Raw genomic sequence first — 72089 nt, 5'->3', positions numbered from 1 at the left:
GCAAGTTTCTAGTCTTTGTGGTAGGAAGTGAGGTTTTAATAAGTATTGCAATTAAAATTAACTATTAACGTTAATGTTAGATCTTAACAGTTAATCGGAAAATGTTGACAGCATGCATATTTTATTTCTTCCATACATACTATTTCCCAAATTTAAATCCCTTTGTACATGAAGAGGGGATCGTCAGTTTTCCTTGAGACTGTTCTGATTCTTTTTGTTTACTACGATGCCCCTTGGTGCACTACCACCCTACCACTTCATGTGTAGTGCGTGTTGCCTTCTATTCAGGCAATTCAATTTAGCTTTAGAAACCTTTTAATACATCTCGCGGAAACAGGGTATCTGAGAGTATTTTGAAATAATGATAATTTGTTTTGTAAATTTCTTAGTATTTATGAACTGAAGTCTATGATAAATCACTTATACCAGTTCTTTACATAATTACGATCTTTCCCACCTCCTCCAATCTCTAATAAATAAAGAGTACTAATGCATATTAACTATTGAATGATTTATTTAAAAAAATCCTTCAGTTATATCATTATACGTCCAGCAAAGCTAATCACACTTTTACCACAACCAGTATAGGACTTTCATAAATGTTACTAGTCACATTTTCGCTTTCTAGCTGCAGGGAGAATCACAGTGAAATTGGGTTAACAAACTTAATAGGTTTATAATAAATCGAAACCGTATATATTTCGTTAATCCATGATACATTTTTTAGATTTTTAAAAAGTGTAACAATTGTGTTACCTAATCTATTTTCTACCTCCCTTCCATTTAGTTCGTACAATAAAGTTAATTATTTTTAAGACCGCCGTATTCATCATCAGTGTGTCTATCATCAAAACAACTCTCTTAATCACACAGTTTCTTATTCTATGTCACCGTAGCCCTATCGTCTTCACCGCATAAATTTGTTTATATGTTCAACAATTATCAATCCATGAATGGAAAGCAAACAAATTTTACTAGAAACTCTGCTGGCCAAGAGACGACTACGCCTACACCTGCACTCGTAGGCTCCAAGTGCCTGCTACTCGTGGCTACCTTGGACACACTCGTTATGTCTCGTGCTACTTGCTGTTTGTACCTTGACGATAGTCACTATCAATGTCTCCTTTATTCCCCTCGGGAAGGCCCAGCAACATGTGCACTCGTTTGTAAGTGATTCCTACACACTCATACCCCGCGCCACACATCACTTCCATCGACCAACCAGCCCTTTCTTCAACGCTTCGAACTGTGTTTGCTCTCACTTAGTTCTTCCCCCTCACTTGCTTGACGAGTAACCACCTACAGTCGTCGGCGAGTTGCTAAAGACATACCCGGGTACTTACCGGTAACTTACTCGTTGAGCGAGTTCACTACTTGTGGAGCGTACTGGTTTTCCAAGTTGCCCGTTGGCTGCTTCCTTTGGTCAGGGGCCAAGTTCTTCCTCAAGAAATGGCTCTAGCCCACATCGAGGCTATCTCCGCACTTGTAGACTTCGGTGGCCTCGAGCAGCGTGATGTCTTCTTGCCGGGCGGTGGTCAAGGCAGCGACGGCGCAGTGGTCTTTGGCTGGTGGTCAAGGCAGTGACGGCACAGTGGTCTTTGAGCGGTGGTCAAGGCAGCGACGGCACAGTGGTCTTTGAGCGGTGGTCAAGGCAGCGACGGCGCAGTGGTCTTTGGCTGGTGGTCAAGGCAGTGACGGCACAGTGGTCTTTGAGCGGTGGTCAAGGCAGCGACGGCACAGTGGTCTTTGAGCGGTGGTCAAGGCAGCGACGGCGCAGTGGTCTTTGGCTGGTGGTCAAGGCAGTGACGGCACAGTGGTCTTTGGCTGGTGGTCAAGGCAGCGACGGCGCAGTGGTCTTTGAGCGGTGGTCAAGGCAGCGACGGCGCAGTGGTCTTTGGGCGGTGGTCAAGGCAGCGACGGCGCAGTGGTCTTTGAGCGGTGGTCAAGGCAGCGACGGCACAGTGGTCTTTGAGCGGTGGTCAAGGCAGCGACGGCGCAGTGGTCTTTGGCTGGTGGTCAAGGCAGCGACGGCGCAGTGGTCTTTGGCTGGTGGTCAAGGCAGTGACGGCACAGTGGTCTTTGAGCGGTGGTCAAGGCAGCGACGGCGCAGTGGTCTTTGGGCGGTGGTCAAGGCAGTGACTTCGGAGTGATCTTTGGGCGGTGGTCAAGGCAGTGACTGCGGAGTGGTCTTTGGGCGGTGGTCAAGGCAGCGATGGGGCAGTGGTCTTTGGCTGGTGGTCAAGGCAGCGACGGCGCAGTGGTCTTTGGCTGGTGGTCAAGGCAGTGATGGCACAGTGGTCTTTGAGCGGTGGTCAAGGCAGCGACGGCGCAGTGGTCTTTGGGCGGTGGTCAAGGCAGTGACTTCGGAGTGATCTTTGGGCGGTGGTCAAGGCAGTGACTGCGGAGTGGTCTTTGGGCGGTGGTCAAGGCAGCGATGGGGCAGTGGTCTTTGGCTGGTGGTCAAGGCAGCGACGGCGCAGTGGTCTTTGGCTGGTGGTCAAGGCAGTGACGGCACAGTGGTCTTTGAGCGGTGGTCAAGGCAGCGACGGCGCAGTGGTCTTTGGCTGGTGGTCAAGGCAGTGACGGCACAGTGGTCTTTGAGCGGTGGTCAAGGCAGCGACGGCGCAGTGGTCTTTGGCTGGTGGTCAAGGCAGTGACGGCACAGTGGTCTTTGGCTGGTGGTCAAGGCAGCGACGGCGCAGTGGTCTTTGAGCGGTGGTCAAGGCAGCGACGGCGCAGTGGTCTTTGGGCGGTGGTCAAGGCAGCGACGGCGCAGTGGTCTTTGAGCGGTGGTCAAGGCAGCGACGGCACAGTGGTCTTTGAGCGGTGGTCAAGGCAGCGACGGCGCAGTGGTCTTTGGCTGGTGGTCAAGGCAGCGACGGCGCAGTGGTCTTTGGCTGGTGGTCAAGGCAGCGACGGCGCAGTGGTCTTTGGCTGGTGGTCAAGGCAGTGACTTCGGAGTGGTCTTTGGGTGGTGGTCAAGGCAGCGACGGCGCAGTGGTCTTTGGGCGGTGGTCAAGGCAGCGACGGCACAGTGGTCTTTGGGTGGTGGTCAAGGCAGCGAGGGCGGAGTGGTCTTTGGCCGGTGGTCAAGGCAGCGACGGCGCAGTGGTCTTTGGGTGATGGTCAAGGTAGCGATGGCGCAGTGGTCTTTGGGTGGTGGTCAAGGCAGTGACGGCGCAGTGGTCTTTGGGTGGTGGTCAAGGTAGCGATGGCGCAGTGGTCTTTGGGTGGTGGTCAAGGCAGCAACGGCGCAGTGGTCTTTGGGTGGTGGTCAAGGCAGCGATGGGGAAGTGGTCTTTGGACGGTGGTCAAGGCAGCGACGGCGCAGTGGTCTTTGGGTGGTGGTCAAGGTAGCGATGGCGCAGTGGTCTTTGGGTGGTGGTCAAGGCAGCGACGGCGCAGTGGTCTTTGGGCGGTGGTCAAGGCAGCGACGGCGCAGTGGTCTTTGGGTGGTGGTCAAGGTAGCGATGGCGCAGTGGTCTTTGGGTGGTGGTCAAGGCAGCAACGGCGCAGTGGTCTTTGGGTGGTGGTCAAGGCAGCGACGGCGCAGTGGTCTTTGGGTGGTGGTCAAGGCAGTGACGGCGCAGTGGTCTTTGGGTGGTGGTCAAGGTAGCGATGGCGCAGTGGTCTTTGGGTGGTGGTCAAGGCAGCAACGGTGCAGTGGTCTTTGGGTGGTGGTCAAGGCAGCGACGGCTCAGTGGTCTTTGGGTGGTGGTCAAGGCAGCGATGGGGCAGTGGTCTTTGGACGGTGGTCAAGGTAGCGACGGTTATGTGGTCTTTGGGTGGTGGTCAAGGCAGCCACGGTGCAGTGGTTTTTGGGCGGTGGTCAAGGCAGCGACGGCGCAGTGGTCTTTGGGTGGTGGTCAAGGCAGCGATGGGGCAGTGGTCTTTGGACGGTGGTCAAGGTAGCGACGGTTATGTGGTCTTTGGGTGGTGGTCAAGGCAGCGACGGCGCAGTGGTCTTTGGGTGGTGGTCAAGGCAGCGATGGGGCAGTGGTCTTTGGACGGTGGTCAAGGTAGCGACGGTTATGTGGTCTTTGGGTGGTGGTCAAGGCAGCGACGATGCAGTGGTCTTTGGGTGGTGGCCAAGGTGACGGCGCAGTGGTCTTTGGGTGGTGGTCAAGGCAGCAACGGCGCAGTGGTCTTTGGGCGGTGGTCAAGGCAGCGACGGCGCAGTGGTCTTTGGGTGGTGGTCAAGGCAGTGACGGCGCAGTGGTCTTTGGGTGGTGGTCAAGGTAGCGATGGCGCAGTGGTCTTTGGGTGGTGGTCAAGGCAGCAACGGCGCAGTGGTCTTTGGGCGGTGGTCAAGGCAGCGACGGCGCAGTTGTCTTTGGGCGGCGTAACGCTTTCTGGTAGCGAGAGCGGAGTACTCTGCTTGAAGGAGTCCCGTAGGTGTTATTCATATAGTCGCTCACCTCCAACGTACTTCACCGACCAGAACCGCCCAGAACAATCTAGCCTGACCAGTTGCAATTACATTTGATGACGCGCTATCGACTCCGGGCCACGTATGATGACTTGGAACAAGTAGGAGTGATTTACCCCTTGCGAAAGACTCGGCAGGCAACTTTACAAACACAAATGAATGGCAGTTGGTCTACCACCAGGTTTTAAAAACTGACAAATCAGGTGGGTTAGGAAGAAAGTTACAGGTGACAGCTTATACCTGTAACAAACTCGTTAAATGCTTTAACGTTACTGTAATAATATTTATAAGACGTTATAAAATACTTTTAAGTAATTTACAATACAGTGATTTGTAGAAAGTTACCAACAGATGAAACTTGAATGATTCTCTTGGCGGGGGAGTTTGATTTAAAGACTTTCAGGGGCATGCAACATTTCTGATTTACATATTTTGTCACAGAATTTCATAATAATTAATTGTAGCCATTCAATTAATATTTCTGTCTATTCGAATTTCAATATATATTTTTTTTACAATTAAATATAATATCAAATACGGTAGACAAATTACCATATCACAAACATTTGTTAAGCGTATTCTGTATAGGAATTACAAAAACACATTATGAACATGTTTATTACAATAACGACTTGATATAAATCTAACAATGTATATAACAGTTTCGCCTTCATGCATGGCTTTGCAGATCCCTGGGCTAACGAATATTTTATTTAGACTGAAGGCAAAAAGATACTGAAAGTTTATTTAAATTAAACCCTCGAAAATGAATCAGCTATGAAATAATTTTCAGAATTTTCAGATATTGAAACATGTATCAATGTTGTGTATATTTTCTCAAACTTTTTTTTTTTGCCTGGAAATCAATGTACCTGTTTGAGGATGATATAAATTCAGGGTTGACCCATTTTACATACATTAGTCAAATAGGTTTGACTGTATTAAGCTTTTAATGTTTCGTATACATTTAGTTAACGAAATGTTAATTTACTGAAACATTTAAATTTATTTGCAGCAATCCATAAATGTGTATGAAACATTTTTACTGATTGAGTGTACTTAATTATACTTCAAAATGATACTTAAATGTTTATATTATTGTACAGTTATAATATGTTTACCCTTGATTTGGGTGATTCTTTATTCCTGAAAAAGGAAAAGGATAATATTAGCGTATTCGATTTAAGTGCCAAACATGTGAAACCATCATTATTGATGTAGGCCTACCATGTTTATTAAATAAATTATTCAAATCATCAGGCCAATTTTTCTACATATATTAAGAACGTCTTAAATATTACAATTTCTACTACACATAAACTTTTTAACAATATTAGTAAAAAATAATTAAAATCGTAAATAAGCACTTAATATTTTTGGCTTATTGAAATTTGAAAATTATTTTAATGATAGTAAATGACAGTTCAAAGAAAAGAGCAGATGGGAGGCAGCCGCCATCTTGGATTTCCTCGAATATATATATTTTTACCCCCTAAAACTTCTCAAAAGTTCTAATTATGTTTCAAAATTTCCCTATTTCGAGGAGGAAAAAATCTCTTTTCGAAAATGTTTTATTCCCTAAATATGTAGAAAGCTTGAAAATTCCTTAAAGTGGCTTAATATTCCTTTGTTTTCTTCTATTTATGAACAAGGAATTTTTTAAAAAAGCACTGAATGACCAAAATTATACTTGGATTAATCTCAGCGTGTGCTGTCCGTGTTCTGTGGTGATGCGGTCTCTTAGGGCAAACAGCACTAAGCCCGTGCTGCGAATAGAAATGACCGAGTTGTGTACACAAAGAGAAGTCTTGACATTTCTTGGGCGCCCGTGAACTCGCACTTACCTGGGAGCGGCAGGCGCGCAAACATGCCTCGCCGCAGAGCGATGAACAGCGCTGTTCAACGCAAGGAAATTAATTTTGTGTTTCGCTTCACGTAATGAAATACGTTGAAATGTGCTACCAAATTTGAAAACGCATAAAACTGAAAATATTATAAAATGCTGAATTTTTTTTAATTAAAATAATTTGAAACTGCTTTATCTTAATCAGTGATATCCCGGTAATTATTTCAAATATTTAGGTGTTATTTTAATTACTTAAATGCAAAACATGAGATCTAATTTCATATATGTGACAGTTTGCATTTATAGAGCAGTTAAGAAATTATGTCTGGGCATGACAGGTGATTTTTATAATATTTCAGTTTAGTCTGAAAGCTTAGGAAAAAAAATATTTTTATTAAGATGTGGCATTAAAAAGTTAAAATTATATTTTCAATGTTTAGTGAATTAAGTTGTCATTCAATATATAAGATAAAAGGGCTTATATTAAAATACATAAAGTAATTCTTGTAGGCTACAGAAACTTATATTTTATTTTAAACACTAGCGTAATTTTATTTTATACATTATAAGATACTTTAAAGCACTTGCAAGAATTTTTTTAATGGCAAACTACTATTAAAAACACACATTTGGCTATGTTTAGGTTGCCGAGCAGTTTAAAAATCTGCTTTATTTTGTTGAGCATTTTCTGATAAACAGGGTGTGGTGGTTATAAATATTTTGACTTACTTTTTTTTTAAAAAAAGTGCCGATGAGGACTATAATAACATAAACTTTACACAGACTTACGATCGCATATTCAACAAAGACACTAGCGCACACTGTAGGAGATGTGAAAACCAAGAGTGCTGCCACAGCAGAAGATAAACTAAGATGGTTGCCTAACGACGATGCAAAAATGGGCACACCTTTGACAATAAAATTACAAACTAAAGAGCAGAAGAATATGGACTTTTTTAAGTGGATTAGTAGAACAGGGGGTATTGTAAAATTCAAGTGGAGTCAAAGAGCAGGAAAAAAAATTGAAATCCAAGATGGTCGGGACGAAAGGTAAAGGTCAAAAGTGAACATATTTAAAAACAGGAGTATCCAAGATAGCAGATTCAAAATGGCATAATTCAAGATGGTGGAATACAATATGGTGGATGGCTCCTGTCCCTCACGCGTGTCATACAACTCTCACTACCCGTTTCCTTTTTGGGAAAATACAATTACATAAAGTATTTATTTTGATTTGAAATTTTATTACCACATTGAGATTGTATAAACACAATAATTTCCTTGCAAACAAAAATTATTTTTCAGAATAAATTTAGAACGACCAAGTAGGCTATCTGAAATCTTACCAAATTATTAAATTTTCATGTAATTTCCGTTTAAATGGCACAAGTTGACAACATTGTTTTGTATCGTTTGCAATGTTCGAGAGGTCGAGCCGTGTGATTGGCATGCTACAAATCTAAGGTTCGATTTTCCGCCAGATCGCTCAGTTTATTAGAATAATTGTATAATGATAAAATTAACAGGCTTAAGATACAAAATCCAAAAATATATACATATATTCGGAACAAGTAAAATTTTGGCTCATTTATGTTCAGTGTTAATTTATAAAATAATGCAATAATAATTAATTAATGGATTCTTTGAATGATTCTTGCAATAGGGAAGAATGATTTAAAACAAAATTTTTGACACATGCCATTGCTAATTGACGTTTTATGTCATACAGTGTAAACTAGGAACTGGTATGATCAAAATAAGGATTATAATGAATTAACTGTTTGTTGAGGTAAGATTTTCTGCATTAATTGTACTTGTAAATATATGCTTACGGAGATAAATATACTTACAGCTGTTGAGATATGGCATTTTTTACTAATCGAAAGGAATGTATTTTCATATCGATGTTTTTTTTTTTTTTTTACTTATGGACAGTGTTTAAAATACATGATCAATTATACGGACAAAATACACTAACATCAATATAAACTTTGCTACCACATAAATTTATGTAAAATTCTAAAAACTTTTATGGGGGTAAAGGACATACATAACAGCATCCCTAAAAAAAATGTTATGCTGTTGTTTAACTGTGTCAACGTTTGTAGACCAACAATTTTATTCTGAAACAATTTTATCTTGAAAAACGTCATAAAAAAAGAGGTGGAATCATTCGTTCCCTGGCGTGCTAAAATTAAAAGTAAAAATAATTTAAATTATAAATCCAATACATTACCACCTGTCACCAGTTTCAGACTCTCAAATGAACTGAGTCAGATGCCAAGGCAATCTATCTACTAACTATCAAACCGAGCAAACATAAAAATATACCCGGTGACCATCCTCCCAGCCATGCTCTTTGCGTAGAGACCTGAAAAATTCGCGGATTCATTTCGCGATAGGCTAGAATCCAAACTAGTTCAACTTCATGCTGGTTCAGTGATTGGACCACAGTTTACCTGAATGACCCTAAACCAATGAAGAATACTCAACCAAAAAAAAACAGCGAATCACAAGCATTCCAGTTGACAGGTGTCACGGATTAGTAGCCAATCAGCAAGTGTAATTTCCATAAGTACATAGAGGATCGTAGAGTCTATCCTAGAGGTCATTCAAACCGCGAATTTTTCCAGTCCTTATCTATGCGGCAGAAGAGTTATCCAGATGCGAGAAGAATGTGCTCTTGCCATGTTATTTGTACGGGGGTCCCCTCCGGATCCTTAAGGGAGATGTTGAGCCAGTGGTGAGGTCAGCAGACAACGAGATTCAAACGACGCACCGCCTTCCATAGTGTACATCTGATCCTGTGAGTTCCCTCCCGTTCCCCCCTCCTGATTATTTTCACCTTCCTTAAAGTAGGCATGTTTTCCCCTTTGGCGCATGCGCATAATTTTGAGCAACAGCAAGTTTGCAAGTTCTTTATCATCGAGCACCCGATGGGAACAATCGATCTTTCGTTTTCCGTAACTTCGGGTGGGTCTTCTTGCGCGAGGGTGGCATGCTTCATTAAGTCATTGTGCACTATCTTAGGCAAACTATCTTTTTGGCACCACTCTAGAAAATTATGTTCGCGACGCATTGGTGTATTAGTCCCAATAAGACCTTTCAGATTAAGAGTTCTTCAAGCCAATTTGGTCATGAGACACTCACGCATGGTAATGTTTTCGGGTTTGCCATACTGAAAGCACAAAATCGTGTCCAGTTCGATGACATGTATTAGTCTTTGTTATGTTTTCGCTCGTGTTCGCGATTTTCCTGTAATTCTCAGGTTTTGACCTAATGTTAACAGTGTGGACGAATTTTTATTGATTCAACACCTTCATTTTTAATTTTTTTTGCTTCGAAGTGTTAATATTTAATTATAATTTTAAAAAAATTCGCTGGTGGTAATTAAATTATGGTTGACATTAGAGTCTTGCAACATGCCAACTGTAATCATGGGGGTAGGCAGAATTTTAGGAAAATGGGGGGGGGGGATATGCAATGGAAGAAATTAATCTATGTTGGAAAGATACGTTTCAAGGGGAAAGGGAAGTCCTCCCTTGGGAAAGTTTTGAAAATATGGTACCTGAAAATTTATATTAGGCTGTCTGAGGACCGTAAACAGCTTTTATAAAATCTGAAATTCTGAAATAAAAATGTACACTCATGAACGGTGAATCCATAAACTACTAACAAGTGTTTTAAAAAGACTACTATATATTAGTATGCATATTGAAAGGCCATACATCGAACCAAGCTGTTTGTTATTTTAAGCTGGTTAAGAGTTTTATTATTATTATAAACAATGAAAAAACATGATTTTCTGTAAAAATAATTAAAATGGATGGGAAGCTTTAAATGTCTGACGTAAATATTTGTGTAAAAAGACAAAGTTTTGAACACATTTTTCCAAAACATTTTGGCTCTCGGGGTAAGCATGACAAACAACAACCCCCCCCCCCCCCCCCCGCATTAAAAATTATGCCTATAATTGTCCATATGTTCTCTCACAAATTAAAATTGCCTGTATATTTGAAAGTGTCACATTCATTTAGCGAGGTTCGTGTGTTCGATCCGAACGCCCGGGGTGACTCATATTCATGAGCACAGAGTTGATAACGTGTGGTTTTGAACACATTATAATCGTGGAGTTATCGCCGTCTTAAACAGCGGTGTGAATCTTGTGTGGCGTAAAATTTTACCTGCACTTTCGCTTCCTAAATCCCTGAAAGGTTCAAAATCATAAAAATAGTTTACATGACTGGTAGCCCGATACCTGTCGTAGGCTTTCAAAAACAAACTTAATACTTTTATGCAATGATCATTCAACCGGCGTGGTTCCACTTATGTGGCCAATGAAACCAGTTTTAAGTACATGGATATTAAATAAAATAAGTTAACTTATTTGAAGCAAAGGTAAATCTAAACATGTCGGCCACTGAGTTTTCAGTAATTAGTACTGAATGTACCTAGTTCCTTGTTCAACACTGAAAGTTTTTTTTGTTGGTAAATATACGTTATAGATAACAAAATATCTTCAATATTTAGTTATTATTTCATGTTCAAAAATTACAGGGTATATTTACTTCAGTACACATTTTATGTAAATATTTTACACATTTTTGTACCAAATTACCTCCAAATGTTTTTAAGTAGGATTCACGTGCTTTTTTTATGCATTGTTGAATCTTAACGATAATTTCAACAGTTACATCATAATTCAAAATGGCTGTCCTATCATCCCAAGTGTCGAGGTCATGACCTCGGCGGCTTAGAGCGGCTTGTCACTGAGGAATTTAAGCCGTTTTTTAGGAATTTTCAAGCCGTTGACATTTTTGAGGACTAAACCAAGAAATTTTCTCTCAAAACAGGAAATTTTCCCTCGAAATATATATAAAAATTTTTTTCGTAGTTTTTGAATTTTTGGTTGATATTGGTGAATTTTGGACAAGTTTTGCAAATTTTGGGTCATTTTTGGCAAATTTTGAAGATCAAGGTCAAAGTCACCCAAGATGGCCGCCGTGACGTCACAATCCAAGATGGCGGTCGGCTCCACAGCTTGAAGCCTGGGCTCGGACATACTTTCCTACACTACTTACGCCATTTATACCTACATTATGTTTATGATGGGCTTTCGGGGTTCAGTTTTCGGTGGGCTGGCGTCACTAGGACTCATTTCATAATGGCAGTGGTTTTGTTTCGATCGTGCCGGTATGCGATTCCAGAATTATGTTTTCAGTCATGTGCTCCGAAAACTATCATAAGAGGTTTTTTACACATATAATACAGAAAAACCAGTGCCATAAAGAATTACTAGAAAAAAATATTGACAGCATTTACAACCTGTTGCATTGCCTGAAACTCAATATTAGCTTTGTAATAACTGTAAACCATAAATACTGAGTTTTTTTTTTTTTTTTACTTTAGCACGAATCACATTTGCTGTTTAAGCTTTATTGATTAGGTAGTTGTAGGCTAATCTTAGCTTTTAACTTAATGAATGACTATGAGATCATTTCGAAATATTGTAATGATCTGGAGCAGCGAGAACATTTCAGAATATTTATTTATGAAATTGTTGAAAAAAATTTATGCATGTTTTTTTAGAGAGTAACCCTATTTTCATTAATATTTTTCATCTGATATTGAAATGCTTGCAGATTAACAGCGGGGTCAATGCAGACCGCGGAACACAAAGCCACAGATAATTGACACTGTGAATAAGAATCAGTTACGACCTACAAGCAAGGAGTGATTCCAGGAATCCGTGAAAAAACCGAAATGACAATGGCCATAGCCGGGATATGAACCTGTGTTCTCTGGAATGCGAGGCCGGTGTCTTACGACTGCACCACCTCGGTCCATAAATGTTGATCGTAAATCTTTTCTCCTCTTCAGATTGCCTTGTATTGATGCACCATAATACAAGCGTGTATGTGTGTGTGTGTGGGATGTGTGTGTAAACCTTCCAACTGACTATAGCTATAACATTACCAAGGTGTGTGCATTTGACATCGTTATACACTGTCCAACGGAAATACTACAGAACACTGTGGACGATGCAAAGACTGCATTTCTCACAGAGACGACTTGGTGTGCATTTCCATGCCATGCCTTTCTGGTTTCTGTCCAAACAACAATGAATAATTACTTAAGGTAGGCGGGCCCGTTCTAGAAACCCACCTACTGATTTGCAAACATATTTGATATCCGTCTATTCCTGAAATATCACGACGTGCTTCAGTAAACGTTTCATCTATGATACGAGCACGTACTTCCGTCGACAGACGAAATAATTTTTTTCAAGATTTCGCTCACTTTATCAATACTGAATTATAACTGCTCAACACGGTGAGAAACACAACTCTTCCAGACTACTTTGTCTCGAAACATGTAGTACACACAAATGGAAACTAAGATAGGTGCATGCACTGGAAGTCGGGGGTCTCCATTTGAACTCCCACAGTTGCTTGTGGACTGCACCAGTTTGCGGCCTTGCGATCAGACACGACACAGCGTCAGAGCACCAGAGAGCTTCACTCACAGAGTCGCCTCGCAAACACGCGAATGTCATTTCGTCTAAACTGAATGAGCTAGAAGGATTTCAATAGTGCATTAGGATGCATGAAGACGAAGAGTTCTGGATAAGCCAATGGAGTAAATTTATGTGTGTCATATTAGACACAGGAATAACTCATAAGCAATGATTTGTCCAAAGAAAAATGTATTTCAACCTTGTGGATACGTCATTTTAAGAGGGAAAGTTGGCTCAAAAAATCACCAACGAGCCAAACGTTCCAGTAAATAGTGGTTAGAACTTCTGGCTGGCGTGTCAAAAGACTCGGCTTCGATTCCTGGCCAGGCCGGGGATTTATTATTTATGGAAAATTATAATCATTGGTTTAGGTCTAAGTGTAACTAATATATGTACTGCGGAAGGCAATGGCTAACCACTGAATAAACCCTTAGATTTCATTTATAGTTCACTTTTAATGTTAAATTTACTGTGCAGCGTTAATATAATAATCTTATCCACGTAGTTACGTGCAAAAGTGCAAACGATGATGTGTTCGGTTGCAGGTTCGCCACATGCCAAGGCGTCGAAATGAAACGAAACGTGCACCGCCCAGCGACTATGTGCGGAATGTTTCTAACACTGTTAAAAATGTTCACCTTAAATTCACCAAGAACAGTGATCACAGATAATCCAGAGATCTTCGTTTACTTGCGGGTACTTTCAAAAATTTATTTACGACTCATGAGCTAAGCTACTTTGAACATAGCGCACAAGATCAACCTTGGGAGTGTTAACAAAAACTTCAAAAACTTGTTACGTCCAATGCAAAAACAACTATTTTTTCTTTTCAAGGGAAAGTTAGTTAGTTTGTTTTGTTTTATAATCTTTTGACGTGACAACGTCTAATAAATCGATGAACGCCGGCTGCACGCACGAAAAAGTTTCCCGTTACGCACATTGTCCCGTTACGCTCATTGTACGCTTGCGTCGCATCTATCTCTCTTCCACTCGATTGGAACAACCATCGATTTGACTTTTTTGAGGCACATTAAACTTGAAACACTCCCATTCGTTTCCTGCTTTTCCTATCATCGTCCTATCCTGAACAGAATAACACAGATTGGAATAAGTTAAATAGCAAACATGTATAAAAGTTATAGTTAAAATAATCCCTTCTTTAAAGTAATAAACATATTTGAATTAATGAGTGTAAATAAAAGTAAAGTAATCAATTAAATTGTATATTTCATTTCACTCCTTCTTTGTATCCATACAAAATAGTGATAATTCAATAAAAATGATTCGATTTTATTCATAAAAGTATGCAATCATTTCATCAATGTTTTGTTAGGACGTTGTCACGTTAAACTATCGTCCGTAAACCGACTTTACAGAAAACCAATTATTTTTTATTGATTATTTGTTCATAGTATATACAATTTTGTACAATTGGTATCACTTACAATACTAATACAATGCACAGCCCTTTAGTCTCTTTCTCGGTTGTGGTCCCAGCGTGTATGCCGGCTAGGCCCGGGCCTACCCAACATTTTCAAAATTGAAAATTGGAAATAAGACACATTATAAAAATACACAATTAATATCAGACGTTACGTTTATTTTGAAAAGGGCAGTTGGCAATGAAATGAAACTATACATTCGCCTGCAGATTCGTAATATTTTTAATGAACGTACGATTGTGTTGTGATGTTCACCTTATATTAACACAAGTTTAAACCTAACAAGTAATTTTGTGACCTTTATAGGCATTGAAATGTATTTTTTTACATACAATCATACGTTTATAATAATACTTATTATTTATATATTATACACGTTGGACTTCGGAGAGAAGAAAGTTACCCTCAGAAAGCCACAAAACTTAATCTGAATTTGAAAAATTCCCCGGACCACCTCTGATATAGTGTCCAGACACCCCGTTAAAGCCGGAATCCAAAACTGTGCATACGCCCCAGCAGTACAGTCCGGGCCTACCCAGAAATTAATGCTGAAGCCACCCCTATTCCCTCTATGTTGTTGGTGTTATGGCTTTTATATTAATTGTTTCAATCGCCTTAGAACGTGAAGTTGAAGTTTTGCCTGTTTCCAACGTTACACAGAACTCGAAAGTGGGGATCCAGCGAAAATGGCCACTTAATTTATTTGAGTTTTTTTTTCCCCCACTCGTTTAAAGGCCCGTGAAAAACACTGCAGTTTCTGACGGCGTAGGCCTACAGATGTCCGCTCCACGCAAGACGTCCACGAAACGGTGCTAACCAGCGACCAAGGCCACGGCCGCCGAGTGAAGGGCGCGCGGACAAAAGAACGGCGTTTCGTGGAGCCGCGACTTTGGGAGAGGGGGGGGGGGGGTAAGGGGGTATTCGCGCAGGTGTAGGATGAAGAGGAAGGGGGGGAGCGACACGAGGAAAAACTTACTTTTCACTTGCCCCGAGTCAGACGCCCGAATACACGGATCTCGTGGCCAAGCACCCGAGCTATAATGGCAATAATTAGGCGCAGATGAAATCTAGCTAAAATATTTCAATTCCTAAATTCCCGTCAATTTATCGGTACTCTTTCCAAGAGCAACTTATCTTTGTTAATTCCCATTCATCACACCATTGCCTGTTCCAAATCTTTCTCTGTTCTTTTATTTATTTATTTTTATTTATTCAATTTTTGTTCTGTAGATCCCATATGGAAGTAAGGACTCCGGGATATAGAACAAGTCAATTAATACAAATATATACATATATACAAACAAACTGTACAACCACAAAAACTATGGTATGGTAGAAACTTTAATCCCTAGCCCAAATCTGCACCTGGACCATCATCTTTTGTCCTGTACTTAAACCGCTTCCTTTAGGCATGCCTAATTTCACCCCACTTGACTTTCCCCCCACGGTTTTCCCTGCGTCCATCAAGCATGCAGTTTCTACCCGGACCATTTTAACATATTTTTTACTTCATACAGTAAAATCAGGGTTGTTAGTCATGGCGTCAATCGCTGCCATGACTGGCCAAACGAATGCGATGAATGCGACTCTTGCTGCGTGGTTGGAACACCACAATTAGGCTTATCTTGTTTGGCGTGAGACGCGCTTTAGTCTTCCGTAACCTGAACCTCTCGCAACCTAATACGCTTAGTTCGGTTAGGAAAAAATTAAGTCATTTTGCGCATGTTAGGATTTTTTTTTTTTTCGCCTTTTGCTATAGTAAATATTAGGTTAGGTATCTTACATAATTAAAATACTCGCCAAAAAGGATTTTATTTTCCGGGAGAGTAGATTCGAGCAAGTCAATTTAATCGTTCATAAAATAAAAGTTAAAAAATTTTTTTTTGGTTGTATAAATAAAATGACAAACTATTGTTAAATTATACAAAGAAAATATTCCATGATTTAAATTTTTATTATTTTTTTTTTCGTAAGAGAATAGTTTTTCGCACATGTCTAGGCGATCTTAAACAAATTTAAAGTTTGGTTTTTTTTATGATTAGCGATATTTATAATAGTCAAAATCCGTGAAAAAGTAAAAAAATTCGTGAAATCATGTTTTATTATTGATGTATAAACATCTTAGCTCTCGGGATGCGGCATTTGGTAGGAGAAATTTCGTTAAAATGGAACGGAAGTCGACTAACGGAAATGTATCACAAAGATGGCGGACCCACGTGCAGCAACATAAACCCGTTAATAGTAATTTTCGTAGTAAACATTAGGGGACATACCACACGTATTGATGTGCCAAATTAAACTTTATGTTAGTGAAGCTACCCTGGAATATATTTAGTAAAGTAAAATAGTTATAGTAAAAAGGAATCACAAGTTTTAAAATACCTTAGAAAACCAGTATTACAATGATTATAATATATTCACAATGTCCTACTAAAACAGCGGTAGAGCGCGCGCTTATTAACCTCAATGGGACGAGGCTGAAATATCACAACTGGGATTTTTTTTTTTTACCTTTTTGAAAAAAAAAATTATAATATAATAATGCTGAATCAGCTAAATAAGGTCAAGGCTTGTTTGTAGGAAGTATTTACATGCTGATTTCAGTCATTTAAACAAAAATGCTCTAATATGTGTTTTAAAATGTTTCAGATTAATATTTTAGTCATTCTATAATATTATAACTCCTAACGTATGCGGAAATTTTATAGCATTAGCTGTTTAGTTAATTTTAATAATATCGGCACTATTTAAAATAAATCCAAAGCCGGGGTTTTATTGGAGCCGTTTTTAATAGTCTTAAATTCCGGTTAATTCGTGCATCTATTAGAGACGAGCGGTATTTACAACAATTATGGAACAATAACCGTTTCGTTACGTTGGTGGGTCTCTGATAACCGTTTATCGAAGAAAGAGAATATAACTATCCACTGTACGTATTGCACATCACCCGATCTAGCGAGCAAATAAAATACTGTAACTTCAACTCTTGTACTGCCGCTGCATATCGTGATAAGTACATTTCATTAGCGAAAGACCAGTTCCTGATATCGATAGTATCGATTCTCAAACAACAACAACTATACTCTGAACGAATCTATATATACCGTGCTTTCCCTTCACATAGTTCTCGGTTCTAAAATAATCGTTTAGCTATTGGCATTTTTAAAGTTATTCAAGTAATTATGCAGTTTTTAAGTTCTTCAAGGATTTAAGCAGTTTTTAAGTTATTAAAGTAGTGGAAAATCTTCAAAGTAAAGTTTAAACACAGATTTCTCTGCTCGCGAGTGACGTAAACTGGTCTGTGCTCGTTATTGACAGTTCTCTTTTCGCGATCAACATAAACCGTTCTGTGCTTGCGATCGACATTTTAACCAATTCTCAGTTATTTGACAACTATCAGGAAGTGGCAGTGATTCATTATTTCCTCATTAGGTAATTGGTTTTAACAGATTAATAGTTTAATGTTGTTTCATGTGCGCGGTAATAGGCAATAGCATCTGAACTTCAAAGTTAAGCGGAATATGAACTTAATTATATAAAATGTGTCATTCATTTAGCCAGTAGAAATTTCTTTGTAATTATGCAAATAAATAAGGTGCTTGGTTCAAATTATATGTAATAATCTCTGCAACCGCAAAAAAAAAATTATTTTGAATGACAAACAGTAAAATTGCAATGCCAGTATTTAAATAATGCCATAATTTCGATGGCTGTAATGATTTTATAGTCGCCTTTTGCAATTGGAATAGTAAATGATGTGCATGCCCAATAACTGATAACGTTAATCAACTAAATAACTTGTCATTCAATCTTAACCAAAACTGCCATAACTGGTAATAAAAATTAACCGTTCCGCTCATCTCTAGCTGCTATCTAAGATCCATGTTGGCAAGCAAAGTTTACGATTCAGGCAGCGAATTCTAGCGGGAAGCGCAGAAGGTATGTGTGTGATTCGCATCCAGAAATTTTGGTATTTGGCAAGTTACTTTATTTATCACGCTCGGCATTGTTGAAGTGAAACTTATTTAAGCGTGATGAGAGTAAAATTTCAAGACCGATTTATAATGAAGCGTTTTCGTGAAACTTTGTTGTGAACCATTCTGACGCGAAAAGGACGGAGAGAGAATAGGTATTTGGCCAAAGATATAAAAAGAGAGCACTATGCTATATATGTTTCTGGGCTCGTTTTCGTTCTCCTCTTTGTGCGATGATTCGTCCACCACAGAAAAAAAAACTATGAGAGATAGATGAACGATAGAATAAGTCAGAGAGTGTGCGCATGCCCTTTTTTTTTTTTTTCAGAAAATAGATATAGGTATCCTATACAGTCAGCTGTGAATGCCTCGAATTTTATATTTGCTACCAGCGCGCTCGCGTTCCTCCTTGTTTAACCAGCAGCGTAGATGGCGCTGTTGAGAGTATCTGCATTTCCCGCATAGATAGCATTACCTGTTATGAATTTAATATTTCGTGCCAGGATGTTTGCGTGTTCCAGATGGCAAATTTGTTTGAAGAAACAGTCAAATTTACAACTTTTTCTTTATGATGTGAGTATTTCAACACTGAGTAATATTTATTGTTAATTAATAATTATTTTACACCACCAATTTCTTGCATTCAGTCACAGTGGTGATGCTCTTCTTGTCACATAATATGATAAAAATTCCACGTATTTTGAGTGGTGATTTTAATGTGAAATTTGCATCTGATGATTCGATATCATAATAAACTTTATGCGTGAAAAATTTAATCCTAACATGGATAATGATCCTGAAATGGCCACAACACTAGCTGGAATTACAATAGATGCTCTTTTTTTACATTAAATTGGAATGTATAGAGTCAAAAACACACGTTTCATATTTTATTACCATAAAGCTATAATATTAACATTAGTGTAAATGTCTAGGAAATAAATTCAAAAATTTAACTGATATTTTGGCTATAGTTTTTTTTTTTAATTTTGATCCTTTAGGTATTTTCCTTAAATTTTATTAGTACTATAAGTTTTTTTATTTTTTATTTTAGAAATTTGTCTTTTCTCTTTATCTCTCTCTCTCAGCCGTTTTACCCCTTACGATATACTTACGAGTAGAAATTTGAATGGTGGTCACTTCTATTACGTGTACTGAGTTACACGCACTCTATTTTATAAAATTATACGTTTAATTTCGTGTCCATGTTTTGTAATATATATGTTTATTTGCATCATAAACAACATGAGAACATTAGAGTTTTCTCGTTACCGAAGTTAGGTGTTTATACATCACTGGCGAGTACTGAACAGACTCGCTAACTTTTTTTTTACTTTCGCTGCGACCGCGAAGTCGCGCAAGTAGGGTGTGTCCGGGGTCGGACCGGGGCTAAGTGAGTTTGCCAGGCGGACGCGGCGCCAGCACGAGCCGCCGGCTACAGCGTCCCTGCAAGTCACCGCGCGCTGCCGGCGAGGCAGACAGCTGGGTGCGCGCGACTGGGCCGCCTGGGCGAACACTGCTCACCTCGCGAGCTTGACAGCTGGGCGCGCGCGACTCGGCCGCCTGGGACGAACGCCGCTCACCTCGCGAACTAGACAGCTGCGTGCGCGCGATTGGGCCGCCTGGGCGAACATCGCTCACATCACGAGCTTGACAGCTGCGTGCGCGCGACTCGGCCGCCTGGGACGAACATCGCTCACCTCGCGAGCTAGACACCTGGGCGCGCGCGACTCGGCCGCCTGGGCGAACGCCGCTCACCTCGCGAGCTAGACACGTCCCGGACGCTGTGCAACGGACCAGCCGCCGTCTGCGTCAGGTACTTGGCCCGAGCCGCCACACGTCACGCATCGGGCAGGCACTTCACCGTGTACTAGCTTCTTTTCGTGATTTCTGTTGATCATTGACGCAGTCACACGTAGTTGCTTCGTAATTTTTTAAAACTGGATTTGAAACATGATCCCGGTAAACTGTTAAACTAAAAAAAAACGCAGACTCATTCATGGAGCTACAGCTAAGGGAACCATGAACCTGAATTCCTAAATTTGTAAGCCTCAATTTAGGGTCCATTGCTGACTAATTACAAAAGCTTTGACAGAATAAGCATGGCGTTAATTCAGGAAAATTAGGGGGGGGGGGGGGATTCTAGAATGAGGGCTGGACCGAAATCAAAACCACCTGTTTCCGCACGTTAGTCCGATGGTTCGCCATTGCCCATTGTGTATGTTGTAGCTTTGCTCGTTTCCTTAGAAATGTAGGCCCAAAGTAGGCAGTAGAAACGCGACAACAACAATGTTAATTTTCGTTAATCTGAAGTCGTGTTCATTGGAAAAGGAAAAAAAAAGGGGGGGTTCCATTTAAACATAGATTTTTCTCACTGGAAAAAGGTGGCTGTTCAAGCTGATCGTATATATTTTATTTAGAGGGCGTTTTTAATTTTACTGTTTCGTCGCTTCAACAGGCACGCGACCTTTGAGTAAAAAAAATTAGTATATTTTTTTTACATTTAGTAATTTAAAGTAATTTTAATATACTTTGTCTATTACTGTCAAGGGATTTAAAATAACCAAGTAAAATGCCTTATGATTGGCTAACATTAATTTAGCGCAAAATACAATGTTTGCACAGATAATTTTTCAGTCAAGTTATACTCGAAATCTCCTGTCAAAGCATAGTAATTGTTTTGTCATTTATGCAAACTTGTTTTCTGAATACTACTGAATTTTACCTTCTCTATTTTTTTATTTCCTATTATTTGACAGTGATTGCGGGCACAATACTATCATCCTATACCGACTGTTTGTAAATTTCTAGGCATAAATTTAATGTGTGGCAGAGAATGCCGAAAGAAAAAATTTTTTTTAAAGAAAAAATGTCCGGAAACAGAACCCTACAGAGTTACAGCCCCAAAAAAGAGAGCGCAAATGTTAACTTCGTGTGTAACAGGGTCACTTTGGCGGCTGACAAGGGGAGAGTGAGACTTGGTGTATTTGTAATATCCTTTAGGGTGTTCGCCCCTTAATATAATAAAGCGCACTGGCCAGCCAATTCCTGCATAAAACTCTCTGGAAATTTAAGCAAAGTTTATATATTAGTTCAGTTTCATTTTGGCTAATAGCGGCGTGGCCTAGGTAGTAAAGTATTTGCTTGCTGCCCTGATGCTTGGGTTTCGATCCTCGCTAGTGTTCCTATTTTATAATGATATACAATCTTTGAATAAATCTAATGTTTACAAATGTGAATAGTTTAAATATAAATAGTTGTATTTATTGAAAAATTATTTATTATATATTATTGGATATTTAACTAAGAGCAATTATTCAATAGTTCATGTATAAAATAATGAAAGATTATAAATAAATATTCTAATGACTCTTTTCAATCAAAAATGTATTAAAAGTTTTAAAACATTTCATTCCAAAAATTGACATGAGCAATTTCGTTTCTATTGAAAAGGATAATGGGGTAACTTATATTGCTAATCCCACTATAGCATATAATTTTTCTACAGTTTGATTATTCTTATTTCTATGCAAACTCTGAACAAACGTGCCATTTTATTCTTGGATTAATGAAGTATGTTAGCTTACAGATCTACTTCAACAATGTTGTTCATGTAAACAATCATTTTTTATTAATTGTGCAAGATGCCAAAAACGTTTTGTTTCCAATGTTTTTGACGTGATAACGTCTTATAAATGGATGAACGCCGGCTGCACGCACGAAAAATTGTCACGTTCCGCCTGAGCCGAGCGTGCAAGAACCGGCCAACCACCGTGCGAGAAAATCTTCTATAATATCAAAAAGGTTAAGGCGGGCTATTTAACTAATTGTTCGTGATTATATTTAAACAAATTATTTAAATTAAATTTGCAAAAACTGTACATAATATTTGAATATTAAAAATTATGCAATTTTTCATCAATGTTTTCTTATGACGTTATCACGTAAAATTATCGTCCGTAAACCGACTTTACAGACAACCCCCTTTTTTATGATAATTATCATACAGATTCCTGTTTAAAAACAAAATACATTAATAAAATGTATGAATAAATAATATAACGTTTTAATTATTACAAGCAGTATTCATATTTGTGTACTTGTAAAGTGAATAAATAACACGGCTAATAACCCGCGTCTTCGCACGCGCCAATTAAGGTTTTGCTGATGTTTTACCATTGTGAGAAAAGTATGTGATTTATTCCGGACATTTTTACTAAAGAAATAGACACAGTATTCTGTCAGGCCTGTAAAATATTTTATTCACAACAAAACCGTTTAAGAATGATATTTTATAAAGTGGCTATACGTAAGGTTTTTTTTATTTTTAGTATAGGAAATGTATCCAACTTTTTAACTCCCGTTTTAGTTTGTTCAAGGATTTATTTTACTTTAATGAAATGAGTTAGCAGATTTGAAAAATGTAAAACACGTGCCTGTTTAATTTTAACTAAGACTATGTCATCGTTTACAAATTCATTTATTTTAGTTACAGCTATCCTTAAAATAGTTAAATAATTTCACCTTTTTACTTTAAGATGTTTAAAACAATCGCAATGTTCCTTTAAATGTAGAGTAAAGATATCAAATTTAGTATTTGTTGATACTTAGTTATGCTTAGTATTACTTTTAAAAGATCCCAAATTTTTATCTCTCTGCTTTTTTTCCACAGGGATATCTATGTGTAAATTCAGAACTACAGATTAAAAAAAATATGGCTATCTCCTTAACAAAATAAAACCAACGCATATGTAAAATCCAAAATAATTTTAATAACTTACAATTAAATTTAATTAAAATTGATCTTGCCAAACTGACTTAGTGTTTTCATAACGTTTTTTTTAAATATTATTCACCCCTATTACAACTTAAAACGTGATATTTCTGAGAACGTTGAATAAGAGTGGATAGCTTAAGTTACGTTTATTAATTATTGCCAAAATCTGAAACTACATTTGATTTAATCAGAAGATATTATTGTTTAATATTAATACCATACTTACAATCCTTCGTCCCTTAAAAAAATAAATTTTCAGCAAGTAGTTTAAAAGAGTCTGTAGATTTTGCATGCTTACACTGCTTGATTAAATTTAGGGATATGAATTTAATAATAAAGCAAAACACCGACATTTCACCATTTTTGCTGTTGAATATAGAAAAATGATACAGGTTAAAAACATGCCATTAGATTATATAATGTAAGTTATTTTTACTCATTTTCTTACCTCCAGCTTAATTGGCTTGGATAGATGATTTATGATTACTAAAACTAATCTACCCCCGTTTCAATGCCATAGGGGTAAAATTTCTAAAAATGGTAAATTCTCCCGTACGTAATGAATTATTTATTATATTCATTCATATTTTCTTACATTCAGATTTATTCGCTATGGAGATATGATTTATTTTATGATAAAACCAAATTCACTTTTTTTTCACCCACTTAAAATTTTAATTTACAAAAAAATATCGTAACTCTGTATGCTTGTTGTTCATTCTTAATTTCAACCCTTATATCTAGTAGATTGTGAAGTATGATTTTTTATTAAAATCAAAATTGCCCATTTTTAGACCCCTTAGGGGCGGATTTCTTACCAAACACAGCATTTAAGTCGTATTTAATTAGTTTTAGAGATACGATATCTTAATATAAATCAAATCTTCTTCCTTTTTACACACTTAAAAATAATTTCTGTAAGTAAAAAAATACAATATCTACGTGCAAGCTGTTCCTTCTTAGTTTCTTAACTTTGATTTTAATTGATACGGAAGTGTTCATTTTTCGTTTTAACACCATACTTAACACTTTACATCACTTAGGGATTGCATTTCACACGATGATAAAATTGTGGTTAGTGTTTTTCGTGTGTTTATTATTGGTACCCAATATTGGTCAATGTTCGACCAAACTGAAAGCCGCTCTTGCCACAAAATATCATTTTCGGGAAAGGGCTCTCTGCACAATTGCCTTTCTCGTGATGTCGGGCATTGTTGGTTTTAGTGAACATAATGTCACAATACCGACACATATATGGCAACGTTGATGTTACTGCTTTTGGAATCACGCTGACCGCTCTTGATCTATCATCAAAATCTTCCATATTTCAAAAAGAAAATTATCCAACCAGGGTTGAACATTAGCAGTTTATAAAAATTTTTGGCAATATTATTGCTTTTGGATGTGCACATTTTAATATTTCTTCAGCGGGAATTAATTTATCTCATGCAAGAAACTTGTTGCAAGTAGTTCCGATTCTTTCCAACAGACGTTGTCACGTGATGTGTTGAGTTGTATTTTTTTTATGTGGGATGCAGAATGATCTTTTACGATCGCAAGAGAAGGAAGGCTTCGCTAGACCTCAAGGGAAGGGAAATCGTTTTGCATGAATTTGTTTCTTAGCTGTTTTAAGACATAGTACTTAATAGATTCAGTAATAAATCTCTTTTAATTGAATTCCACATGATAAAAAATATTGTAAGTACTGCTCGGGTAACAGGTATTCGCCAATTAAACGAAACTCTGAATACAATTGCATGTCTCAATACGAAAAAAATAGATACAGAGATTGTTTTGCCAGAAATAAACCAGGAGCACACGAAGAAAACCAACATCATTGTTGCCTGATGCATTCAGGATCAAATGGAGAAAACCAACTAAAGTTGATGTTATTATTCATTCTAATTTAAAAAATTACTAGTCCAAAAATGTGTTATATTGTTTATAAAACATATTTATTTCTCTGGCTGGTAAATGTATCGATGGCCATGTAGTCAAAGGCATATTTTTTTTTTCAACTCAGAGCTCCGAACTGTCATGGTTTGAATCACCTAACTTCCAATTTATTTTGTATGAAATTAAATTGAATTTGTTAATAAGGGTCATAACAACACTGGTAGGTAATGTAACGTCGATTTTACTATCATGATACAGGGCGATGTTGGCACACTTTATGAACAAACAGTGGAGACCAAGATGGCTGTTATTATATCACTCGATATGGCGACCTCCAGCAGAATCAAACAAACAATTTGGTGGCTGTGACATCATCCAAGATGGTGGCCTCCAGCAGACTAAAACAAGATGACCATCGTGACATCATCCATAATGGTGGATGTGATGTCAAAATTCAATATGGCAGAATACCGTAACATAAAAAGCAACATACGTGAGTGAGGCTCTCGATTTCAATATGGCAGAATACAAGATCGTAGAATTCAAGATGGTGGCCGAGGTCAAGGGCAAGGTTAAAAGGCCAAAGGTCAATGACAAAAGTCAAGATCAAATGTAAATTTCATCCAAGATGGCTACCATGACATTAAAATTCAAGATGGTGGTCGACACCGGCACTACACCCTTAACTCTGGCGCAGAACGTGTTATATACTACTGTACACACATATGTGACATGTATGAGTGTATTTTTACACATATTTCACACACACATTACATATTTATATTATTTTTGTGGGTATTTATGTAAGGATAAAGTCTAATACTGCACTGCAGCTGTTTAAATTTGGAAGTTTAAATTAAAATAAAAAATTTCATGTACCTATATTTTTCTTGTAGAGAATTATTGAGATGTTAAAAAAATATGTTCCAACATTCTGATGTAAAAGTTTAAATTGTTACAAACTGTTAACAGGTTTAGTAACATATGATAAAATGTATTTTCAGAAATATTTCAACTAACATTTTAAAATTTTTTTTATTATCATACACTCGTCAATTATTTCAATTTTTGTTTGTTTCAGTTTTCCGTAAATAGTTATCTGACATGAACATTAAGTACATCATGACGTTCCTGTGCAGCATCAAGGTGACTGTGGCGCAAGATGGAGACATGCCGAGGTCGCCTTGTCCGTCGGTCTTCGACTACGAGCAAGAGGACAATGGAGACTGGTCAGGGCGCATCAATGTTGTAATACTTCCATCGTACCAGATGCCTCTGAAGCTCTCGGTGGAAGTCACTGTTGCAGCGTACATAAGAGGCGTAAGTGTTTTCATTCTTTTCCGTTTGTCTCTTTGCTCTAATAATGAGGTAATAGGTACCCTATTTTTTTATGTTTTTATATCATGATTTTAAATGAATTTACAATAAAATTATTTTACAATTTTAAAAATAGTTTAATTTAAATTTTTGAGGGACTTAAGGACCAATTTCTAATTCAATCCTAGTCAGAAAACTAACCCCTTTAAGCTGAAATGTGAAATGTTACGGTTACTAACATATTTATAGCTTTCACTTACCCATTTGATGCAAAATTAGGTACTCACTATATAACTACCTTAATTACTAAATTCAATACAGTTTTCGAATACATCAAATTTAATGTGGAAAACATTGTTGTTCCCTATTTCTTACGTGGTTTTTAATGTATCAGGATTAAACGGCATGATTGAAGCAAACTTGCTTACAAGACCTACCTACTTACAGTACTTGATGTAAAAATGGAATTATTTAATGTGGTAATATATATGGTCGCTTATACTAAAACAGAGGCTCCACCTAATTTTTCCTTGAGTTTTCCACTTTTTTATACCAATCCTTACACAGCGTGTTATTGTAAAATTAAATGTAACGTTGAACACACGACATTGTGTTTGAAATCAATTGAATTATGGAGATTAAAAATATTAATTTAACAATTATTTGGACATTAACAGTTATCAATAGTTCCATGTTATCGTAGGCGCGACTTTTTTTAAATCTTTGAAAAAATATAGTTATTTATTAAAACACTTAATTTTATTTATAATTTGTACTATGGCCACTAATAATTTTTTTCTGATATTTACTACACTTTTGTTACATGACAATGTAATTAATATTAACATTTAATTACATCGAAAATATATAGTCAAGAAACGTTTTAAATTATATTTTGCTATTCGATTTTCATGACCTCACACTCAAAGAGACGTTAAAATCAGTACAAAAATTGTTTCCCCAGATTTATAGTTACCTACAACGTTTATTCTTTGTTTTCAGTTTTAATGGAATATATTGGGTATCAAGTTCACAGAAAACCCTCTATAAACACATATGCAATTAAGCTGATGGTGTAAGAATGAAGGCTGTAAAGTATAAAATAATTGTGAAGTCGAGGACAGACTGTGAAGGAATGAAGGCTTAGTGACCAGAGCCATAGGTCTGCATTTTTGTATTCTGGCATTTGGAAACCACGTACTAAACCTTAACCTATAACTTGGGCCTTAAATTAGACACCTTGTCTGAAATTTGACACCGCAAATGCACTTAAATTCAAAACTTAAAAAAAAATGATCTGGCCCTTATTACTAATAATGGCAATACGTATGTTTCCACTGACACTGTGACGTCTCGGCAGCAATATTGTTTGATATATTGGTCACCATATTGGATTACCTTGTAGCGTCATAGTGTGTCTTTATCATCTTGTATATTATGCTATATGCTAAATCGCAGCACTTGTGTCAATCTCCAGATCGTCTGACACCTAACTGGTCGCCAGACTAAACATTTTTTAAAAACCGCTCAAGACATTAGGAGAAAATTTCAAAAATCTTAAAAATATCAATCTTTTTGTAAATTTACCAAATAGATCAATTTTGACACTTCGTTCATTGGTAGATGTGACCTCAATAGTAACAGCTATGGAAAATTCAGCATGTGCAGTTTTTCTAGCAGTAGATACTTCGATACTTACAGTACTAGCAACATCTCGGCATCTATTGCACCATCATCTGTGGCTGAAAGAGATGCATTTACACATCCTAATGCATCATGCAGATAGTATCATACCATATCCTACCATATCCTAATATATCGATCGTATTCTACCATATCCTATCGTATCCTGCAAATCATATCCTATTGTCTCCTTTCATTCATAACCAAAAATATCTTTCATATCATACTAATTTCATTCTACCATATCCTAGCATGTCCTACCAATTGTATCCTACCATATCCTATCATATCCTGTCAAACGTATCCTTTTATATTCTATCGATATTATCATATCCTGTCGATCGTATCCTACAATATATTATCGTATCCTACCATATCCTATGGTATCCTACCGATTGTATCCTACCATATCCTATCCTATCCTGTCAATTGTATACGAACATATCCCATCAATCTTATCTTATAGTATCCTGTCAACCATATCCTACCATATCGTTCTTATCGTGCTGTATCCTTCGTATCCTACCATATCCTTCGTATACTGCCATGCTCATTAGAATCCTGCCGATCATATCCTATCGTATCCTATCGTATCCTGCCTATCGTATCCTACCGACCTTATCCTATCGTATCCTGGCGATTGTATCCTACTATATATTATTTTATCCTATCGTATACTACCATATCCTATCTTATCCTACCATATATTATTTATCCTATTGTATCCTACCATATCCTATCATATCCAGTTAATCAATTCCTATCGTATCCTATCGTATCCTACCGAGTTGAATGTATGTCTAAATGTGCGTCCTTTCTGTTAAAAGTGCGAAGTCAAGTCTGTAGTTAGGACTGAATATGTAATGGTTCAGCACCTCTTGGTCTTATAGTAAGTGTAAAACATATTTCAGGGAAGCTTGGTTCTATAGTAAGAGTAAAACATGCTTCGTTAGTTGGTCTATGTGGTTTTAAAAGGTTATATACGTACTGTAGGTCTGGCAGTTCGACGGTTCTTGTCTTGTATGCTATAAATAGGTCATTGCTTGTTTGAAATATATGACAAAAGGTCTTAAGTTTCGCAGATGCTTGGCATATATACCTGATATTGGACATGGCCTGGTTGAAATGTATGCCAAGTATCGCTCGTATCCTACCATATCCTATCGTATCCTGTCGATGGTGTCCCACCGTATCCTGTCGTACCCTTTCGTATACTGTCAAGAGCATCGTGGCTCGGATATGCTTGGTCTATACATCTTGCTTGAAAAGAATGTCATGTATCGAAAAAGAGTACCTCATGGTTCGAAGAAACTTGTATTTGCTTTTAGTTGTCACTCTAGTAATCATAAGGTGTACCACATACGGCCTCCATGGTAGGCATAGTGATATTGTGTAACATATTTATTTAGTCTGAAAGTTGTCTTGCATATGTAGTCATGTTTCGTCGTGAAGATGATTAGTAAACTCGACGAAAGGTAATGGGAAAAAAATTAAATAATTATTTTAAGCTTTAATTACCCTTAGCTTTGACAAAGGATCGAACCAAGGACGAAAACTGATCGAATTAACAAATGCATTAATAAGTAATTTTTTTAATGATTTCTAGAATATTTTCCGAATTTATAGGTTAATAATTAGATATATTCGATATGGCGGTCATTATAACACCAGCGGCTCTGATGTCAGTATTTAAGCCACTTTTAGAAATGTTCACCAAAATTAATTTCATGAATATTTTTAAGCTAAATATATCTTATTTTCCTCGACCAAGGACTGAAACAGGGACTGAAGTCGATCGAATCAATCTTTATATTAATAAGAGAATTTGTGGATGATTTTAACAACTTTCCGTATATTTAGGTTTATAATTACATATTTTCAATACGGCGGCCAATATGGCAGATGAGATGGCGGATGCTAAGACAGCTGACGATCTGGTGATTGACACTACTGCACTCTAGCAGTAAATTTAAACCAATATGGAGGCAGCGAACTCTAGTACACAAAAATAAGATGGCAAATTAAAAATGGCCAACATTTCATTATACTGGTTGGTTTTAGTATATGCCTTGTAATTAGTTATGCAAGGTCAGTTTGCTAGCAACCTCCATAGATGAAGGACCCGTCACAATTTCTTTTTGCTCCCATCATGTTCGAACTTAGGACTCCAAGCTTCATGATGTTAAGTAGGTTTTTTAATAAAATGTATTAATTGTGTAATTAAATATTCTTTAAGAATTTTACTTTTTTCAATTTTTTTGTATAGTAATTACATATTTTCAATATGGCGACATGTCATAATTCAAGACGGTGAAATTCAAAATGTGGGAATGTTATAGCATTTAAGATCGAGATCGTGATGTCATAATCTAAAATGGTGAAATCCATTATGGCGGAAATTTTTAGAAAACAAAATGGCAGACGTGACGCCATAATCCAATATGGTGGCCGAGTCAGGGTCGAGGTCAAAGATCTCCTCCAGTGGCTTACTGGCAGCTGGTAAATAAAAAATTAAGCCTCTTTGGGGGCAATTAATGCTATTAAAGACAAAAACACAATGAGGGGTTTAGAATTTTGAAATTTTTATTTTTTTGGAAAATTTCCAATCGAAAGTGGAAATTTTTATTTTTCAGATTTTTTTGAGATTTTTTGGTGGAATATTTTCCTAAAAACTGGAAATTTAGAGTAAGTTTGGCGAATTTTGAGTTAATTTTGGAAAACGTTTGAAAAATGTTAAGGTCAAGGTTAACCAAGATGGCCGCCGTGACGTTACAATCCAATATGGCAGACAACCGGCACCAGCACCTTCCACCAGCACCAATAGCAGGACCGACTTGTGTATACTACTGAAAGAAAAATATTTCATTGAAATAATTGGAGGTAGTTGCACGCCACAAAATTAAGCTGAAAATAAAGGTGTTACTCCCAATTATTTCGAAGAAATGATTTTGCTACATCAACTGAATTCGTGGTGGTTGTAGAACATTATTCAATTAAACATAATCCAGCTGCTCATGGTTCGCTCTTAGATAACGTATCTATTGATAACAATAAAATAATTTTCAGCCCCAACATCAAATACGTGCATCCGCATTGGGAAGCACATGATACCACATGTCGTACAGAGGTTTTCAACTCAATTTGTCGTCATGAACTTGCAGCTGAAGTTTGTCGGACGAATTTAGACTCAACATGTGTGTGTGTGTGCTTATTTGTTAAAGAGAGTTATAAAAATTATATGTATATATATAGTGTCTTAAAATATATAAGTATAACAAACCTAAAATGGCTAATCGTTAGAGGGTAATATATATGTAATATTTTGTACAAAAAATTATTTAAAACTGGTTTCATACTAATACTACCATCACGTCTGTCCAAAAAAATTCGCTACAAGGTATAATTTTCTTGCTGTGTTTTAGACGAGGCTTGGGTGGTACCTATTATACATTATCTAGTAGTATGTTTAAAAAAGAAACGAAGTAGCCGCATTATCTGGAAATTAGTAGAATGCTTTATAAATATTTTTTTTTCGAATTTATTTTTTTGAAAGATATAGGCTAACTAAATCTTGGATGATTTTGTATCATAAATTTATTTCACTGTGTTCCCAACTTTTGGACCAGGTGGATTACAACTGCGGTCAAAGTTAAGCACTAGAGCTTATCGTTAATATGTCATTTGACATTTACCACAATGTTTTCACATGTCAATGTGTCCATGTTCATTCGTGGCGCGCTGGAGGGAGAGAAGTCGAGGATGGACCTGCCTGTTTGGGAAAAGTTGAGCAAGTGATACCTGGAAGGTTTTATTGTTAAGCTGTGAAGGCGGTAGTTCGGATGTGAAAGCGAGAAAGGTTTGATCCGACTCCAGTTCACCTTGAGAACACCCACATTTAAAAAAAAAGCGGTGTTCTGTTAGTAACAGGAACTGTAAGACTTCAAACAGTGAACGGTTACATCACACACGATGTATTAAACAAAGACAACAAACTTGTCTTAAATCAAGATTTTGGCTAGTGGAATGAAATCTTAAAGTGATAAACTATAATAATCGTATGGGTTTACTAATCTCAACCAAATCATGCGCACCATAATAATCAACAGTTTTTGTAGGACACACAAGTGTCTGGCCACTACAGGAACTTAAAGTTCGCGTAGTATTAAACATTTTTTTCTGTATCAAAAATCTCGATAATAATATCGGTTTCTAACTGCATTAAACTAAACCTAAACGTTGAATGAAGCTTTTACCCCAGCAAAGCTGGCTATTTTGAATAAATTCAAATGCAGTTTTCGGGCAGGAATTTTTTTTTTAAATTTTTTTTTTTTACGAGGGTACGGATATTCTGCAGTGGTCTCTTCCGGAACTAGAGAAGTATACAAAAAGAATCCTTCTTTCCTTTCAGTAAAGATTTTATCGATGTTTAAATAAACAGGCATATTTTTCAGAATCTTCTTCTCAAACTCGTACTACGTGTATTTTCAAACTTGAGCTTTACAAAACGAACTGTTAGAGTGAAGTCATGCAAACAAATGCTAGGCGTGCTTGAGTCAGCCATGTCGTTGGTTCCGAATTACACCGGAAGCTCTTTACTGGACTTAACCGGACAAGGAAGAACTAAGACAAAGTGCTGAATTGCTCGAAATTGGGGATAAGTATATTAATCCAGTTCATGTATGTGGCGGTACATCTTGAGTTCGTTTGTGGTTTGTATTGCGGTTTAAGGTGAACACTTCATAAATGAGTACAAATTCTGTATAACTCAGAATAATCTAAGATACATAACAACTCTGTAAAAAAATGTGTCGTTTTACACCGATGTAGGGGGCAGCCGTATCTCCACCGATGGATGTGTATATTTACTTCTATATTTGCCAGTAAATTCTAACCCACACACATCTGATTTAAGACACCAGTTTTGTTGTAAAATAACACCAAAAAACATTGGTGTAAATTGACCCATCACTGACAGGTAAATTAACCACGTAGCTTTTAAATCACAAATAAAACGTGTGCTTAGTTTCATGCAGTTTGAACGCCCGTTACCCCGTTCCTCATTTACATGACAGTGTTTCAAGCATAGGAAGTGTCGACAGGTGACAGGACACGCCTAGTGTAACCTTCGGGCCATGTAATTTAGGCGGTGTGCCAGTCGATGCGAAAGAGAAAAGTGCAGCAATCAACCGGTGTGTGCCGTCAGACCAGCCGGGGTAGTATGCATACAGACACGATCAGAACCCACGAGTAGGTCCGGAAGAGGCCATGCTGCAAGTTGACAGCAGTGCATGGCCTCTGCATAACGCCCGAACGTGGCATAGTGCGACACCTAGAGGAGACGACAATACGACGGTAGACACACCGGGTAGCAAGCGAGCAGCTTCAGTAGAGACAGCGAGTAGACCTGGGGGCTATCAGCTGGGTACCCAAGTCGTCGACGAGTCCCAGGCAAGGGGACGAGTGGTTTGCTGGTCGCTGCAGCGAGCCGGTAGACACACCGGGTAGCAAGCGAGCAGCTTCAGTAGAGACAGCGAGTAGACCTGGGGGCTATCAGCTGGGTACCCAAGTCGTCGACGAGTCCCAGGCAAGGGGACGAGTGGTTTGCTGGTCGCTGCAGCGAGCCGGTAGACACACCGGGTAGCAAGCGAGCAGCTTCAGTAGAGACAGCGAGTAGACCTGGGGGCTATCAGCTGGGTACCCAAGTCGTCGACGAGTCCCAGGCAAGGGGACGAGTGGTTTGCTGGTCGCTGCAGCGAGCCGGTAGACACACCGGGTAGCAAGCGAGCAGCTTCGGTGGAGACAGCGAGTAGACCTGGGGGCTATCAGCTGGGTACCCAAGTCGTCAACGAGCCCCAGGCAAGGGGACGAGTGGTTTGCTGGTCGCTGCAGCGAGCCGGTAGACACACCGGGTAGCAAGCGAGCAGCTTGGGTGGAGACAGCGAGTAGACCTGGGGGCTATCAGCTGGGTACCCAAGTCGTCGACGAGCCCCAGCCAAGGGGACGAGTGGTTTGCTGGTCGCTGCAGCGAGCCGGTAGACACACCGGGTAGCAAGCGAGCAGCTTCAGTGGAGACAGCGAGTAGACCTGGGGGCTATCAGCTGGGTACCCAAGTCGTCGACGAGTCCCAGCCAAGGGGACGAGTGGTTTGCTAGTCGCTGCAGCGAGCCGGTAGACACACCGGGTAGCAAGCGAGCAGCTTCAGTAGAGACAGCGAGTAGACCTGGGGGCTATCAGCTGGGTACCCAAGTCGTCGACGAGTCCCAGCCAAGGGGACGAGTGGTTTGCTAGTCGCTGCAGCGAGCCGGTAGACACACCGGGTAGCAAGCGAGCAGCTTCAGTGGAGACAGCGAGTAGACCTGGGGGCTATCAGCTGGGTACCCAAGTCGTCGACGAGTCCCAGGCAAGGGGACGAGTGGTTTGCTGGTCGCTGCAGCGAGCCGGTAGACACACCGGGTAGCAAGCGAGCAGCTTCGGTGGAGACAGCGAGTAGACCTGGGGGCTATCAGCTGGGTACCCAAGTCGTCGACGAGCCCCAGGCAAGGGGACGAGTGGTTTGCTGGTCGCTGCAGCGAGCCGGTAGACACACCGGGTAGCAAGCGAGCAGCTTGGGTGGAGACAGCGAGTAGACCTGGGGGCTATCAGCTGGGTACCCAAGTCGTCGACGAGCCCCAGGCAAGGGGACGAGTGGTTTGCTGGTCGCTGCAGCGAGCCGGTAGACACACCGGGTAGCAAGCGAGCAGCTTCTGTGGAGACAGCGAGTAGACCTGGGGGCTATCAGCTGGGTACCCAAGTCGTCGACGAGTCCCAGCCAAGGGGACGAGTGGTTTGCTGGTCGCTGCAGCGAGCCGGTAGACACACCGGGTAGCAAGCGAGCAGCTTGGGTGGAGACAGCGAGTAGACCTGGGGGCTATCAGCTGGGTACCCAAGTCGTCGACGAGCCCCAGGCAAGGGGACGAGTGGTTTGCTGGTCGCTGCAGCGAGCCGGTAGACACACCGGGTAGCAAGCGAGCAGCTTGGGTGGAGACAGCGAGTAGACCTGGGGGCTATCAGCTGGGTACCCAAGTCGTCGACGAGCCCCAGGCAAGGGGACGAGTGGTTTGCTGGTCGCTGCAGCGAGCCGGTAGACACACCGGGTAGCAAGCGAGCAGCTTCTGTGGAGACAGCGAGTAGACCTGGGGGCTATCAGCTGGGTACCCAAGTCGTCGACGAGTCCCAGCCAAGGGGACGAGTGGTTTGCTAGTCGCTGCAGCGAGCCGGTAGACACACCGGGTAGCAAGCGAGCAGCTTCAGTGGAGACAGCGAGTAGACCTGGGGGCTATCAGCTGGGTACCCAAGTCGTCGACGAGCCCCAGCCAAGGGGACGAGTGGTTTGCTGGTCGCTGCAGCGAGCCGGTAGACACACCGGGTAGCAAGCGAGCAGCTTCTGTGGAGACAGCGAGTAGACCTGGGGGCTATCAGCTGGGTACCCAAGTCGTCGACGAGCCCCAGGCAAGGGGACGAGTGGTTTGCTGGTCGCTGCAGCGAGCCGGTAGACACACCGGGTAGCAAGCGAGCAGCTTCGGTGGAGACAGCGAGTAGACCTGGGGGCTATCAGCTGGGTACCCAAGTCGTCGACGAGTCCCAGGCAAGGGGACGAGTGGTTAGCTGGTCGCTGCAGCGAGCCGGCAGAAGAATGAGCGAGTAACGGACTTTAGCGGGAGCGAGTGAGCGGGCGAGTGCCAGGGTGGCTGCCGGCTTCCAGTGCACACAGTCCCGACGAGCCAGCTACAAAATATATTATAAAAATATATATAAATATTACTATAAAAATATTATATGTAAATGTTTGTAATTTTCTTTTGATATTGTATTTGAATTTTTCACAGGATTACGCGGGTAAGGTGATTCTAAAGGGTAATAAGGATGCAATTGCTCAGAAGATATTCAGGGGTGAATCCGTTCCTATAAGCTACAAAGTGTTATTTCCAATACCATTCCCTTTACCTCTGGTCAAGAGGATCTCCCTAAATCAAGAAGTACTGTGTACTGGACCCGAAGGTGAGTTACAATATTTAATATTAAGACATACTTCAGTGTTTTAAATATGACTATATGACAAAAAACATGCTACGGGATAGGGTTTTGTTTAACTAATAACAAATTCCAATAAATACATGTTTCAGGTGAACAAGTAAATTTTTATTATAAAAATAATTTTTTATGGCAATAAAATTGATTTAAATACTCTTACCGAGATATAAAACGACTGATACTTTCAATTTTATAATATGTATACTGGAAAAAAAATTAAAGTAAACTATAATATGTAAGCCTTAGTTTTTATCAAGGCAGTATAAATTCTGTATTGACCTGAAATTTCACAACAGATTTTACTGGTTCAAATATATCAGAATAGTTTTTTGTTTGGCATTTTTCTAGACTGACAACAACACACTTAACAATATTTATTTCCCTATGTTATAAGTAATTCAAGCAGTTTTCATTTGTTTCTGTAAGAAATTATTTCTCTCAATATAGTGTAATTCTATGGTCTTTTGTCTAATGTTTCTTTGTGAGTTTAGATTTTATTTATTAACAACATAGTCTGCTTACTGATTACTATATATTGTGTGGATTTTACTTTGTTAGATGCATAGCAGTGATTAAGATATTAAATCCAAAAGAACATGCAGAGGAAGCCATCATCTTATAGTAGTATTTCTACATCGGCAAGTACAGAATTAGAGAAAATTAGCCAGTAGATATTTTCCACTTTTAAGTAGCTGCAAATGTCCAAGCTGCGAAATAAAAATTATTTATCGTTAAACTTAAGAGTGAATTTTTTTAAACTATAACAAACAATTTAAATAACCACACATAAACACACACCTACACACACACACACACACACACACACCTACACACACACACACTTGTACAAAGCTCATAAAAATAAGGATCACGTCAACTTCTCATTCCACTTTTGCAATATTTTGTTGTTTGTTGAGATATTTTATAACAGCCGTCCCGAAAGACGAACGTGACATTTGTTGGCTAACTGGCCTCCAAGCGCGCGCTGCAGCTACAGAGAAAGATTTAGGGCCGGTATTATGACCTCCGGCTAAATCTTCAGGTTAGCTAGCCTTCGGGTTAGGCTAGCCTCCGGTTAACGAACGAGGGGTGTATTATGACCCATACTTAGCCTGCGGTTGGCTAACCGGAACCTGACGAAGCGTGTGGTGTAATAATGGTTGTGTTGGTAATGAAATAAACCAGAATTTGGTAACTTTTGTTGCAATACAGTTTTTTTTTTCTGGTAGAATGTTAGTCAGCTGTTTGTTTGTATTGTGATTCGGAATGTTTACAGCTGCAGTAAAGAAATATGCCGCGAACTTTATCTTGCAACAGATATAATTAAATTAACCAAAAACTACTTCGACGTCAAACCTGCTTTGTATTAAACCATAAAATTACAATTTAATATTCAAAACCGTGTGTTTTCAACTTTACTCTTGTATTGAAACTCATGATTTTGTTAGGTTATATATTAAGCCAAAACTAACGAAGTAATTCTATACAAACAAATAAATAGGGATGACATTTTTGCTAGAGAACACTTATTTCTTTCATAAATTTATTTCATAATCAAATCATATAGACCCTGTTTCGGGAAAATACTTGTCGATTTTCATTTCACTGGTGTAGGTTTCATTTTTGTACTAATAGTTTCGTATCACGTATCCAAATTAATCCGATCCTGATGGAATTAGTTTGTGGTATAGGATGATTGCTGTTTTAATTTAGTAGGTCGAGAAATCCTAGACATATTCACTGGTGAAATAATTATGATTGTAAAATGTATACGAAAGAAATACATTTTTACAAGACCTGACATAATTTGTTTGTATCATGATATGTTAGGTATTTTGAGTTATGTACAGGATTTTTCAACATTCTAAATTAAAACAGCAAGTCTAATGTAAAACAAGATCAACATATAAAGGGTCATGCCGATAGGATCAAGGGATAAACTTGGATACGGGAAACAGAATAATTCCAGTGCTGTTTTCGTTATACACTTGCGTGGCAGGTAGATAATAAGTAGCTACCTAAAGGTTTGTAAGATAGGGAAGGGATAATTGGGTAACATTTATTTTCACATTCAATTGTATTCATTGAATTAGAACCACGTCTGAAGTCGTATGAAGTGCATTTCATTCCCGGCATATGTCCACTGTATTACGAATAAAAATTCACACATACAACTTCCACGAAAACACGCATTTTATAGGTAATAATAACCCTCGTTTTGCAATTTTAAAATTCACTTATTTACACATATTCTTAAGCAGGAACATTTAAGTTTATATACATTGCATAGGTTTATGTACTTCGTGATCAATTAAAGTCAAATAATAATACACGACTCGACGAGAATAGAAAAGCGTGACTACACTTTCATGTCATGTAATTTTTAATAAAACTTTGACGAATACGGCGAAGCATTTTATATTTAGTAATAAATTATTCCATCGCATCCTGCAAATATTCAATAGAATTCCTCAAATAGTCATCATCACTATCAACAACTAACCTCGCCTGATACATCGCCATTTTATTTTCTGTCGCTTAGCCTCCGGTTAAGCAGCTAGCGGCCGGTTCATCCACCCGCTAGGTTAGCCGGAACTTTAACTGGAAGGTAGACGTTAACAGGGAGTCATAAAACCAAAATAAGAGCTAGCCTGCGGTTAAATTTTAGCCGGAACTTTAGCCGGAGGTCATAAAACCGGCTCCTAGAGCAGCCACTGGAGTGATGAATAAGAACTAACAAAGACAAGCTGTTCTTGGAACGAGTACCGATATTGTGACGGGAATTTAGGAAGTGAAATCCTTTAGCTAGATACAATAGGGAGTTTGAATGTAACATCTAAAAAAAATTCATAATTGAAGGTCTCAAATGATTCCAAAACCAAAATAAAAATGAGGGTATCACAAATATGTAATGCGAGCCTTCATCTTTAAAGAAAATTATTTCCTCGAAGTTACCGCTATTTTTAATGCATAGGAGAATTAAAAAATCCATATTGGAGCTACAGATATAATATTTGGTACAGATATTTATTATTGCCAGTTAAAATTTTTTTTGAAAATCATATATATACCTATAATTTAAAAAAAATTCTCACGATGATTAAAAATTTTCAAAATATTTTGTTTTATTTATTTATACATTTACTAAATGCCGGCCAACAGACATAGTTCAAAGTAGGCTGGCGTACACAATTCTAAAACAAATACAAATCCAAACAATATAAACATGGAAAAAAAAGGATAAAAAGGAAAAATAAAGAAACAAAAAGGGAAGAAAACGTGAAGTGTAGACGCGGATTTCCAAGCAATCATACACAACAGTTTGAAAATACTACTGCTACTACTACTAAAAAAATTAACATAAAGGAATACAATCATAAATTCGGATTCAAGATACACGTACTCATAAAATATCATCTATGGAAATTAATGATTTATATTACTACAAGTAAATTAAAATATTTTTACATGATATTGTATTATTAAGTCATTAATACTAATTTTATGAGGATTTATTAAAAGGATCAAACGCTTTACTACAGTTATTAGTACTAGCCACACAATGCATGAGCAATTTATATGACCGTGGTGAGGTAAATATCTCATTGTTCCTGTGAGTGCAGGCTGACAACCAGCCATGGCAAGTGAGAGTGGCTGGTTGCATAGCTTCAGGTGGGTGTGGTGCGTGATTGTAATTCGCAAGGAAGGATCCAAATGAAAGACTACAAAACTACTAAAGACTACAAAACGCATATGTTGAAGTGGTTTTCGAGAGGTGGCGCTTCATACTTGTTACTTCTAACTCGACATGTTTGTTTGTTTTTTTAATTTTCTGCCCAGTTCCAGATATTTAGTAAGAAATATTTATAATACATGAAAAAGTGTTTAATACATTAACCAACACCGTAAATACGTAACGTTAGTTTACAGTGAGCGAGCAGGAAAAACGTCCAATCATGAATATTTTCTTGATATTTTAAGAATGCCAATCAATGTGTAGAACATTTATGACACAAGAATTAGCATTAAAAAGTAATTCTCAATACTTTAACAGTAATACATGCGGAAAAAAGGCAGTGAATCGAAGTAACTGCATGAAAATGCAATAACCCAACTTGGAGGGTGCAGCAGACCTTGCACATGCACATGGAGATTATTGCACGTCGTTTATGATCCAGTAGAAATAGGTGTAAATAGTTTATTAGTTTATGTCCACAACATCAAACCTTGCGTGGGGGGAAGTCAAGTACTATAAGACTCAAAAGACGTTGAAAAGGCTGTTTGGTTCACACAATTTGAAAAAAATGTAAAACTAAGAAATGTGCGCTGATCGCAATTCAGTATCCAAGTGCACAACGTTATGTAATTAATAAGAGATTCTGCCGCATTGTGCTCCAATCTTACAGTAGAGCAATGTGAGTGTTTTGTTCAACATAGCAACACCACGCGTTTTATTACACTTAGAATTGCTCTGTGCATGAAAGCAATAAACATATGACAGTGGTGGAAGAGAATACACGATAGTGAATTTGGCCGTGTGCATAGTTTGCGGTGAGCGTGACCATAAAATAAAAAGCCTGGGACTGAGTGAAGCCTGCTATGTCAAAGGCTTCTCAAGGCTGAAGAAATATTTTTTTTTAAATGTTACCACATAAGATAAGCTCTAGCGACCATCCAGATGTGGAAAAACAGAAAAGTAACTTCGAGTCACTACGACGCAATTAGTAAACAACAATAGTGAACGTTTCTCTTACTTTTCACAAGAGAATTCACGATAAAAATCATCTATCGCAGATGGCGCAGTGGCCAACGGGCTCAGCTCGCACCACAAAATGGTCGCCGCGGTGGTCGAGAGCTCACATCACTCGTCTTCCACCTCGGCGAGGTTCATTCCCGGATTTTCCACAACCGGGAAATGTGGCGGACGTTTCCGCGAGATGCTGGGCTTCCCTCCCCCCCCCCTCTTCCGTGCATTCCAGCCAGACTCCATATCTTCTACCTTCGCTGTACGTAATGACGACAGTGTCGGTATCGATCACGCAGAACTCGGAGGGTTCCGTCCGACCATCCTGATGTCGGTTTACCATGGTCGTCGATTCCTTCTCCGACATCCTGTCGCTTGTCGCCGTTCCTACCGACCTAGTTGTGCGCGAGGCTGGTTACATGGACATGCTCGCGGGTAAGAGAGGTACGAGGAAGTGTGTAAGCGACTGCACGAGCATGCAAGCTCGCGCCCGTGTGTCGGCAGCCTCGGGAGGGGTCGTGACGAACATCCGGCTGCAGCACACGCTGTTCCCCGTGGCGCAGCTCGAGTCCGGGCCGCCCCCGCCCCCGCCCCCGCCCCCGGAGGCGGTCGCGAGGCGGCCAGCGCAAGGCAGCTCGCCGCAGACCGGCCACGGCGGCGGCGGCGGCGGCCAGAACCATGTGAGTCCAGGTAAGAGCCTTCTCCCTGCCACTCAGCTCGAGATCACAGCCGTGCCAGAGCGGCGACTCTGCCGCATTCTTGAAGGCCGCTAGTAGTATACTTTGGTATGTCCTGGGACACGGGTTCTGGGTGAGGAGCCGATGAGCCGTGGAGCCTGCTGATTGCTCTGACGTCACGGCGGCAATCTTGGATGGCATTTAAATTGACAAAGTCGACGGTATCCAAGATGGCAGCCTCCAGTTGAACAAAAATAAAATCAAGAGCGATGCTGGTGATCTCTAGGAACAAACAGCAGAAACAAAGTCGATGTATCCAAGATGGTGGTCTCCAGCGGGACAGAAAAAAAATCGTTATGGTGGCCGTGACGAAAATTTCATCATGAGTGAGTCGGGCACTCGATTTAAAGATGGTGGATCCAATATGGCGGATTCAAGATGGCCGCCGGGGTCAGGTCATGGTCAAAGGTAAAGGTTAAATGTCAAGGTCAATGCCATCCAAGATGGCCGCCGTGACGTCAGAGCAATCAGCAGGCTCCACGGCTCATCGGATCTACACCCAGAACCCGTGTCCCAGGACATACCAAAGTATACTACTGCCGGTATATATTTTATATACAGTAAGAGGGCATTTGAGACAAGTTGTAAGAATCTGCTCTACAGACCAGTGTACTTTCGTTAGCGCGCAAAAAACGTACACTTATTTATGATTTAATACATTAAATTATTTTGAAATTAAAAGTTGCAAAATTTATCAAAATCTGTTACATAACGTTTGCAACAGAAAAATATAATACAGCACAATGGGTAGAGAGATAATTATAGGCATATATGAACAGAATTACCTGGTATCGCCCGGGCTTTTTCCAGTATAAAGATTTTTTTTAGAGAGAGATAGATTGTGAATTCGAGTACCAAAATATATTTCAGTTTAGAAATTTCAACTACCTGTGGATTAAGGATGGGAGTAGTTTTTTTTTCACACTCAGATGTAAACAGAAATATTTTCCTTATTTTAAAGGTCAAGTGTAAAACATTTAATTAAGAAATACCAAAATTCTTTTTACAGTTGAGGGTGTAGGATGGGGTGGTTTTTCGAAATCTTATGTTTGCAGTAATCTTGAAGACTTTTTTTTCTTCAAATTATGATGTATACAGAAATTTTTTTCATGTGTGCTAAATTTCATCAAAAAGTACGAACATTTTGCTTAATGATGTAAAAAAGGGAAAGGGGTGGTTTTTCTAAGTCTAATATCGAAATTTATTTTCCTCGTTTTCCTAACTCAGTTCTGGACAGTAATTTTGTACAAGTGTGCAAAGTTTCAATAGATGTTCCAAAATTTAGCAATAAGTGTTGGATATTGGGTGGTTGTTTGAAATCTAATATTGACAGATATCTTCCTCTTTTTTTCTAAATCAGATGTAGAAGATAATATTAATCTTACATTGAACGTTAGTTGTGCAAAATTTCACCATTAAGTACCAAAATTACATTTTATATAGTAATGGATATGGTTATTATAAATATTATGTAGAAGTGACATTCTTCTGTTTTGAATGTCAAATGTGTAAATTTAATCAAGCTCGGAAAAACACTGTGGGTTTCTATGAAACAAACAAACATGCAAATAATATAAACCCTTATTTATATGCATGTATATACATATATTCACATATTACCAATCAATTATTTCATTTTTATAAGATTTATTTTAATTTTAAGTAAAAATAAAGATACTATGCCTAACTAGTGTAAACACTAAAGAAACGGACTGAGCTATGTATTAAAAGTTAATATACTCTTTTGTTAAACAATTAACAAGTAATAATATATTTTTTTCTTAAACTTTAGTGTTAAAATAAAATAATAAGTTGTATAAAAATAATTTTAAAATATACTATGACGGGAATCGACCATAGAAACCAGTGGTCCAATTTCACGCACTTAAAATATTTTGATGTTTGGCTCATTTGTGATTTTTTAATCAGCGACGAGCTAAATATCGTTGACTTCGACTTTTTTTGGTGATTAATGTTGACACAGTTTCACAAGCATGCCTTGCCCCGCTCGAACCTAGAACCTCTCGCATCGCAAGCCGTCACGCGTCTGACTGCGCCAAGGAGGTAGGCACCACGCAGTGCACACCACAGTATCAAACCAGAGTTATTAGATTATCAACCAATTAATACCACGATTATAACGTATTTTAAAATTCATGGTTATTTCATTTTTGTGACTATTAAATTTTACATAAACTGTATTCCGGAATAGTTTTGCTACCATAAAGTTTCATTTGGCACACCAATACGCTCGGTAAGTTCTCCGATGTTAACGTAAGCAATTATATACAGGTTAATACCACCACACGTGATAGGCTTTTCAGACTATTGCAGCACGTGGGTATAGCAGAAAAGTTCATGCGCTATAGAGTGCATCATGTTAAACTTCCGTCAATTGTGAGTGCGCACTTCATTGCATTTGCTTTGCTCACCAAAATTTCACCCTCACCGCATCTAAAAAAATATAACTTCAAGAATCTTTAGGAAAATGTACCCGTAAAATGTAAAATGTATCCCTCAAGAAAACAGAAAAAAAAAGACTGTACTGAAATGAAAACCGACAGTAAAGATAAACTCTAAGCAAACTAAAAACGCCGGCGGCGCTAGTGGCCAAGGTCAACAGCAGAAATACACCCGAAAACATCTGAAAACGAGCTGCTCACTTTGTGCCGGATTACAGAATTTTCTGAAACAAAGCATTTATTTTTAGAGATCACTCATTGTACTAACAAAACAGTAAACAGTGTAAAGTTTAACGCTTTTAATGCACGAAAATATACATGTTATCATTGGCAATGTTTCTGCCAGTCCCACAATGACGCGCACAAACACCAAAGTGGACCGCAATGTCCGAGCTCCCGACCCCAGCATGGTTGAAACTTCCTGACCCGAAAAACTCTTCTTCCTGGACAATCCTTCTAGTCCTGTACTGAACGTGCATGCTTTAATGCTTGCACTATTTAACCCCACATGAACGAGCCAGGGTTTCCCCTGTGTCTGTGCAGGTTTTACCTGGGCCCAACCTAACTAGTTATAGCCTAGATCTAAGATAGGTGAGTTAGTCATGGAATCAATGGCTGTCGTGGCTAGCCAATCCCCGAACAACGCACATGATGCATGCTACCCTCTCTGCATGGCTTACATCCAGCATTATTAGGCGTATAGGCTTCTGGATGAGACGCACCTAGAGTCTTCCCTAACCCAGACCCCTCCCAAACAAATACACTTAGTTTTAGCTAGGTTAGGTAAAAAAAAAGAAAATCAATATTTTAAGTTTACGTTTAATGGACACTTTTAATATCAACTGCATCGATTAGAAGATCAGTCACAACTGATACTTAGTAGGAGCGTTTTGGATTATTTTTATAGCCATTCCAAGGTCGTCTGTGGAAAGCCGATCAGATGGTCTCCTTTCTTTTTTCGCGTGTCAGCCATTCACAGGAGGTTTCCTTCTATTAGGCCTTGTTCATTTGTCAGCCAATTACATCTATGGCCTCTTCCAACTAGCTGTCATGTGTCACGATGATGCCTGCTGGACTGCAGAGTGAAAAGAAGGTGAATTCCCACAACTTTGACGTGGCTTAACACGCAGAAGCCAAAATAGCTTTCGAGAAACAGTCACGAGGCCTGCAAGCATTAAGCATTAACATTATCGAACCCATTAAGTGTTATTTTTGTTTGTGTTTGAAAACGTACATGTTTTTTTTCGTAGGTAGTAACAGTTTGAAAACACAATTATGTCTTTAAAGTATCCAGGAAAATATGACTAAATATGATAACTGCAGCTGTGATATTGCATATTTTAAGGTTAATGTTTTTAAAGGATATAAAATGAAAAAAAAAATAATTTTAAGAATTTTTGGGCTTTACGAATTACCTTGTCTCAACTAGTATTATTTGTAGTTCCCGCGTTTACCAAGTTAAGCTTGATGTGTATATCGGATAGAAGATTTTGTTGGGCACACACTTAGAGACACACACACACGCTGGCATAAAAATTTAAATAACATTTAAAAAACTAAATTTAATCTACGATTATGAACTTGTCACACATACATAACAGATCCTCTCTTACGGTCAATTATGTTTGTTCTCAGACCAGTGCGGTAGACCAGTGGTTCCCAACTTGCTGGTAATGAATGGACTGGAACCAAAGAGAGGGGAGTGGCCGTGGTTGTCTGCTCTTTTCATGATGGACTCTACGAGTGGCCTCTTTGTCTTCCACTGCAGTGGAACATTGATCAACCACAAACACGTTGTCACAGGTAAGACATGTTTTAACACATAGAGCCAAATTGAAATTTCATTTAAAAAAAAATCTATTATGAGTGTTACAGATGTAGTACACGAGAAATCGCCTTGAGTTATGATTGAGAATTTCTTAGTTGTTTTGTTTCAGGGTGAAGTTTTTAAATAGTTTTTTTACTTCTTTAAATATTTTAAGGAACCACCATAAGAACTAACATAAAACGATTTTATTAGTAGAAGTAGCTAATACCGAGAAAAATATAAAAATATGACTAGCCACGATGGTAGTGCGCCTATCAGGCTACACTAGCACAACTGCGAACCACTGTGCAGGATTGCGGATGGAAAAAAAAAATACGAAAGTGCCCGAAGATTGTCGATGAGGTCCCGATCTTAGGAATCCAGAAACGAAAACGTCTGAACATGGCCGAATACTGACGATTTACAAGCCACTACAAGAATCCACCACAAATTCGTAGTTCCATAAGAGTAACACTGCACCAGAATTGGCTATTATATACTACTCAGTTTAGTTTTTTTCGCAATTATGTTTGAGTGTAATTGTTATAATTGTTCTAGCCGCCCACTGCGTCAAGTACCGCGAGCGAGTTGAGCTGACCACTGAGACGCTTGTCGTGTACTTGGGAAAGTACAACTTGGAGCAAGTGGTTGAAAAGGAATCAGTTTATTCAGAGGTAAATATTTCCACTCTCATCTACTGGACAGGCGATTTCAGAGTGACTTCAAGTTATTGCGTTACCAAACGAGGTGGTTCAGTAATTTAACATAGGACCAAGCATTCCAGACGACTAGGTTTTGAATTCCGGTCCAGCCATTTTGATTTAAGTTTTTTTTTGTTTCCCGTAATTCCTCCAGGAAAGCCCTCGGATGGTTTCTCTCAAACTTCAGCTGCCGATTACTACACAAGTTCCTTGATATGTGTCGTGTTATCCGCCTCTTATTGCATAGATATTGTTTCTTTCTGAAATGTATTCTTTTAGTAGGTCATGAAACTAAGTTTTATGTTAAGATGTGATGTCTTTTCAGGTACTATTTACGAATTTCTTCTCAAAGGAACCTTTAGCCTGAAGAATCCTTAAAAATTTTATCTTAACGGACGTCAGTCTTTTTTTTTCTTTTTTTTTTCTTCAAATAGTTACAATGGCATATGCAGAATTTGTGAACGGATGAGTTGCTCGTGTCGTTTCATGCAACATTATGGCCTTTTAATACGTAAATATATAACGATACCCTTTGCTTAGCCAATCAACTACGGTTTGCGCCATTTTATCTTTATCTATTACAGTGAAAAGATTTAATTTAATAGGTAAAAATTTTAAATTGTCCAAAAATATGACGTGAGAAATGTGTAAATGCAAACAAATGAGTGCCAAAAAGTATTAAATTTTTATTTTATCCAGCATCGAAAGAATTTGGATATAGTTACATTGCTAGTATCTCACTGAATGAAATTTTTACAAATAAATGATTCTTAATGAAAGTTAAGGCTGCATCGGAAAAAGATATATAATACTCTGAAACAGCAAGGGTGAATTACTGTGGTGGTGGTCATGAAATTTTACCTTAAGCTTTATTTTTTTTAAAAATTGAAATATGACCTTCTGGGCGAAATTCTACCTTTAATTTATGTTTTAATTCAAATAAATTAAAAATTTTTGTGATGATTTTTTTTTCCTTTTTGTTTTTTGCTGTTCGTGATTCGTACGGTCACACCACACTAACGGCATTCATGTGTTCATGTTTTAAACCATTTTAAAAGTAACGTTCATTTTTTTTTAAAAGCATGCTTTTATGTTATGTGATAATGCGTTTGGTTTAAATGGTAAATACATACGAAAGACACGATACACAAAAACAAATGAAAGTAAACTTGCAGTTTTCGGTCACCCTTCGGACGTCGAACGACAGCAAATATTTTTTTTTTGCGCGCGTGGTGTTGCCGTAAGTGCGTGCTGATGGCGCAGCCGTGGTGACGTCATGCGCAGCGGAGGACGAGTTTTGTCACCGACGATACCAGTACGTCACTCAACCATCCTACGTGTGTTCGTTAGCTTCTGTTTTGGAGTTTTGGAACCACGCGCTCCCTACTGCCATATCCCACAGTCACCTCTTGAATGCTACCTGGTTGTCACACTGCTGCGTGGAGTTCAGTCGTTCGTCACACAATCCAAGGTGCGTCACAGTTTTGTGTCGAACACTCGTCAGTGAAAGAAATCTTGAGCACTATGTCAGAACAGCTACGTCTCTTTTGTTACATTAAGTAAATTAATATTTCTTTTTTTATCTTGAAACTTTTATCTTCTAGAAGACTCGCATTAACAGTACTGATCATTTCTCAAATTTTCAAATAAAAATAAATAACGATATTTCATAATTTTTAAAATTTATTTTATCGTCCTTTAGCAACTGAAGAATGATTCAAGTATTTTATCTTTAAATTTGAATTGTAGAGCCAATTGATACTGGTTTAAATATACATTTTTCTGATTATCGAATGCTTTCAGAAATTACGTTGATGTTTCTGGGAATTTTTTAATTCATAGTTTTAAAGAATGTTAATATGACAGTCATAAAGCTTAATAGAAAGAATACACACACATATAAAGACAAGTTTTGAATTCTTGCTGCGCCTTTTCGGACTTTCCCTACTCCAACCTCTGCTCCATTATTTTGCTTCTGCATGTCTCAGACTAAACAGAAAATAAATAATTTGATGCTTGCTGCAGCTAGAAGAAATACATCTGCATCCAGACTACGACTGGAAGAAATACGACGCTGATCTGGCAGTGCTGGTGCTCAAGACAGCCGTGAAATACAACTCGTACATTCAACCGATTTGTCTTTGGAATTTTTCTCCGGACCTCGATCCAATAGTGGGGAAACTCGGTACTGTAAGTACAAAAAAAAGTCAATTAACTTCCATTAATAAACTTAATACGATTCTTTCTATTTGTTTTTAATCTTATCGTAACCGCTCAATTTATAGATTAATTAATTATTAAAGTTTTGTTTAAAATAACTTTTTTTTAAATTTTCTGTTAATTAAATGTAACGACCTAGAAATAATAACGATATTATTTGTAAATGAAATGTAACTATTAATTGTCTTACTTCTTAAAAAATTTAATATATTATTTTTAATATGTAGTTTTTACCTATTATTTATTGATTATTTGTATTATTTACATATTAGTTTTTCAAAGTTAACTTACGTCAAACATGAACTCACAAGAGTCATCTTAAGAGCATTTACAAAATTGTCAAAAACTGTCTAAAGTCTAAACATAAATTGGAATCAGGCGTTCTTTTTTACGTTGGAGATACATTTATTCATAACTACGAATGAATTTTCGTGTGTTTTAGGTTTGTTATTGTTTGAAAATTATGTAATACAAGCTGTGCCCGCGACTTCGTCCGCGTGGAATAGTCTCTTTGGGTAGCATTTTTAATTATTTAGGCTAATTATTTTATAAATTAGACACATGCGTGTCTGCCCTTTCGGGTAAGCACACTTAGGCATATTTCCCCACCTACACCGCGCCGTACCACGCCGCGCTCCCCCCCCCTCCACCCCCCCCCCCCCCCCCCCCCCCCGGTGGCTGCACAGCGCTCATTGTGTACGGCGCGGTGCTTGGCAAGTTCCTTACTAGCGTTAACTTCAGTTTCACATTTTGTAATGACTCCGTAAATGTTACATCAGAAAGCTCTAATATTTTGTCTCTTGTCGCAAACTTATAAAACATTCACATAAACCTTACATATTTCCATAAAAACTTTCATCCCCTATTCCATATTGTTATTTTACACCCTTGAGGGTAAATCTTTTACAAACTTTGAATGTCATATTTATTTATATCGAATCAACAGCCTAAAAAATAAGTTTCAAGCTTCTAGCTCTAAAAATTACGATACTTCCATACAACTTTTCATCCCCCCCCCCCCCTTTAACAACCCTTACAACCCTTTTTTACGTTAAAAAGTAGCCTATGTCCTTTCTCAGGCTCTAGACTATCTGTGTACCAAATTTCATTTAAATCGGTTCAGTAGTTTTGGCGTGAAAGCGCGACAGACAGACAGAGTTACATATGCATTAATAATATTAAATAAGGATTAAATGTATTCTAGCAACGAACGAGCTTCTAGATGAAGACTGTGATTAATCATCTGAAGCTGACATGATTGAAGACTGTGATGCCACATCTGAGACTGACATCATTGAGGACTGCGTGGTTTTGTCACTTCTGTAACTTGACTGCTCTCATCGCAGTAGAGTAGTTTGCGACGAGACTCCTTCGCCCGTAGCGCATCTGAGGCTGACATGATCGAGGACTGCGTGGTTTTGTCACTTCTGTAACTTGACTGCTCTCATCGCAGTAGAGTGGTTTGCGACGAGATTCCTTCGCCCGTAGCGCATCTGAGGCTGACATGATCGAGGACTGCGTGGTTTTGTCACTTCTGTAACTTAACTGCTCTCATCGCAGTAGAGTGGTTTGCGACAAGACTCCTTCGCCCGTAGCGCGACATCTGAGGCTGACATGATCGAGGACTGCGTGGTTTTGTCACTTCTGTAACTTGACTGCTCTCATCGCAGTAGAGTGGTTTGCGACGAGATTCCTTCGCCCGTAGCGCATCTGAGGCTGACATGATCGAGGACTGCGTGGTTTTGTCACTTCTGTAACTTGACTGCTCTCATCGCAGTAGAGTGGTTTGCGACGAGATTCCTTCGCCCGTAGCGCATCTGAGGCTGACATGATCGAGGACTGCGTGGTTTTGTCACTTCTGTAACTTGACTGCTCTCATCGCAGTAGAGTGGTTTGCGACGAGATTCCTTCGCCCGTAGCGCATCTGAGGCTGACATGATCGAGGACTGCGTGGTTTTGTCACTTCTGTAACTTAACTGCTCTCATCGCAGTAGAGTGGTTTGCGACAAGACTCCTTCGCCCGTAGCGCGACATCTGAGGCTGACATGATCGAGGACTGCGTGGTTTTGTCACTTCTGTAACTTGACTGCTCTCATCGCAGTAGAGTGGTTTGCGACGAGATTCCTTCGCCCGTAGCGCATCTGAGGCTGACATGATCGAGGACTGCGTGGTTTTGTCACTTCTGTAACTTGACTGCTCTCATCGCAGTAGAGTGGTTTGCGACGAGATTCCTTCGCCCGTAGCGCATCTGAGGCTGACATGATCGAGGACTGCGTGGTTTTGTCACTTCTGTAACTTGACTGCTCTCATCGCAGTAGAGTGGTTTGCGACGAGATTCCTTCGCCCGTAGCGCATCTGAGGCTGACATGATCGAGGACTGCGTGGTTTTGTCACTTCTGTAACTTAACTGCTCTCATCGCAGTAGAGTGGTTTGCGACAAGACTCCTTCGCCCGTAGCGCGACATCTGGGGCTGACATGATCGAGGACTGCGTTGTTTTGTCACTTCTTTAACTTGACTGCTCTCACCTCAGTAGAGTGGTTTGCGACGAGACTCCTTCGCCCGTAGCGCGACATCTAGGGCTGACATGATCGAGGACTGCGTGGTTTTGTCACTTCTTTAACTTGACTGCTCTCATCGCAGTAGAGTGGTTTGCGACGAGACTCCTTCGCCCGTAGCGCGACATCTGAGGCTGACATGATCGAGGACTGCGTGGTATTGTCACTGCTGTCACCGCAGTAGAGTGGTTTGCGACGAGACTCCGCCCACAGCGCCGCGTGTGTGCGCAGGTGGTCGGCTGGGGTCGCGACGAGAAGGGCAACCAGGTGACCGCCACGCCGCGCATGGTGCGCATCCCCGTGGTCAGCCAGGAGGACTGCCTCCGCAGCCAGCCGGACTTCGTGCTGTTCACGTCGTCGCGAACACTCTGCGCCGGATTCAGGAACGGTAACGCTAGTTTATCAAATGAAACTTCTTCGGGCGCGATTGGGAGTAAAATTTCAAGCCCGAATATTGAATGCAAAGTTTTCGAGAAACATTGCGGTGAAAGGTTTTTTTTCCTAACCTAACAAAAACTAAGTAAATTATTTTTGAAAGATTTGTGCAATGGGAGTGCATGACTTGATGTAAGCTTTTGGGCACACGCCATTGCTTAGCACATATATGTCTGTAGAAGAAAACTACAAAAAAACACAAATGACAAAAAACACAAATTAAGAAAAAAATTGCTGTTGTCAGGATTTTTCTTTGTTTTTCTTTGTTTTGTTGACCATATTCCTGTTGTGGAGTATTGTGTGGCATTAAATCCTGACAGCAGCAATTTTTTGCTTAATTTGTGTTTTTTGTCATTTGTGTTTTTTTGTTAGTTTTCTTCTACAGACATACATGTGTTAAGCAATGGCGTATGTCCAAAAGCTTACATCAAGTCAAAAACTAAGTGTGTTTAGGAGGGTTCCGGGTCAGGGAGGGAGACTAAGTGCGTGCGTCTCAGGCCGAAGCCTATACGCTCTAATCATGCAGGTTTTTAACCATTGTTCTTCATTAAACCTGTTGAAACCAGTATAGCGTATTTCTAATCGCTCCCATTTAATTCGCTTTCAGCATTTATTTGTACAGTCAAGTTAGATGCACAGCAGTTAGTTAAAATAATTTGTGGATCGTGAACTTGACTTGTTTTCAGGTTCCGGACCGTGTAATGGCGACAGTGGAGGTGGTCTCGTCATTCCGATGGAAGACGGTCTCGGTTTACGGTGGTACCTGCGAGGTGTGGTTAGCCTTTCTCTTCTGGACAAGAGTGTTTATTCGTGCGACTTGAGTCAATATGTTGTCTATACTGACGTGGCAAAATACAGCGACTGGTTACATTCGTTTGCAAACTAATGTAATACAAATAATTGGAATACCAAATAAAACCAAATATAATAAATAAAATATTTTTGATTTTGTACATTATTGGAAACCTTAATAAATTATGAATAACACACATTTTAATGTCTGCACTTATATTTTTAATTTTTTTTTCCGTTTATACACTTTAAAGACAATATTATGCCTACACAAATTTATAGCAAATGAAAGAAATTTGCATTTGGTGATAAGGGATTCAGCTAAAACCTAAATTTAAAAAAAAATTAAAACATAGAAGTAGATGCCTGTGTAAATGAATTGTTTGTTAAATTATTAACAGTCATTTTATTTGCTACTGAACCAAAGGTGGCTAACTTTATAATACTAAAGATGTATTTAAAACTGTATAAATCTAAAATAATAAATATGTAGGTACTGTATTGTTATATTTTTCCTCCTCATTTATGAAACTTAGTTAAAAAGTGCTTCTTCTCTAAATATCGAATGGAATTATAGGTAATTAGTTACATTTCACGAGTCATATACAAAATGTCGCTCTGAGTCTAGGTTTACAGATGTGTCCTTGGCTGACGTCACAGCAGTCATACTGGATGATGTCAGAGCCATAACAAAATCACAACCGTCACATTGGATGACTTTTTACTTATAACACGGAAGTAGTATACAATAGTTCCTCTGAGCCCAGGGTTCCAGGTGAGGTGCCGACCACCATTTTTGATTGTGATATGACAGCCATCTTGAATGAACTTGACTTTTTGAGCTTTGGACTTGACATTTACACCAGCTGCTATCTTTGATATATTTATCCCTGCCATCATCTTGAATTCCGCCATATTGGATTCCACTATTTTGTTTCCTAAAACTTTCCGCCATTTTGGATTCTGCTATTTTGAATTATGAAGGTGTGTCAATCATATTGAAAATCTGTCATTATTAACCAAAAAATCTGAAAAAAAAAATTATTTAATAACAATTTTAATAAAATTTTAATAAAAACTGCACTTATGTCATGGATCTTGAAGTCCTTGGTTCGAACCCGGTGAGGACAAAAATAAATAATAGCTCCAATATGGTGGCTACTGCCATACTGACTCCCACCACTTATGGGAATGAATATATATATATTCTGCCAACCAGTATGACATCATGATGGCAATCTGGCATCCACTATATTTTTTTTTGTCTGCTAGCAGTTGCTGCCACCATATTGGTTTATATTTTACTCAATAGTGTACAGTAGTGCCAATTACCAAACTGTCAGCTGTCGTAGCATCCCCCATTTTTTCAGCCATTTTGGCCGCCATATTGAAAATCTGTAACCTAAAATTCGCAAAAATTTTCAAAAACAATAAAAAAATTATCTATTAAAGAATTTATTGATTCAATCGATTCCTATCATATGTTCGATACTTTATCGGCACTAATAGTAAATAAGGCTCAACATTTTTATTGATAAATTATTTAATTAAAATTACATTAAAAGTACATCACATGAAACAAAACTTTTGCAAATATTATTCATTGCATCAATTCAAATCTACTACCTAAACACTTGCCACAGTTTGCAATCTAATAAGAATTTAGTTTTGCATTGGCTTAAAACGACTTATTCTAAGCTCCTATCGGTTTACCAAAGACAGCGACCAGCCAGATCCTTTCCTCACAAAGTATTTTTCTTTCCGACAGTGTTTCTCAATACTGTGTTTAACAAACTGCTTCACTTCATTGGAATTGTAAATGACAGTATGCACCAGGGGCGAAATTCTTTATAATTTGCAAGGGGGGCTGAGTAAATTATCAGGGGGCCTGCACAGGCAGAGAGTTTTGCATGTGGGTTTTACCCGACACGAGTCATCTCTGGATAGAGAGCATGTATGCTGTATATTGCCTACATTTTGGCCTATGTGCACACAATAATCAGAAACCTTAAAAATACATACAGAAAATTTTGCATTAAATATAGTTTTGATGTTTATGTTTATAAACTCCGTTTCACAGTCATGATTGTGCAAGCGCAACAGCTTCGTCCCCCCCAGAGAGGGGTTTCTTAAATCCAGGGGGCCCGCTCTCCCGCCGGACCCCGCCGGGATCTACGCCCATGATATTCACCATCTTGAAAGCAAAGCAAAGGGCGCAACTAAAATCACTTCAACAGCTGCCAGGAATAAGAACAGTTTACACATAACAAAAATACTCACCACCATAATTAATTAAAATTCTTGTAATTGTAAGCTGAGCTTGAATTTAAAGCTAGGAACATGAGTTATCGTCATTGAGAAGTCTTTAAATGATTATGATCTGTACATTATGAATTTTTAGTTGTAAAAAAACCCTCCCAAATTGTTCATCTTTTTTTTTAATATTTACTATCATAAAATCATTTTAATTCTTACAAGTGGAGGTCACCAACGTCGGGATTGACTTTTTGATGAGACCTAAATAGACTTGTATGGTTGGATCCTGAGTTCAACACCCTGCAGCTGTTCATCCTGATGGGCCCTCGTTTAAGAGTAATTGAGGGGAGAAGTTTCCCGTGATGAGTGAATAATGTTAAGATAATGGTTTTGAAAGTGGCGCAGTAGCCTAGCGGTTAAGATACTAAGATGACAACACTGCAGGGTGCAGGTTCAAATCACACTGCCTCTGTTTTTTTTTTTTTTTCAATTTTTTTTTTTTCAATTTTCTTCCATATTGCTTAAATATTTATTCACATTCATTAAATGCAGTTTAAAATTAATTGTATAAATTTTTTTCTCAATTGAAAACTGTATTACCACTCAACTGCTTTGGTCTACTCCAATTTTTTTCTTTACATTTTTTTCATTAATCTTGTTTAAAAATAATATGGAAAAAACTACAATTAAATGACAAAAAACTTTAATTATATGTATAGTACAATATTTATTGACAAATTTATTCGTGGTCACGGGGTTTACAATTTTTCAGGTGATAATTGTCGTAACAACATTTAAAACATAATGCTTTCTCGCATCATGGGCAGTACATTGGCACGTACTTAATAATACAATCAGAGGGAAACATACTTCATTTAAATTTCTAAATATTTTGTGATCACATAATTTGATTCCGTATCAAGTGCATTGTAACATACGATTAAAAGCTGGTGCACTCAAAGTACAGTGAACAATAGAATGAATTTTGATTGCATCTTCACGTTTAAAAAATATTTCACGTTTAATCCGTTATAATTGAAGAACGCTTTGGTGTTTAATAATGTTTCTAGCTTGCCGGAAAAAATAAACATCACATGGTTGACACAATGGGGTGTATTTTGGTGGAATCACTTTTATCGTACATGCAGAGCTGCCAACCTCAAATCACACCCATCAGTAATGGCAATTAGGTATATGAAAAAAGTACGCGTAAATCATGCACGATAAATTTTCCCTGGGGCATTATAACACACTCTCAAGATAAAACAAGGACAATAATATGCAAAAGAAAAAGAAAAATATGAATACAATGCAAATTAATGAATAAAAAAAATCTATTTGAACAATACAATCATCTGAATATGTAAGAAATATTAATAATTTTACTGGATATTTTGAATCTTCAATTCAAAGTATTCAAAGTTAAACTTTAAAGCAACTGTCTTTTTATTTGCTTTTTTTTATCCTGGTTGGATAAGAAATGTCATGTAAACAAACAACAAGGCAAACACAAGGACTTGTAAACAATAACTGCGTTCGTTACTTTCGTTTCTTCAGATGTAGCGAAAAAACGAAGATATAGATTTATTGCTCGTCACGGCTTTAAAATGTTCTGCATGTTTCTTTGATTCAATATGCCGTCTACAGTCATCCCTTCCACCATGTGCAATCGAAAAGTCACACGTGCATACATTACAAAACCGTGGCGTTCCAAACATTTGAAAACGACAAGCATGGCCATTCTTTTGAATATTTAAGTCGAAAGTTCTGAAGACTTGCGTGTTTTTTTTCCCAGATACACATTATTCTGTCACACGCTTCATTTCTAAAACCGGCACTGAAGAACACAACACTATCGAAAAACATAAAAAAAATTCACGTCTGTAGACACGACAAAAACACTATGATGAAAAAAATGGCTTTCAAGAAATAAATTAACACAATACAGGTTAGCCAAAGTACCGTACAAAAATTATCGTGATTTAAGTAGCCTTCAAACGATAAGTCCGAGAATATGTACTAGTTGTATCGTACAACGGACGTAATACCATCCCATTATTATTTGAAAACACGAGAATTAATTTACTTATTTCGACAGTACATCGTACATGCGCACACTTACTAGTTCCGTTATTTGTGCAACCAAGCGATGTATTCAAACTGCGTTCACGAAACAAGCACAGCAGAAACGGAATTTTCTCCGTTACCATGCAGCACAAAGCCTCGTTTCCGTAATAAACCAGCGATGTTCCGTAATTCCGTAATTCGGGGTTAAAATCCGTAATAATTACGGAAAATCCGTAATGGTTGGCAGCTATGTACATGTATCTTTTCCTTCTTTATTGACAATACTTCAACGTACAATGTATTATCCACCTAACCACTCCACGAGTCTACGAGCAAAAAAAAATCATTTTCCCTAACGTACAGTTTCATTACAGATGCCAAAAATTGTTGATATAATTCTTTTGTTAATTTCCCCGACTTGGAGCAGGTGATGACTACATTCCAGTACTCCATCTCCAAATGTTAAACTTCTTTTGCAACCTTCGGCCCGAATTTATTACTGACTTCTTGCATACATAAGAAAATGTGCGGTGGTAGTTCTCCAGATAATGCCAAAGCGTATTGCACTGTACACGAATGAGTGATTTTGGCCAAATATCCTTTCTAAACAAGTACTGTCGTTATTCCTTGGAATTCCAGTGAGGGATTGTACATGGATTCATACGCACATCCAGTTTGGTCAGTGTTAAAATAAATCTGGGATCGTATTCTCCCATTATTAACATTGTTTGTCTGCGGCATCATTCTGCTGCTTCAAAAGTTTCAAGTGATGCCATGTCAGTTTTTTTAATTTTTTTTTTAATTTTTAATTTTTTTAATTTTTTAATTTTTTAATATTCCTCTTTAGGATTCTGTGCTTCTTTTAAAATTTTTCTTTCACTTAATACTACTGGCCATGAACAAAAATTTTTCTGATAAATATGGAAATGCTGAAGCCATCGCCCATTACTGAAGCATACGCGTTGTCATTTGTTGGCAACAAATGCAAACTTCCTTGAATCTTTCGAAGGTTTCAGAGTCTATCAGGCACATCTTCTATTATTTTGATCCTCCTTGCTTAACATGTTTCCTCCATTTATTTAAATATTATTTTCATTTTAAATGAGAAAAACCACTTGATTGAAGAGTTTTTAAACAATATTTTGAATGAGCATCTGCAAGCACGACTGCTTTGTCCTTGTATGATAACAGTATGTATTCAATAGAAGGTGCCTGATAATCGGCAGGTTTGAAGGAATCATACATTTCTTCACCGTCCATAACACACTGTAATGAATAAAATTATTATTACATCACATGAAAATCACATGTGAATAGCACGTGAATAATTTAGTAATTAATAAAAAACAAAAACATATAAATGTAAACACTATTTATAATAACGTACCTCATTATATACGCCCTCTTCATCAGTTTCATCAATCAAAATTACATGTTCATGTTTATCAATAACACGTTCATTCATCAAATGAATCTTTTCCTTGAAGATTTGTTTCCCCATCGCTATGGATTCTGTACTTATCAAATCAGGAGGGTTATTGGAAATTAAGAGATTTCTCGCTATAAATTGACATGCCATAAATGTAAGGAATTTGTAAATGTTTGCTTCGTTAGTTCATCAAACTTTTCCTTTCCTTCTTCATGGCTTCCATTGGTCGATGGATTTGGGTTGTCTTAACACATTTAATATCAAATTATAAACAATAACTCTCAAATAATGAATGCAAAGGAATAAAGTGTTTTGAAATTCAGCAAACAAACAATTAAAGCAATTTGAAAATTCTCAACATTGACAAAATTCAATCAAAATTATTCAAAGTTAATAATAATAAATCTCTGAATCATAAAATAGATTTAAACTCTATACTCTGTTCTTTAAGAACAAGAAGGATATCTCTAAATGCAGAGTTAGTAAGTAACTGCTTGAAAAACAAATTAGATTGTAATTATTGTTAGATAATATTGCCATTAAAGTTCCTTCTTTTAATAAATGCAATCATCCTCTCTTGTGTAATACAGGTAAAATTAATGTACTTTTATAAAGATTAATAATTTTAATAAAATTGATATATTTTTCCCATACTAGAAAAAGAAGTCAGTGTCACTAAAATCCTTGCAAACATTAATCTAATTGATATTCATTAATAGTTATTAATTTTAATACTTATAATCATTGTTAGATGTGTTATAGATAACAGATATTGTGGTTTATTGTATGGTACGGTTTTGGTTTTTGCTGCATATTAATTTAATTTATTTCATAAAGTTATACTTTATTTTAAGTGTGTTACATGTTGCGTGTTTGTCTACGTTTAGTCCACACATTATGTCTGTGTGTTTTTTCTATGTATGGTGTCTAGGACTGTCTACCACCTTAGCATTAAGCTGTGGGTAGACATGTGACAATATAAATAAATTAATTAATTAAATAAATTTCGACAAGTCTAGCTATGAGTTTTATCACTACCACAAATACCCATCTCTTGTTCTTTCTTTGTGCCAGAGAGATAGAGAAAGAGTGAAATTGGAAAGAACATTGAAACTCTGCATCAAAAACTCTGAGAAGCCATTCATGTTTAATGAGAACTTCTGGAATAGGTATCTTAATGGTGATTTTTAAATTTTGAATTACTGTGTTAATAATGCTCATGAAAATTCAAACTAAAGATGGGATTATAAGTGATTAAATGCGGTTGAGCGGTAATACAGTTTTCAATGAAAAAAAAAAAACATTATAACTTTAAATTGCATTATATAACTGTGAATAAAGATTTAAGCAATTCCAAAGAAAATTGAAAAAACAAAATTGAAAAAAAAAAAAGGCAGCAGGGAAAGGCTTCCATAACCAATGTTATGTTAATAGTACACACTCGTCACGGGAAAATTTTCCCCTCGAGTACTCCTAAACGAGGGCCCACCAGGATCAACGGCTACAGGGTGTTTATACTCAGGACCCAACCCTCAAGTCTATATAGGTCTCGCCAAAAAGTCAATCCCGACATTGGAGACTTCACCTTGTTAGTAAATAAAAAATATTCCTAAAAAATAATTGCAGTGGTAAAATATTTATAAACAATATAAATGTTCTTACTGTGCTGTACTGAAATTGCTAAAAGCTGCATGAAAAAAAAAAATTATGGTACCATTCGCTTATCTAGTTTCTTTCATGTTCAACATTATTTCTTTGGTTTTATTATGCAAATGAGATCCTCCAATCTTTCACGTGTAAAATCAAGGTACTAGTTTTCAGTTGATTGCTTGGCTTCTGTTTACTATTGCCGTCAGCAGCGAAAATCTTCAGAAGTAAAAGTAAAAGAGAAACACGAGAAGAAAGAAACTGAGCAACAGACTTCCCCCCACCCCTCACCACAAGGCATTTCACAGCAACCCATATGGCACGTGTCACATCTGCTGGTGAGGTTCACCAGAACACAACGTTCAAAAATAGTATAAGTGACACAGTCTGTACGCACGGTGAGTAGTTTTTCAATTAAACTGCACACAGAGTTAAAAACTAATATAAATTACACAGTTTGTATGCATGGCGTGCAGTTTTTCAACTAAGCTCTTTTCAACTTTCTAGACAAACAGATAATACCAGATGACTTTCAAAGATTCATTGGTTTCTTTCAGATTTCCCGGCACCAAAAATATTCCCGCTTAAATCAAGGTTTCCAGATATTCCTGGTCAGATGGCCAATTGGAAATTGAGTTACGATTAGACATCAGCATTGTAATTGATAAAATTTCTATAGTTTGAAATCCCTACAATAAATAACCACTTGATAACAGGCAAGCATGACAATTGAAAAAAATTAGGAACAGAGATTCTGCAGAAAAAGATAGTTTATTGTCCATTTTGAAAACATACAGAAATAAAAACTTTAATAATAGGATATGCAAAACTATGAAAATCAAAGTTAAAATCAAAACTAAGTTTTTTACTTTGACTTCAGGCTAATTCTAATACTTGTATCACATTTATAAGCAAACCCAATTCTATTTTAAAACTTCAAATTTTTCCTCAAACCTATATAATTGTTGTCAGTGTAGCAGTCAAAAGCAAACTAACTACAGCACATTACAATGTCTGTAACCTGAATTTTTAATGATTTTTAATTCAATTACAAATAAAAATTTCATATTTTCTTTAAGTTTGGTAAAGAATAATAAAATGGTCTTTGCATACCCCTAATATTTAACCCTCCATAATAAATAATCACAACAACAAAATTATACATACTAACATACTACTTCACAGGAAACAAATCAAGTACCAATATAAATACTGACAACACCATCTCAGTTGGACATTAAATTTGTTTCTATGACATTTTATCTAGTTATGGCTCTGGAATAAAATTAAATACCGAACAAATTTCTGAGATACGATTTTATGTTCACATTTTTGTTGCATTGTATTCTAGTATTCATACATGAGGTGCTTTTAACGTACAACATTCTGTATAATGTGTCACAAGCAACTAAACATGCAATATTTACGTTTACAATGTCTAAGAATACAAGATACAGAATGACTACATAAACGCTTACGTTAACAGTTTTTGATTTCGTGCATCAAATTTCTGAAGCAGATTTTGACAACTGAGTACACATAAGCGTTCACATAACCTAACAACAATAATATTCAGTGAATTGGACACCTAGATGTTGAAACCATTAGACCATATTGGGCACATGAATGTTTTGTGTCACATATTGTACGCTTTAGTAACTGGGTGCAAAATCAACATGTCTTGTAATTAAAAAAAAAAACTAATATTATTTAATGCCATTCCATTCAAGAACGACATTGCATAAATGTAGTCACATCAGTGTTATGCAGGGACTGCTATTCCATCTTTGATCTCATAATAAGGTATTAAGAAACCTTTGCAAAGATGAAATATGCAGTAGAATAAGTATAAAGAAAACCACTTTAATGATTATTTTTATCTATGTTGTAACTAAGAACATTAATTTCTTTCCTAATATAAATGCATAGTGAAAAGTGGTAACAACTGAATATGTTTACTACAAAGCAAATGTTTCAGACATATTTGGAATCCAACAAATATACCTCTCTTAAAATAACTCTTTTTAAAGAAAACGTTTCTACATAGAGTTTTTCAATATGCGCATATATTCTTAAGTTGACAGAAAAATTAATATCATCAAAAAAGTTTTTGGTCATTTATTTATTAATCCAGTATAGCTTCCTTTTTTTTATAATGTCTTTATAACCGTTAGTGATTGGGAAGAAATACTTCGGTACAGTCAACTTATTGACAGAGCTATTGTTGTATGCAAGTTCTCAATGTAGACATTTTTGAACACACAAATGAACAAGGCATTTGAAAAAAATCTCACCAATTTAAACATTTTGGTTCATTTCACTAATCAAGTCAACACAATTTTGTCCTCTTTAGACAGTGGCAGTGTCTAAAATGACAAAACTAAATAAGAAAGTTAATATGAGGCATGCAACTTCATTATATTATAAAATATAATAAAATTAAAAGTGTATTCATTCCAAATCACCTAAAAAAATTTTTCAGGTAGGTATGAAATATTTCTTCAAAATAGCATGTGAAACATGTACATGATGTACTCAATGGAAAATTCTAAACTTTCTTTTAGTTATTGAAATAGTTTAGGTCATATTAAAAAAACTTTAATTATTAATATTTATCAAACAATGCTAAATTCTGGAAAATTAACTTAAAATATAAGGTTGTATAAGAAAATATGTTCTACAAACTTGTGCGAAAGTTATCTGCTGTACATTGTTTACAAAATTAATGAAACAAAGATATGATTGAAAAGAAATGACATTAGAAATCATTTAATTTTTTTAAACTCTAAGGTAACTTTTGCACCAATTATCATTTTAAAAGTGCTTATATCCATAACAATACGAACATACCATTTGTTAGTAAAAATCTACAAAATTACTAGAAACATGGAGTTGGCAAGTTTTAGCTTTCATGTCAGAACATCTAAATAGGGTCAGTTATGTTACCATTCAAGCTATCAAGTACGGAATGATGCAGCTGTAGTTAGCGATATCTATTTCTGTTCTTAATATGTGGCAGCATAAAGTCAATTATTGTTCATTAATGCTTTGGCAGTTTGTAAAATTGCCTTGCCCAGCAGCTGATACCATTCCAAACTTAGCTAACAATATTGAAGTTTGAATGAATTATAATATGAAATACATAAAGAAAATGTCAAATTGAATACTAGTTGCTGATGCAGAGCTAATGAGAGCATAAACCAATTAGTTAAATAATTGGGCTAAGAAAAATCATGACAGTTTCATTTACAAGGAGACCTCTGGTGTAGGAGGACACTTCTCGACTATAAAGTGCACACAACCACGAAACTGATGTTAAGTCTACCAATCAGAAAACCTCAGAGCATTTAAAAATAAAGATAAGGTAAAGCTACAAGTTATCTGGGAGTCCAATTCCAAAGCTTGGGTAACTGGATCACTTTATCAGGACTGGTTTACTTACCATTTTTTCCCTTCGGTCAAGAAGTATTGGGCCTCTAAAAGTATAGCATTCAAAGCATTGCTAATTTTAGACAATGCTCCTGGACTGCACTCCAAGATATGTGTTGTCCAGAAACCAAAGTGGTTTTTTGCCACCAAATACAGCAAGCATGATTCAGCGTATGAATCAAACAGTGACTGTCTCTCTCTTGTAATACAGTTTTAAATTTTCAATCAATTAAGCAATCAAGGCAATTGGCAAATATGTACCTTTTCCCAAATTATTTCAAGTTTGGCCCTACATTTGGAATGCATTTAATAATATTGCAGATGCTTGGCTGAAGTAAAGGCATCAACAATGAATGGTTTTTGAACAAAGCTGTGACCTGATTTGGTACCCAACTTTAAAAGTTTTCACAAGTCACCAGAGGATGCCACTGAATCGGTTGTTCAGATAATGAACCAGCTAGATTTGTAAGTCACCACTGAAGATGTGAATGAATTGATTTCATCCCACACTGAACACATGGAAAACAAAGAGTTGATAGCCATGCAAATGGCAGACTGTGTAGAAACAATCAATACCTCAGCACAAAAACTTCCCACAAAAACAAGAACCCAAAAATTGAATAAAGAATTTATTTTATGTCAGGAATTTTTTAACATCGGAAGAAACTTCTTTCTTCATTTGGATCAAAGTTTGTTGAGCTGTTGAAAAGGATACATCATGTTACAGACTTTAGTTGAAAGAAAGAAAAGAAAAAAACCTAATATTCAACATACACTAAGAAATTTTACCACTAAAGCTGATAATAAAGTAGTGAGTGAAAATAGTTCTCCCTTATGTGTAAATGCAGGAGTAATTTCTAGTTCTCAGCAACAATAATGTTGTTTGCACCAATCAGTTTTATAACATTTATGGTTATATTGTTCGTTATCTATAAATTAAAATTTCAGATCAGTTTTATTTTTAATTTCTAATGTGATGTTGCATAACTTGTTAATACATTTCTCTTAATAGAGTATGGTAAGCTATTCCTATGACTGTGATGGATTTTGTAAAATTTTCGGTCTCTATGAAAATGGAACTCCTCTAATTACAATTAATTATATGATTTGACTTTCATACATATTGTGTTTCAGAAAATGTATATATGAAAGTAGAGGACTGCTTACAAAGAAAAAATATTTTTAGGGTTCTCAAATTTTAGTGAAGACCATACATCTAATGCCTTGCAGTATACTAACTTCTGTCAAAATTCGTTATTTAATTGATAGCTTGACAGAAACTGGTCAATCTCGGATCGACAGTGTTTCAGATATGAGTTTCACAGAAAAAAATGAAAACGTCCGTAGTTCTCAAAGGCAATTGCAGATCTTGGCCTTGTCTTTCCTATCAAATGGGGAGGAAGAAGAAGAAAAAGAAAAGAAACTGACCAAAAAAAAACATGACAATGTTATCAAATACTTGCGAAGACAAACAGTCAAAATGAGCTTACGTATAACTGACAAACATTTTCACAAAGTTTGATATTTCAAGAACTAAAGACGATAGATACACAGTTTTCACGACTTTGGCCGAGCTGATCACCACCAGATACATCTAAACTAAGTGTGAATTTACATCTACTTCAGCGGGAATTTACCATTATTTGTGTTAATTTATTAAATATGTTATGCTGGAAATTTTAAAGTTTTTATAATAATTAAATTCTCTAGTCTTGTATGAATAGTAGTAAGCTAACCATATTTGTATGTATAAGTACTAATTTTTTGATATTTTAGTAACAATGATTTGACTAAATGCTTACACAAGCATTTAACACATGCCTCAACACTGTGTTATTGAACCTATTACTTTGATTTAAGTAAAGAAGTATTACCTATGTTATGTTTTACACACATTAATACATGCAAAGAGTTTCTTTTGAGAGTAAAACATATTTATTTTTTTCAATTTTTGTATTTTAATCTCTATCCACAGCTAAAACATACCAACTTCATTGTAATTCAAATTTTTTTCAGGAAAAAATAATTTTTACTAAGATAATTAACACAGAAAAATAATAATGTTTATATTGAACGATATATTGATGAACAGTTTTTAGTGTTACCTAATATCATAGTATTTTAGAAATAAAACATTTTGTATATCATATCCGTAATTATTTCCTAGCATTAATTCAATTTGATAGTAAAAAGTTATCACAACTATAAAATGATTATGAACTAAGTATAAGACCAATTTTGGATCCCATCCATTATTTATCCAAAACATCTCTTAGTCAGCATATCATTGATGTATTTTTATTATTCACACCACAGCCTTACGGAGGTTGCAAGTGTACTTTTGACACTGGCATTAATAGTTTAAAATATACATATTTATAAATATATTTATGGATTTATGGACATATAAACATAACAATAACCACACAAAAACTCCTATTTACATCGACTACATACTATCTACATATAAAACAAACTAAAAATAGTAAAAAAAATCAAATGTGTCATATGTGCTGCAGAATTCAAAACTTTACAATCAAATTCATAAATGATATACCATAAAACAGTAACGTTATAATAACTATAACAAATATACTTACAAAAAAATATCTATTTTTCAATACAAAAAACACTAAGTTTATATGTATTGTCACATATCAGTACTTTAAGATGAACATTAAATAGGTCATACGCTCAGATTTTAAGTATGTCTGCATTTGCTTATTTCTTAGCCCATTAGAAAAAAATGTAAATATTTATTCTAAATTCATTCTGTTGCAATATTCAGCGAGGTTACAACTCCACCAGGACCAGGAAGTAAAGAAGAGCCAGTCAAAAAAGCATCTACTTCACGAGCTGCCTGCCGCCCCTCTGATATTGCCCAGACGACGAGAGACTGGCCACGACGACAATCTGAAACAAAGTAACAAAACAATTTTAGTTATTACAGTGATTTCTCTCAACATCAATGAACATACAATTCAATGTAATGTACAAAAACATTGGTCCCTTGAATTGCATGCATAAATCATTGACCATATTATTATATATAACGTAGTGATTTTGTTGCCGATGTAGTGATTTTAACGCCAATACCGATATTACTTTGGTAATTAGGCCTGCGTGAATATTCAAATATTTTAATACGTAAACAAATAGTTTGTTATTTGTATTCAATTCAAATTTGAATACTAATACTAAAAATTTAATATTCATTTGATTGATTATGAATATTTCAAATAACATACCTAATGAGCTTGCCATGTAAATATCATATATAAATTGTTGTATATCAAAGTTCACTCTTGAGGTTAAGTCATTTTGTGATATTGTGGCATTGCAGGCCACTCCCTCCCAAATTTTGAAATTTTTAATTATGATAAAGACAAAATTCAATATTTGTTATGATAAAGACAAAATACAAAATTTTTCAATCACAAAATTTGCTTTTTTATAATACCACAAAATCTTGGCTCTATTTATCATGTTATCAATGTATATTTCTGTTTCATTCTTAGCAACTCCTTTTTTGTTAAAGATCACAAATGGTTTAGTTAACTGCTTAACAGTAGGTGTCATGTATAAGTTTTCCCATGCAAATGTGCCTTTTTCAAATATGACTATGAAAAATATGTATAATTATTTTATGCTTGTTAACAATTGAATTTATTGTAGTTGGGCATAATATTCATGGATTATTTTTTTTGACATGTCTTTGAAGTTTGTGTGCTTTAAAGATAATGATTTAAAGATCACACAAGACCAATTTAATCTAATAACATTTTGTAAATTAATTGTTGTTAGCATTCAAATGGTATTCACACAAGACCAATGTTTTATGGAAGACCATGTGTCTGTTAGGGTCATTTATTTGTGGGGTAAGTATAATTACACTCTCTAATTATTTTTGTGCATGTATTTAATGTTTGTATCTTGAGTTGCTGTTCTGATTGCACTCAGATTTCTATAATATATATATATATAATTTAACTGTAGTAATCTATTAACATTTTGTAAGTTCTATATAGTGTTAAAAGTATAATATTTTGTGATCCAAGTTTAGGTAAAAAAAAATTAAAGAATTTTATCATTTTGAAGTCTTAATTCTGTCTTCTAAATTTTAAAAATGCTGTTTCCAGGTCCTTAGTACTAGAAACTAATTTTTTTTTTTTTTATATTTTACTATCCTTTGTTGGAATAAGTTTGCACACATCTAATACCATGTGTGTTAGAGGAAAAATTACAACTGACACACCACAATACACAAGATGAGTTTGAATTCAACCAACAAGCTTTGGCTGCAGGTTGATCACTACAAAATAAGTTTAAAACCTCCATACGTCTAGTGGTCTAAAGTGTTTCCCAAGGCTGTTACGTCTTTGAACTTGCAACTGAACCACATTTTTTATTGTACATAATAGATAAAGTATTAAAGATGAAACACTGAGCATCTGGATTATGTTTATTTGATTCAATGATGTTCCACAACCACCAAACATTTTGTGGCTGTAAAACAATTATTTAATTAACATAATTGGGAGTAGAAAAAGTAATTTCCACATATTTTTGTGATGTGTTACTACCCCCAATTATTTCAATTAAATAATTTTTCTACGCCCTCAAAATTCACGGTGGTTGTAGAACTTCATTCATTAAATAAACATAATCCAGATGCTCAGTGTTCCATCTTAAATTCTTTCTCTATTATTTACAATAAAAATTTTGTTCAGCCCCAACTTCAAAGATGTATAGCATAGTTGGGAAGACTTAAGACCTTAAGTCGTATAGAGGTTTAACTTATTTTGTCGTGATGAACCTGCAGCCAAAGTTTGTTGGCCAAATTCAGACTCACTCTGTATTGTTTTTGGAAACATACAAAGCCTTATGGGCAGAAGTTACCACATTGGCCTTTAACTACAACAATCTGGGTCAGCCCTCTGAAGTTATGGGTGAATTTTTGCAGGTTGTAACTGTGATAGACATTGCTGATGGCCAATGGGTTTTCTTGGGCCATTCCCATTTTACTTTACTGCTTCAGTTTATTATTGATCCACCAAAGGAAAATAAATCATTTTCCAAATTTTTATATGAGCCAACAACAATGGAACGTTCTAATACGTTCCTGTTTAAGTTATCCTTATTTCACTCCAAACCTTACTTAAAATACTATTTTACCCTGTAACAATGTTTTTACTCTCATACCTATACTACCTTCAGGAGCAATAACAGGGTTTTACTATAATGCATTTGTTCAGAAAATGTAACTTGTCACTAAAGAAGGTTAAACTTCCAAAAATGAATACAAATGCTAATATTAGTAAAAAAGTGCAGAATATCTGTTAAAGACAAAACACAGTGTCAGAATAAATATTAACTGTTTGAAAGCTAAACTGGCAAAGTGATCTGTTGAGAGTTTGTTGCCTTAACAGCTTTGGTTACAATATCTAATATGAACTCCATACTGGTTGGTTCATTATGTGCATAGCAGCACCATATGCTGACTTCACTGAATATATACCACCAACACTAAACTTTAATATTTTCTGAGAAGCATTTACAACCATACCTCCAGCAGTGAATACTTTCGGAAGAAGTGTGTTGTAGTGGCCATTTGGGGTTTCAATATTGCCACGTGGATCCAAAGGTAGATTCAGTTCTGTTGCCACGTACTTTTCAGGACCAAGAAAGCCCATAGCCAGAAGAACCAGGTCGCATTTGTACACCTAAAAAATCAGAACAAAAAATTGGCAACAATAACCAAGAACAAAATAAATATTAATGAATTATTTCAAATACAAAAGAGGAGACAATGTAAGGATAGGGGGAAGGAAGGGGAAAGAAATGAGATACCACACATTTTCAAGGCTCTATATCGGTATGTCTCTTCCCTTAGATGATGTAGTGCATGTAACAAATGATCTCTGTTTCAACTTGCTTTGTTTTACTGTTACTATTTCAATTTTTCAATTTTGTAATTTGTACTTTTTTAACAATGATCATCTTGTAATTTTTTAACAATGATCATCTTTCATGGATTTATTTTTGTTCATTGTTGTTAAGTTGCCAAAAATCATTCTTCATAATCTAAGCTTGTGGAATTGACATGTGTTTGTTTTTTTATTAGGGGTCGTAGCAACCCAGACTACTGCCCTCCCCACAATCTGAATGGGTTTTATTAACAATTTATTATATTGTCTTATCATACACAGTGCTATGGTTGGGACTTTTGATATAATTTAAATACCAGCTTTTTATTCCTTTCAAGAAGTATTTATGGGTTTGTCACATGTTTTATGATCATAATTTACATTGTTTCATGCTTTTTAAGTGTTTCTGATGTCGCCGAAGCCTAGGGTCGATTTTCTAGTACGCAAAAAGTCGGAAAGAGAAGTAAAAAAAAAATTTAATCCGGCCTGGCTTTTAAACACTTTTTTAGTATTACTTGTATTTTTTTTTGTTTGTAGCTGTGTTCACGGAATTTTTTTTTGCAGAGAGAGCGAGAGAGAGCGAGCGCGAGGGCGAGCGCGAGGGCGAGGGCGAGCGAGAGAGAGCAAGAGCGAGCGAGCGAGAGAGGAGAGAGAGAGAGAGAGAGAGAAACTAGTATATTTTGATTTTGAGATAAGTCAAGTAGTGCAAAATATTGAGTATGTTTAATTCAAGTAACCAGGGCATTTTTTCCCTCCCCATTTTCTTTTTTAGCTCAACTAACAGTTAAACATTGCATAACCACTAACTTAAAAAAAATTAAAAATACTGTCTGGAATGGTATGTTAGTCTGAAAATGCCAATGCACATGTTCTTTTAAGGTGATGTTATATTTGATGATTATGTTTCATATAGTATCAGACATAATCATTAGAGGTATTTTGTTTACTTGAATGAAACAAAAGAATTAATATTTCAAATTTGTTGTTTATGGTTTTTAATTTTAAATTTACCATATTTCACTTATAATATAAACATTGATCTCTAAATTAGTTTGGAAATCGAAAATATTTTTCTGATACCCCAATGTCATTTGTAAATCCCACTGGTAATAGGCAGTGGCACCATTGTGATTTATTTGTCTTCTGCCAAGGTTGTTATTGCAAATGGCATGGATTTTGGAGTGCTTGTAAGCAGGAAAACCCAGCACGGTAGTGTGTGAATTCGATTGTTTGCAGTAAAGTATTTCTGTAACCAATCAGGAAGAACTACGCATTTTGTTTAAAATTTCACTCCTAAACATTATGGAACATTTGCTGTATTTGTTAACCTGAAGAAGCTGACCTTGGTTCAATAGTTCCTAATGCCATATTAGGTCATGTTTGTTGTGACTGGTCATTTGGCCCATAAGACTGCCTCCATCTATCTGTTTCAACATTTAAAAAAAGACAGATGTATTGTCAAACCAGTTGTTGCTCGATTCTTGCAGTGTGCAGTTGCATTATTGACAACTTGCAAAAAAAAAATTAAGATGAATGTGTGACAGGATAATTTAACGCCTGCTGGTCAGGGCCAAGGCCGAATTAAGAATTTTTTTTTACTTCTCTTTCGGACTTTTTGCTTACTAGAAAATCGACCCCAGGTTTTGGCGACAGCCCAGGGTGAATTGATTGCCCACAGAGAAGTGTCTTAGAACTTCACATAAAAATCTAACTGAAGGATTTAATCAAAGTATGTACTTATCTTTATGTTTTGCTTTCGCAGTCGAGCGACGAGTGACAGTTGTGTGTGGAAAATAATCTTGACTTTGTATGTAAGTTGGCTACCCTGTTATTATTAGGCTGTTTTTGATGAAGAACAATAAACAAATGCATAATTTAAAAATACTTTTTTGAAATGAAACTTCTTTGCTGCGAGGGCAACAATTTTCGAGCGTTATGAAAATTCCAATGACAAGAGGGGAAATAACTAGGTATGTGATGTGGGAACCAGTAGAGGAGAGGAATAGTTAGGTATGTGGTGGGGGAACCGGTAGAGGAGATGGCAGGGAAAGGTATAATTGACGCAGCATACTTGCACGCTTGCACACGTGCTCACTTGCGCTCTTGCTATCTTGCTATCTTACACATCTTGCACATCTTGCATACTTGCTCACTTGTGTTCTTGCTATCTTGCACATCTTGCACATCTTGCTATCTTACACATCTTGCACACTTGCTCACTTGTGTTCTTGCTATCTTGCACATTTGCTCACTCATGCACTTGCACACTCGCACACCTGTGCACTCGCACACCTGCACACTCGCACACTCGCATATGCGCGGTTGTTTCTTGGTGGTGGTGCATCGAGTTATCCCCACTCCGGGGCCGTTGATTGCTGGAGCAGTTTTGAGCGGGCTCCACATGGTGGAAAGTGGCTCAGGTTTAACTATACAAAGCTGTAGCGATAGGTGGGTCGCGACGGTAGGGACCCGCCTACACCTGAAGCCACCCCGACTTAAAGGGAGTAGGGCAGAGGGAAACACAACGGGGTTTGAGCTTATTGTTGTGCACCACGCCACTGGCCATATTCGCATGAAAATATTTTTCTTTCGTGTATGTATTATTATTTTAATTACTTGTGTAAATCAGCATTGTTAAACAGTGTTAAGTGAGTATTGTTTTAGTTGTGTAACTAAATATTTTTATTAGTATAATGCTTTTCACGCTTTACATTTACATGTGTAATTATTTGTCACACATTATTATTTGACTAACTAAATCACACACCGTATTACAGTTACAAGCCCACGAGCGTGTAAACATATCAAGTCCAACTAAGAGGCGTGAATATTTCTCAATAGGAGTGTAGCTGTGGGTGACTGTAGCTCAACAAAGTAGCATTGAGCTAGATCCGGTTCGTATACTATGCTGCCATTTTCATATGTCAG

General features: G+C 37.2%; 2 protein-coding genes across 4 annotated transcripts in view; one reads left to right on the top strand and one right to left on the bottom strand.

Annotated features, from left to right (window-relative positions):
• Positions 1-19645: 19645 nt before the first annotated feature.
• Positions 19646-52911, top strand: LOC134528817 (serine protease gd-like). 3 transcript variants are annotated; one of them, XM_063362479.1, is made up of 9 exons: positions 19646-20024; positions 25963-26201; positions 35747-35918; positions 41200-41385; positions 45530-45697; positions 46260-46375; positions 48428-48592; positions 51411-51567; positions 52301-52511. In XM_063362479.1, the coding sequence occupies exons 2-9, from the start codon at positions 25986-25988 to the stop codon at positions 52498-52500; spliced, it is 1380 nt and encodes a 459-aa protein (XP_063218549.1). In that variant the 5' UTR covers positions 19646-20024; positions 25963-25985; the 3' UTR covers positions 52501-52511. The 3 variants fall into 3 exon arrangements, with proteins under 3 accessions (XP_063218549.1, XP_063218551.1, XP_063218550.1); XM_063362481.1 differs by having other exon boundaries at positions 19706-20024; positions 26021-26201; XM_063362480.1 differs by lacking the exon at positions 19646-20024 and having other exon boundaries at positions 25976-26201; positions 52301-52911.
• A 7646-nt stretch (positions 52912-60557) lies between these two features.
• LOC134529642 (uncharacterized) overlaps positions 60558-72089 on the bottom strand; it is a 192419-nt gene continuing 180887 nt past the window's right edge. Inside the window, exons 36-37 of the mRNA XM_063363952.1 lie at positions 68801-68957; positions 60558-66147 (exon numbers count right to left, since the gene is read on the bottom strand). Coding sequence (XP_063220022.1) covers positions 66002-66147; positions 68801-68957 — 303 coding nt within the window. The 3' untranslated portion in view covers positions 60558-66001. The remainder of the gene's footprint in view (positions 66148-68800; positions 68958-72089) is intronic.

Source organism: Bacillus rossius, chromosome 2 (genome assembly GCF_032445375.1).
Source record: "Bacillus rossius redtenbacheri isolate Brsri chromosome 2, Brsri_v3, whole genome shotgun sequence".
NCBI lineage: Eukaryota > Metazoa > Arthropoda > Insecta > Phasmatodea > Bacillidae > Bacillus > Bacillus rossius.
This window is presented reverse-complemented; position numbering and strand designations above follow the sequence as displayed.

Coding starts and splice junctions, on each gene's coding strand:
- LOC134528817 (XM_063362480.1), top strand. CDS start 25,986: ATGAACATTAAGTACATCATGACGTTCCTGTGCAGCATCAAGGTGACT. Junction 35,919..41,199: donor ACTGTGTACTGGACCCGAAG/GTGAGTTACAAT, acceptor GTGTGTCGGCAG/CCTCGGGAGGGGTCGTGACG. Junction 46,376..48,427: donor AGGAATCAGTTTATTCAGAG/GTAAATATTTCC, acceptor TGCTTGCTGCAG/CTAGAAGAAATACATCTGCA.